Below are 72089 nucleotides of genomic sequence, written 5' to 3' on the forward strand. Positions count from 1 at the left end.
GATAAATTCCGCTCTTATCTTCTTGGCTCCAAGGTCATAGTCTTCTCGGACCATGCCGCTCTCAAGCACTTGCTCGTGAAAAAAGAGACCAAACCCCACCTAATTCGATGGATACTCTTACTTTAAGAGTTTGACATTACAATCCGGGACAAAAAGGGGACCGACAATGTTGTCGCAGACCATCTTTCTCGCTTACTCATTGAAAAATCTTCTGAATTTGCGGCAGTCCGTGATTCCTTTCCGGATGAGCAACTTTTTTAGATTTCTCACTTAAGTCTCCCATGGTTTGCGGACATTGTGAACTACCTAGCGGTAGGAAAAATTCCGTCCAATTGGTCTAAACAAGAGAAAGACCGATTCTTCTCCCAAGTCAAAAATTTCTTTTGGGAAGATCCGGAGTTGTTCTAATATTGCCCGGACCAAATCATCCAGTTGTGTATCCCTAAAACCGAGACCACAAGTGTTCTAAATTTCTGCCACACTCTTGCTTGTGGAGGACATTTCAGTGCCAAGAAGATCGCTGACAAAGTTCTTCAAAGCAAATTTTATTGGCCCTCCTTGTTTTGGGATGCTTATAACTTCTGTAAATCATGTGAGCGATGTCAAAGGCTCAGATCCATGTCCCGGAGAGACATGATGCCCCGCACTCCCATCTTAATCATAGAAATTTTTTATGTATGGGGGATCGACTTCATGGGACCATTTCCATCTTCTTATAGCTATGAGTACATCTTTGTAGCGGTGGATTATGTGTCCAAATGGGTTGAAGCCGCTGTAACCAAAACCAATGATCATAAAGTCGTGATCAAATTCATTCAGTCCAACATTTTCAGTCGTTTTTGGTAAGCCCCGAGCAATCATCAGTGATGGTGGATCTCATTTTTGAAATTATTATCTTAAATCCATCCTCTCTAAATACTCTGTCATTCACAAGGTTGCCACACCTTATCACCCTCAAACGATTGGTCAAGTGGAGGTATCTAACCGGGAGATTAAGCATATCTTGGAAAAAACGGTTCGACCGAACCGCAAAGATTGGTCGTTAAGACTAAACGATACACTTTGGGCTTACCGGACAGCTTATAAGACACCCATTGGCATGTCGCCATATCGGCTTGTCTTTGGAAAAGCTTGTCATCTCCCAGTTGAATTAGAGCACCGTGCTTATTGGGCCATAAAAGGGCTCAACTTTGATCTCAAACAACGGCTCTACTCGTGCATTGAAACTAAATGAACTTGAGGAAATCCGCAATGATGCATACGAAAGTGCCAAAATCTATAAGGCAAAGACTAAAGCTTTTCATGACAAACACATTGTCAACAAGTCTTTCGCCCGGGATAAAAAGTTTGGCTTTTCAATTCCCGCTTGAAACTCTTTCCCGGTAAACTTCAGTCAAAATGGGATGGTCCTTATCTCGTCAATACTGTTTTTCCTCATGGTGCAATCGAGCTGATGGATCTTTATTCAAGGTTAATGACCAACAGCTTAAGCGTTACATTGACGGCATAGTCCTAATCCGCAAAGTTGAGAAAGTCCTCTTGACGGACCCAATTTACGAGGACTAATGCATGATCTTGCTTCGTCTAGCTATCGACTTTAAATTTAGCAATCCAGGGAAGAAATTCTTTCTATTTCTATGCTTCCCTAATTTTCAATTGCCTGGGCCTTAAAATTTTCCCAGAAATTGCTAAGGAAAGCCAAAATTTAACCTTATCTGGAATTATCTTAAATTGTGTTCCAAAAATTCAAACTGGTTTTCTTAGGCCTTCTGTAACCCTTGTTTTTATTCCCAAAAGTTTTCAGCTCTATCCAGCAATTTCATCGGACCTTCGGAATGGTACTCTTGTGTATGAGCTTTTATTTCCAGAATGCCCATTTTTTGAGGTCTTCCAGGTTCATAAGAGCACTTAGATTCTGCATTGGCACTCTTTAACCTCATTACTAATGCCGTGCAGCAAAGATTGAAATCTATAGGACTTGGAAAAGTTTTACACTGCAGTTTCGAGCGCTCCTGAGTCTTCTTCGAGCGCTCATAAGTTCCAAAATGTCCACTGCCGAGTCTTCGAGCGCTCGGAGATACGAATTTTTCTTCTGGCCTATTTTTGAGTGCTCGTATAGACAAATGAGCACTCGTGTGTTGGCATCAAGGCCTTCTCGTTATTCCACAGGCCTTATGAGCGCTCGTGAAGTACTCTTCGAGTGCTCATGACTTCTGAAATCACCACTGGCCCATATTCGAGCGCTCGGAGTACATTCTTCGAGCGCTCGTGCCTTGATACCAATTTCCCCCAAGCCTTCTGCCCCATCTTCGAGCACTCGAAGACCCTTCTTCTAGCGCTCGTGCTGATTCCTCCCCCTTTTAAACCGACTTTCCCTCTCCTAATCTTTTCCGTTTCACTTATTCATCCCCTCTCCGCCATGACCTCTCTCATTCATTTCCCCTCCATAACTTCCCTAACCTTCCCTCTCCCCCATTCATGCACCAATCCCCTATAAATACCCAATACTTCCATCCTCTCTCCTCATCCCATCCTTCCTTTTCTCCATTCTCCTGTCAAGGTGCTCGCTGAAATTCCCCATCCACGTCCACTTCTCTAAATGTCTCGTGCCGGACCTTCTCGCTGTCCTAAGCCATCTACGGATGCCCCCGCTGTGAATCGTGAGCAACCCCGAGAACCTTGGCTCACGAAAAAGATCAACTATGAGCTTCTCTTTCCGCTCACGAATGTCTTTGACACTCTTCCCACCACTTCGTGGGCTGCCGCAGAATTAGCTAACCGGCGCATTCAGCATATTTGCAAGCATGTTGCAAAGATCGCCTACCCCCACGTGGTACGACTGTTCTATCAAAACCTCAATTGCCCGGACGACCAGCCTAACACTCTCACCACTTCAATTGATGGCACTCTCTATTCATTCACTTTTGCTGACATTGTGACTGTATCCAGCTGTCCTCTGGAGTGCACCGATGACATTGTGAATTGTGAGAATCTTCCTTTATATGAGGAGCCTGATAATCTAACTGTGGAGCAAGTTGTTGCCGCCATTTGCAACGTGGATGATCCTCATCGACCCCGGAGCTATACACTAAAATCCACCCTCCCTGAGCGCGTGTGGTTCTTTGACTCCGTATTTAAACACAATATCTGCCCCTTGGTGCACAGCGCCGAGCACCGAGGTCTGATGTTACAGGCTTTGTATGCCCTGGACCAAGGCCAATTGATCTCTATTCTGGAGCTCATTTGGAGCCAATTTATACGGTTCTGGGACGACTGCCTTAACTCCCAGCATCAACGAGCCCAAGCTTGGGCTTTACTGTTACCCTTCTTCATTACTAAGCTCCTAAAACACAAAGGTTTCATCATCCCGCCTCGTGAAGAAAAAGGAAAAAAGGTTCAGGAATTTACCATCCACCGTTAGAACAATGTTCTTGGCTATTCTAGGCCCGTTCAGCCCGCTGCTCCTCCTTTCCCTCGGGATCCATCTCCTCATTTTTTCGAGGATGATCCCATGGCTGAGGATGCTGAATGGGAGGAGCCCCCTGTTGAATCTCAGCAGGACCATGCTTTTCTGCGAGCTAGCATTGCAGGTATCCATGCTCGGATGGATCGTTTTGAGCATTCCTTGGCGGACTACAATAGGACAGTCCGAGAGGACTACTTACGTGCGGAGCAGAACCATCGTGTTGCAGCTGAGGACCGTTGTGTGGCACAGGATGAAAGGCGTGAAACTCAATCCCTCCTCAATGCAATCCTTGCCCATTTTCCCCTTGGCCTGTAGCTAGTTGCCCATTCGTGACCTGTCTTTTGTTTCACATATTTATGTTTCTATTTTCTGTTGCTGTTCTAGTTTTTGAACTTGGGAATTTGTTTATGTCATAGTTGATCTGGTTAGTCATGATAGAATTTTAGTTCCTTTTGTAATCATGTCCACCTACTTTTAAATGAAAATTCCCTCTTATCTTTTATTGTCTGTTAATTATTTTCTTTTAATGTTTCATTGTTAATTCTGTCTTTTGTATCTTTTCCCCGCTGTTTCTCTCAATGTTCCCTTGCAAGTTGTACATTTCCAGTTTGGGGGCCTGTTTTTGTTAGACTTTGCATGAGAGCTTTTTGTCACTTCACCACGCAATTTCCTCATATTCTTGGAATTTTTGTTCTTGTTACCCTCTTTAATTTTCCGTACATGTTAGTTGTTGTCCCATATTGAGGACAATGTTTTATTCAAGTTTGGGGGTGCAATATTGCATTTTTGGTATCGTATTTTTGTAAAGCAATGGTAGTGCAATTTTAAACTTGTCGGAGATGAGGCATATGTTTAACATCTTATGTATAGAAGCAATTGTTAAGTTTTGAAAATAAAGAAAAATTTGAATTTGAAATGATCATGTGAATGCAATTTAGTCTGTATAAATGTTTCAATTAGATTCTTGTTGGATTTTATACTCTTTTAAGCTTCACAATGCACAGATGCACACCGAAAACTTAACTGTGAGGCATGCAACTGGATTAACCTTGATTTTGACCTAGTTAATCTGAATTGATGAACCTAATGGATGGATACCTTTGGCATGATTTTTCTAAATTAAAAAAAAAAAAAAAAAAAAAAGAAAAGAAGAAGAAAGAAAGAAAGAAAGAAAAAGATAATAACCAGTTTGAGTTTGTAGCCTTTCCAATTCGACCTATTAAGCCATAGGAGTGTCTCTACACTTAACACCCTAAAGCCATCTAGTTTGGGAGTTGTTGGTTTAACGTTTGCTACATGGGTTGGTTAGAAAGCTTAAAAGACTTAGACATTGCATGGTCATTCAAAAAATATATATATATATAACAACCATGGTCCGTTGGAATTTGTAGCCTTGCCAATTCGAGCTATTAAGTCCTAGGAGTGTCTCTACACTCAACACCCTAAAGCCATCTGGTTTGGGAGTTGTTGGTCTAACGCTTGCTACACGGGTTGGTTAGAAAGCTTAAGGGACTTCAGCATTGCACAACCATGTTATGTAAAAAAACAGACAGTTGTTGTTTAAATAAATTCATGCCTTAGTGACTTCATTTTAAAAGGGAAATTCAATGATTTGAAGACTTGTGTCTTGAAATTGGAAAAAGAAAGTAAAAGCCACATGTTGGGAATCCGGTTCACTTCCACTGAAGTTAGTGTTGATTTCTATTCAAGAGATGACAATTGGATTATTTATATAGACTATGATATTGATGCATGCATGTTTAAACATGTTTAGCTAATTTTTGTATCAAATGCTTCATATATGCAAGATAGTCTACCCATTGACCCCGTCTCCATTTCTTTATCTGTTTCAAGTTGTATTTGAGCTATACATGTATTTCATTTTGCTATGGTTGATATTTTTGGGGAGTAATCCAATGGTTGTCATTCGTTGAGTTTTTCATTTTGGTTTTTGCTATGGAACTAGCAAAATGTAAGTTTGGGGGTGTGATAAGTGCTGAATATTGCATATTCAAGCGCCCTTATTTGCATTAATTGAGTCCATTTATGGTTTATATATATAGATTTTCTCCAAGTTCTGTGTTTCTATGAATTTTCAGGTTGCATTCCAAATTGGAAATAAAATGGAAGTTTTTAGGCTTTCTGTAAAGATCAGGTCATTCCAGGCTGTTGCACCCAATGATTGCCGAGGAGAATATGCTAAAGGAGATCCAAGAAGCCTTCATCAATGCAAAAGAGAAAAAGAAGGGGCCAATTCTAATTCCATATGGGAGAAGTCCAAAGAAGAAGAAGTCAAACATGCAAACTGATGCACCTTTGAGTGCTCGAAGCACCACCTTCGAGCGCTCGTGCGACACATACTAGAAATCCACGTCAGCTGATCCATGTCATACGAGCGCTCGGAGAAGCTTCGAGGGCTCCAAATCAAGACAGAATGGTCCAAGGCACCTTCGAGCGCTCGAAGACCCTTCTTCAAGCGCTCGTCCATGTTCTCGAGCCAGTAAGATTTTGTTCCAAGGCACCTTCGAGCGCTCATGCTGCAACCTTCGAGCACTCGAAGGAACATTGCAGACCCACTTATGCCTTGATTCCCTCAATTTCTGATTTCCCTCTTTTATGAGTTGGTTGTAGTTATTCTTTTAGAGCAGTAGCCTCAATTTTTGAAGGGTTTGGTAGATATCTTGTCTACAAAAAAGAGAGGTGGAGCTTGTATGAAGGGATCTGAGATATTTTTGGCGAGATTAGAAGAGAGAAAAGAGAGGAGAGGAGAGAGTTTTGGGTAGCTACAAGGTTGAGCTCGAAAATGGGAGTTTCCCCCAAGCTTCTTCCTTCTTCTAGGGCATCCATGGGTAACTAAGTCTTCCTCTAGGGAGGTGATGAAGCCCTCCCTTGTAAGCATGCTCTAGCTTAGTTCTAATTTGGGGATTGCAATGTATAATATATGGTCTTTTCATGATCTAGAACACTTCATTTGTTGTAATGGATGTTGATGTATATGAATGATTTTTCTAAGTTGATTATCTTATTTTAGATGATGTCTTATATTAATCAGATTGCTTATGTTTTCATAGTGACAATGAAAAAAAAAAGGTTATGAAATGGTTTAATGGCATGTTGATAGAGAACTTTGATAGTCCATTGCTTAGGTCATCCCTTTGATGGTTTATGCTTAATTCTTAGATTCATGTGCTACATCATTTCGTCAAGGACTTGATAATCTTTCACTTAAGTAAGTGTGTTAAGCTGCACTCCAGTTTAGGTAGTCTAAATATATTCACCTTTGATGGATTATTCTTGTTTTTTATTTAATGAACTTCTTGAGGATATTATAGCAACCAAGTATTGCTATGTATCATGACCATCATTTATGTTATTTCTCCCCAAACTAGTTCTAATCTAATATGTGTATAGGGATGGAGGTAGATTCACTTCCCTAGTCTTCTTTACGTGTATTTCATCTCTTTCATCTCTCGCAAGCTACTATTTTATGCATTCTTAAACTCATAGTTTTAGTGACAAACCAACAAATCCTCTATAAACCCCTTTATCATTCTAAAAATGATTCTAAACACTTAGGTTGCCATAAACTAGCGGTCCCAGTAGTTCGACCTACCCGACTAATAGCCCTATTTTACAATGATTTGTGCTATTACAAATGGGTTGATTTATAATTGATAATCGATCCGTCGATCACCCGGTCGGCCACGACCAAGTGGTCCTATGATGAGATCTTTCTGCGCAACATCTCTCATATTCTAGCCCCAATGGGTAATCCGATTTACCTGAGGCTCGTCTAGTTGTTTTACTAGAACCTTCGGCCGGCCCTAAGTAACCTGGCAGAGCTGTAGACTACCATTGATAGGCATCCCATTCGCATCACCGTGGAGACATTAGCTACAACCTCCCAGTGCCCACACGTCTGCCCTTGTGGCTTTAATTATTCAGTTCTCCAACGGCGACCATATGCAGCCAGGGCCACAGCACTTAATGGCCTTGCTAGTGCTGGCGACACATTTACCACCAGGATATACTTGCTTGACAGCCTATGGTTTTTTGATTCGGTCTTGTACTGAAATATTTTTATGGCGGGGCACAAGATACAGAGGCGGGCTAATTTTTTAGTAGCCCTGTATGCTTTCTACACTGGCCACTGGTTCTCAGTCCCTGCCCTCTACTGGACTGTAATGATGAAGTTCTTTGATTTCTTCATCAGCAAGAAAAAGCCCAAACAGGTTTTGTTCCTCCATTTCGCACATTTGATTACTCAGATCCTCTAGGACCAGCATTATCCTTTTCACCTGGAGGAGCAGCCTGAGACAGGGGCTTGCCACTATGGCAAGAAGGACTGGAATAAGAGCTACAATGCTCTTATTAAGAGAATGGAGGATGAGGCAGTCTTAGAGGTAAAGGCAACTGAGGAGGCTGAGGCTGAGGCTGAGGCAGAGGCAGCGGCAGCAGCATCGCCGACTGAGGGTGAATTTATGGACATTGACTTGGAGTAGGAGCTTCCAGCAGGGTCACCACATTAGTCTCCGACAGGGTCACCACTTCATTCACAAGAGCAGAGTCAGGGTGAGCATCAGTTTCCCTGTCCTACCATTCTTGACGCTCCAGCTCAGACACCTAGCCTAGGGGAGCATATCCAGACACTCGAGGATGCGGTCGTCTCCCTCCAAGCAGATGTGACCTTTCTCAGCACCGATGTGACTATTCTCTGCACAGATGTACTGACTGCGTTGCAGGGCATTTCTATAGATATCCGCAGTTCACGCCCTGCTAAACCGACTTCCTCTTCCTGACATCTGATTTCTCTATCTCTCTTTTTACCATATTTATATATCTGTTTTGTGATTGATACTATGATACTTTTATTATATTTTTTTACAGCCAGTTTGTTGGCCCGTACACTATGATGTATCATATACTGTTATTAATTTACTTTATCTTATGCATGATATTTTGGATGTCAGATTATAATATTGATATATCTATTGTTGATTGACTCCACTATCAGGTGCATCCCAATGACTTCAGTGAGAAAGTGCAGCCCATATTTTTTCAGGACCACCCTTATCTCTCTCTCTATTTTCATTTACTATCCCACTTACACTTGCATGTCTATTGTGCACCATTATTATCCCTTTTGTTATCTGATGAGCTTTTATCCCAGTGCCATCTTTTCAGGACCACAGTTAATCCCAAGTTTGGGAGAGTTATACCACCCACTTCGGATACTTGTGTCCCGACCATTCATCGCCATAGTTGTACTGGTATACTCTTTACTCTTCATTCTGTTCTCTTTGCACATTGAGGACATTGCGCCATTTAAGTTTAGGGGTAATATGTGTTCTTTGTTGCATTTAATTCAAGATTTTGAGTATAACTTGTGTATTTGAGGGATTTTCTATGATTGGTTCAGACTAGCTATGACTTAGATCTTTTGAGGACTATATTGTTTAAAATTTAAAAATTGCTTGACTTGAGAGTCCAATACTCCTTGTATGCATTGTGGATGCCATTTAGGAGTAAATTCTTTGAAAGATTGATAGCTTGCTTGCATTTGTGATCCATATCATCCTGATTTTCTGATTGTTTTGAGATTCACTCTAGGATTCTACACTAGCACAGGCACACACTAGCATTCATTTTTGGGGTACATGCTTTGTTGATTATTGATTTGATTATATCCCAATTGAGCTAGTAGTGTATTAAAAGCTTTCATTCTTGATAAAGGTGGATAACAAATCCTTTTCACTAAGTAGCCGGGATTCTAGCCTCATTAAGCACTGAATTTCTCGCGCCGAAAGGTGGAGGCCCAAACTCTAGGTTAATAACTTGTTTCTAAAAAAAAAAAGGCTGTTGCAAAAGCAAATAAAAAAGTGAGGACTTCTCCCAAAAGGTGAGAAATGTAAATGATTAGATAAAGGTTGTTTTAATTTGTAGCCTAATTGATTTGAGCTTGTAAGTCATTAGGGATGTTTAAACACCTAATGCCCTAAAGGCGTCCGGTTTGGGAGTCATTGACCTAATGCTCGACCTCATGGATCGCTAGAAATCTTAATAGATCAACACATTGCACTATACTTCCATCTTTGATCCTTAGGGATAAAAAATAAAAAAATATAAAATATAAAATTAAGTGAAAAGAATAAGCGCACCTAGATCAATGAAGCTTTAATAAAAGGTCCATTCTTTATCTTGATGATCGGTACTAGATTTGTGTGCTAGTTTGATGGTAAGGATGTGATCATTTCTTTAATTGGCTTAGATAGCAACATATGGTGTTGTCGATATCGAGCATGCAAAAACAAGCAAAATGAGTGTAGCCAAGTTTAAATTTGTAAAGTGCCACTATACCTCTACCTACTAATATAGCTAGGGTGAGTAGGGATCGTCCCAAGGGAAATGAGTCGTGCTTTGGAACCAATTATAGAGTAGTAGGTCAAATGATCAAAGATTGGGTGATTTGATTAAACTAGAGTTCAATTAAACCATGCAATTAACAATCTAGAAATTAGAGGGAAATGAATGAGAGAGAGGACTTAGGGCTTAGAGTTCACCACTAAGCTTCCCTTTACTAAACACTAGCAATTGTAAATTAATGGGGACACTTAAGTTGTAAAATGTGTGTGTGTGTCACTAATTGAAAACTAAGCAAGGACGGCAAATAAGTATAAATTGTCTAGTCAATCTAGTGAATAGCACAACCTATCAAATGAGACCAATAACCATTCAATTCAACAACAATTAGAGCACACACAATATTCTAGAAGCATGCACTCATTGCATTCATAAGTATGGAATATCAAGAAACAAGAATAGATTGTCCACCTATTTAGGAATTTAAAGCAACTACACTACATTTAGGCTAGAGACATGAAAATTAATCTAATTAAACTAAAGGTGTGGCATAATCCATCAAGAAACAAGTGTGAACCATTAAATAAATTACAAAAGTACTCAATTAAGTACTATGTTTTGACCATCACTAGATTAACAACATCAATACACATAAACATGCATTAATTCCATTAAATCTAGAGAAAAGCACATGAATCATCCATTTCAGCATATGTAGACATATGGATAGAAATAAATGATCAATTGAAAGCATTAATTATACACATCAAGTACCATAAGATATATATTTATTCAATATCAAAACATCTATTACAACTTAAATCCCCAAAAATGTACAAAAGACTAGGTCTAGAAAGCAAACTTAGGGGCTATCTCTAGCCCCAAGTGAAGGATTTAGCCACTCATTGTAGTGGTCATAGAACCCTCAAGGGCTAGCTTGGAGATTGGCATCATCATCTTCATCCTTGCTTCCTTCTCAAAACCCTAGTTATAGAGAGAAAACTATGTACAAATATCTACTCTATGAATTTTCTAAGATAAAATGACTGTCTCCTCAATTAATTCATTACATTCCTCTTTTGAGTAGCCTCTAAGTTAGAATAATAGCCTATGATTGGAGGAAATTCACAGCTATACAAATTAGGTAGAAAACGGTGCGCTCGGGAATTAGACAGCACACTGCCAGCAGGTATTTCGATCGATCGAAGATCTTCGATCGATCAAACACTTAGCTTCGATCGATCGAAGTACATGGCTCGAAAATGTCTTCTAGGAATTATCCAATTGGTTGAGTTGGCACCACCTTGCTTCAATCGATTGTAGACCTCTTCAATCGATCGGGACTTCCCTTTGATCGATCGACGTTCCCCTGGTGCATTTTTCTTGGCTTCTTTCCAACTTACTCCTTAGCTACAAAATGAGGCTAAATGGCTCTTGTTAGCCTATTTGAACTTTTTTTACCTGAAATAGGCAATAACACAAATAAGTATCTAAAACATGAAAGTAAGATTGATGAATAGACTAAAATACCCTAGCTTAGGTGCTAAAATGCGTCACATTTGAGCACTTATCACACCCCTAAACTTAGATGTTGCTAGTCCCTAGCAATGAACTACAAGGAAAAAAAAAGAATAAACAACTAAGTAACTATGAACTAGAAAACAATAAAATGATAACGCCACATAAAGTGATGGACTCTAAAATTAGGAAGTCGAATGCATGTCGGGGCATTATATTCATTTGGCACATAATGGTCTTTGAGAACCATTAGAGGATTGGGAACTTGTCGCTCTAATAAGGGGTGGCCTCACATTATTAGGTTGCAAAATATTCGGGTGGTACATGCCTTGTTGGTCTACATGACCAAGGTCTTCAACGTGATCTTCCATTGATGTAATGGAATGATCAAAAGTGAAAAGAATTGCACTAGAACTACCTTTACCCCTTGGATTACGAACGGTGGATTCAAGATTTAGATTCAAAGGACCGAGAGGAAGATTAAGTGACCTTTGACCATGCATGCACAAAACAAGTCAACACACCAACAATTAAAAACAACTTCTCCTCCACAACAACAATTAACAACAACCTCCACATACGATGTTCCCATACTCCCATGATTTCAACAATAATAATAGGGCCTCAACAAGGACCAAAGCACAATTAAAGTAAATGAGTTCAAGATATGCTCAAAAAGTTTCCAAGCAATAATAGTAACTTCAAGATTTAATGCTTGCTTCAAGGTCCAATGTTTGCCTTCCTTGCCTTCAAGTACCTAATTGATAAGTAACAAGTGAGAAAACAAAAATAAAAGTAAAGACAAAAGATCAAAAGAGTACTAATTCCTATTTTAATTCCAAATACGACCGTTGACAAATCCCCGGTAACGGCGCCAAAAACGTGGTGTGTGTCCGATCAAGCACACAAAAATGTGTCAATTTAGAATTGTATCAAGTGGCCACCACATTTAAAAATTTATAAAATCACTAGACACTTATACTATGTAGTATGAAGTGAGAAGGGATCGTCTCAAGAGATCGCAAGGGTATTTGGAATAAAAGTCGAATTAGTAGGTCAAGTAATCAAGAAAGTGGTTTGGTTTGGTTTAATTAAACTATGATTAACTAGATTAAGCAATGCAAGAGAAAACAACCTAAATGAAATAGGGTTTAGAGAATAGGAAAGAGGTCTTAGGGCATAGGAATCACCACTAAGCTCTTCCGCTAAACCACTAGACTTTAACAATTTAGAGGAAGATCAATGTTGTAAACAAAGTGTGTGCTACCAATTGAAACAATGAGCATGAATGATAAAAACAAGAATGAATTGTCTACTTAAGCTAGGGTGTAGTACAACTCATCAAGTTAAGGCATGAACTATTCATAACCCCACAATTATAACACACATCAATCTAGAGAAATGTACATCTTGTCACAATAAGGATGGTTTATCAAATTCAAGCATGGATTGTCTACTTATCTAGGAATTGAAATGTAATTACAATACAATTACACTAAAACAATGAAATTAAAGCAATTAAATTAAGATTGTAGAACAATCCATCAAGTATAAGCATAACCCATCAAATCAATTACAAGTGTATCTAATAATAACTATCCATAACCATCACTAGATTCACAATTTAATCACACATAGACATGTATTATATCTAGAGAAAGTAGTGTAAAGATATAACCCTCAATTTAATCACACATAGACATGTAAATAAACTAGAGAATTAATTGGAAGAATTGAACCATACAAATCATAAAGAAGCTCAAGATCTATATATTCACAAGGTTAAAACATTCATTACAACATAGAATCCCCCAAAAAGTCATAGATCTAGGGTTTAGGGTACAAGCCTAAGGCTTTTCCAAGCCCTAAGAGGATGATTTAACCACTCATGGATGTAATCTTGCAACCCTTAAGGGCGATCTTCAAGCTTGGATCCATTTTCTTCCTTGGTCTTCTTGGTAGAAACCCTAGGGATGATGAAGATCTTACCTTTTTTTCTTGCTCAAGAACCCTAATTTCTAGAGAGGGAAACTATGTATCTAAAGTTCAATCTATCTAAAACTAGCTACAATTGGTGAACCCCTAATAAATGGTTCAATTTCCTTCTAAATAAAAGCCATTTTTAGAGCAATTGGTCAGAAAATAAGCCTTGAAAATATCTAATCCCACAGCCAAAAGTAGGGTAAAGATTAGGCGAGTTCGAGAATTAAACAGCTCACTGCTAGCAGGATGGCGATCGATCGTGGATTTTGGTGATCGATCGTGGATTTTGACGATCGATCGTGGATGATGTGGCAGTCTTATCTTGACAACTGACAACCTTATCTTCTTTGCTGGCGTTGACGTGGCACTGTGATGGATTGCCAATTTTGGCGATCGATCGTGACTTTGAACAAATAATGAGGTAGCAGCCTTATCTAATGCTGACGTGGCTACGATTGATAATGGACTTCGGTAATTGATCGTAATGAATCTGCGATCGATCGCAGATGCTCCAGTGTATTTTTTTGAACTTTTTTCGGATTTTCTGCTTAACTCTAAAAAGGGCTTAATAGGCTGTTTTTAGCCCGTTTGAACCTTATTGACTTGAAATAGACGAAAACAAGAATTAGTACTAAAACGGGAAAGTAAGATATATGAATGGACTAAAATACCCTAGCTTAGGTGCTAAAATGTGCAACATTTGAGCACTTATCAATAATCAACCAAACAAACTTCGTTTCAATCTCAAGCTCATTAATGTCAAGTTAGATTCCAATTCAATAATCCCTGTGGACGATCCTTTCTCACTATACTAACGTATAAGTGCTAAGTGAATTTTATAAATGTAAAAGTTGATGCCCATTTAAGGCATTCTAAATCTAAATATTAAAACACATTTTTATTGGAAACACAAAAGAGAGCATCAAGTTTTTGCTCCACAAATTAAGGGAACTTGTGTGTTTTCTTTTGAAAAAGATATAGCACGAAAATTGGAGTATTTTTTACTTGTTTTTGAAGCCTTAGGGATAGAGGATAAAGGGGGGGGGGAAAGGGCCTTGATGTTGGGAGATCTATTTTTTTGGGGGGTTTAAAACTAAGAGAGAGAAATATTGCAGAGGTGAAAAAGAGGGCAAAGATGGAGCTCGAATTTGGGTCTTCTTTAGCAACATTTGAGGCTGCAAGCTTGACCATGATAGGCTAAATCCCTTCCTAGGGGAATGATGTAACCTAATCCGAGTAATTATGGCTTAAGTTGTAGTTTTTTTTTTTTTTTTTTTTTTTTTTTTTTTTTTTTTTTGGGGGGGGGGGGGGGGGGGTGGTGCGAATTTCTAATTTTTAGCATTGCAAGTTGTATGATTTTGTGGTTTACAATTGTAAGACTTTTATAATACTTTTGTAAATGGGCTTCATGTATACATTCATTCTTAATGAAATGTTTATCTAGAAAATGATTCATTTTGATTTGAACTTTTAAACATGCTTATAGTGACAATAAACATGTAAATTATGCAATGGTTTTCATGATCTGTAATGTTAGGGTTTTGATAGGCCATGCCTAGAGAAGACGAACCGTGCTACACATTAAATTAGCATAGTTAGGTAGACGGTCTGTGCCTATTGAAGATGGGTTATGCTTAGTCCTAGATTGTGTATGCATTTTATCTTCTTGAATGATTCATTATGTGTCTTTACCACATGGGTTATAGTTGTGCATAAATATGATTTTCCCCATATATAATTACAATGTGCCATGTGATAAGTGCTCAAATGTTGCACATTTTGGCCCTAAACTAGGGTATTTTAGTCCTTGCATCTATCTTTATTTTTACGTTTTAGTTTTAATTTGTGTTTTTGTCAATTTCAGGTCAATAAGGTTTAAACGGGCTAATTTTGGTTCATTAAAGCTTTTTTGGAGTAAAGCAAAGACAGTCGGAAAAAGTTTAAAAAATGGCAAAAAGAGGCCGCAGCCCATCATTCGTATAGTGTGTTTATCCTTCAAAAGCGGTCAATTCTAGGCTAAAATAGGGTGGGCTTAAATAAAATTTTAGCACTCGGGGGAATCGATCGATCCCCCAGCCCTTGGCAGCATTGTGGGATTTATCATTTTTTCTCTTTTCTTTTCGTACTTGGGCCGGACTTCTTCCAAATGGGCCAACCATTATGTTGTTACATTTCATTTTGTAAAGAGTGGATAGAAAGTTAAAGATAGAGATTAGGGTTTTGGAAAAAAGAGAAGTGGATGCACAAGTGATATAATTTTTACATTATAACTTTTATATTTTTCATTAGTTTTCTCTCTCTAAGAAAAAGTTAGAGATTAGGGTTAGAAGAAAGGAGGAATAGTGGAGGCACCAATAATACATCTCTAGATCTACACACTCTCTCTCTCTAGAATTCAACAAGGAAGAAGAGGATGAATATGGAGCTATGTTTGGGGATAGCCCTTGAAGGTTCCAAGATCACATCAACCTCTCCCATGATTGTCTAGACTTCTCCTTGGGGCTTGGATGAGCCCCAAGCTTGTCTCTTTCACTTTTTTGGGGATTTATCTTGTGATTAATGGTTTGGCCTTGTGCATAAAATGAATCTTGGGTTCTCCTTTGATTTCTATAGGTTAATTCTTTCTACTAATTCTTTATGTGATTACATGTTGTCTTATGTGATTATTTGAGAATGAATCTCTACACTAGATTCTCTATGTTGGTTGCATGTCCATGTGTGATTAATTAAGGATTTAGTGATGGCTATGCATGGCTTTTATTAGATGGGTTTGTCAATTAATTTGATAGATTATTCTTATGTTTGATGGGTTGTGCTATACTTAGTTTATTTATTGGTTAGGTAGACAATCTATACTTGAATTTGATACTCTATGGCTTATTATTGCACATTCTATGATTCTCTAGATTGATGTGTACTACAATTGTTACTAATTTGATGGGTCATGCTCAGAATTGATGGGTTGTTCTACACCTTTATTCATGCTTGTAGTTAGGTAGACAATTTATACTTGAATTTGATGGTCCATACTTAATATCACAATTGGTAGTCGCATTTTGTTCATAAGAAGGTTTTCCCCAATTAATTGAAAGTGTATGGTTTGGTGAACAAGCATGGTGGCAATTCCAACGGCCTAAGCCTCTCTTCTCATCTTTTAAATCCCTATCTCAACTTAGTTTTAATTTAATTGCATTTTAATAAATTGCATCTTAGTGTAATCAACCAACCCAACCCTCCTTTGCAATCAATTGATACATTAGGGTTGAAATTAAATTCCAACACGTATAATCTCTTGGGACAATCCCTTCTCACTCATACTACATAGTATAGGTGTTAAGCGGTTTATAATTTTAAAGTATGTTGCCCACTTGATACTAATTTTCAAACTCAAAGTGTTGTGCATTATTTTGTGCATACACTCGGGTCGTATCACCATGGTTACATGGGTTATGGTAAAGTCATTCTCCTAACCTCAACTCATACCATCTCTTTACATTTAATTCAAATTATGTTTTTAAGCATTTATTTCAGTTTATGCAAGTAACAAATAACCATCCAATCAACAATTTTCAATTAAATTCGGAAATAATCTTATAATCTTGATTGTCATAAGCTAGCAATCTTCGTGGATTGATAATCCTTACATAGCCGTTTTCTACAAGAACTTGTGCTATTGCAAGTGGTATTTATAATTGATAACACTTAGTGCACATCACTTCTCCCTTTGATCTTGTGTTTTATATAGCCTTAGTATGACTTTAGGGATTTAGATCAGAAAAAATTAATCTGATAGCATGATTAAATCGGACTAAAACAATAATATATATGGGTATATGTATATATGTATACTTTGGAAGAATTTTCTAATTCATGCTTTAAATATATGTTTTTAATGAACTAAATTGTGTATACTTGCTCTATAATAATACTAGACATTAATTGTGACATAACATGTTTTAGGACCCAAAAAAATGGATTTTTGGACTTAGAACAGACCTCCCTAGTTGTTTCCACGAAACAGTGCTCGAGCATCGTTTTACAGGGCTCGAGCGCCATTTTCTTGGAAACAGCACTTGAGCGCTATTTGGGCAGTACTCGAGCGCTGATGCGTGATTTTGGCTCGAACGTGTTTCGTTTGGCCCCGAACATATTATTAAGACTCGTGAACAATAGTATGTGGATTAAATAGCATGAATCTTAAACATGCATGTTAGCGTGGGATTTAATCATTTATTAACTTGTAATTTGGTTTCTTTAAATTGTTTTAGCATCGGAGTTTAATGTTTATGCATGGTTATGATTTTAATCATTATAATTGCTGGAAATATAAATTATCAGAATGTGTATAGTAGTATTATGTTGTTAGGAATTGATAATTTATAAGTTATTCTTATGATTTAATAATGTTGAATTGCTGTAATAATAACAATATTTGATAATGTTGAATTGCTATAATAATAACAATATTTGGTGTGGCATGTTCCATTCACATGTCAGTTTCCACGTATAATGTCAACAACTTAGTGGTTTCTTGCATTTTGCTTAAAGTAACTAGTAAAGTTACTTATATTAAAATGTCCCTATACCACTTCTCCTTTTCATGTTCCTGAAGTGATAATCTGATGTGGCAAGTTCCATCAGAACTCGCCACATGTCAGCTTTCCATATATCCAAATGGCTAAAGTGGTATCACCTCCTTCGCCAACATGAAACATGGGAGATTAAAGGTTCAAGTTATTGTTTAGGAAAAGAGGATGTGTACCTGAATTAGATGTGTGTGTCTATACTTACCTATAAAAAAAACTGTGGAGACTAGAAAAGGGTTATAGCTCAAAGGATTAAAGTATTTAGCTAGAGCATTGATGGCTTAATTAAACCACTAATGCTAAAAAATATTAGGAGTGTTCAAAAAATTCGGTAAACTGAAAAACCAAACCGGACGGTTTGGTCTAGTTGTATAGTTGTTTGCTCCGGTCATGGGCCTAAAATTATGAAACTGTAATTTTTCATTCAGGTTTTGGTTTAGGGTCTTGCTGGACTGGATCAGCTTAGACCGAACCGTTACTACGTTATATAACTTTTATATATATATATGTGATACCTTAAACCTATATCAGTAAATCCTAAAGTTAAACTTCACTTCTCACTTTCTCAGTTCTCAGCAATGCGACACAACCCCAAATCCCCAAATCTTCTCTCCGCTATTACCATATGATTCATTCTACATAATTTCTTACTCATAGTTACATTGACATCTCATCAACTATAATGGTGTCTGTGTGAGCTGAATCCTATTAAGAAGGAATTGCTACTGTATAGCTAGAACAACCTAATTTTTCTTTTTTTGGAATTCTAGTTTAGCAAAACATAGAAAGTGCACTTAAAATTCAAATTCATGAGCACTTTGTGCTTTTGATGCAAAAATTAAGTTTCTATCCAGTCATCCTCTTCCAGCACCCCTATTCCACTTCGAATGTATTTTGATTCTAATTCCTTCGATAAATGCTAGTTTGTTACAAAATGTGTAAGAAAACTATTCGGTTCCTACACCATAATCACATCTCATTCAGTAAATTTGAAAAATGACATGGAATACCATTTTATAAAGTTCATGTTGCTTATCTCTACTTAGGTATTCTTCGGCATGCTCGACGCTTTATTAGCTTCTGAGAAGCACCTAGAAGAATATAGAGATTGCTGTCAGGTAGATCGTCTATTCTTCGTTTTGCTATCCTTAGGTTCCTTTCCTTCCGTAGCTAAATAAATACTACATAAATATAAATTTGGTGAATCCAGGATATATTGTGCAATGACTGTGAAAACAAGGGAACTTCACCCTTCCATTAGTTGTATCATAATGTGGGCATTGTGGATTATACAATACCAAAGTAATTAAGGTTGAATCATATTCTAATTGCTCAGTTTTGCGATAGCTTACCAAGGATATTTGGGCTCTCCACAGATGATATAGGTATATAAATATCTTGGCTCAACCATGATTATGATGTTGTTATGGAATTACAGTCTTCTTCTTCCTCTGAAGCAGAAATTGGAAACCCTAGATGTTCCTGTAATCCCTCTCATGATGATATGTACTTGTAAATTTTCTCAAAATTTTGGCATCGTTGTATAAAATCCTCGGTTGTTGTCCCCATTGTTCGTTCCTCGAGTTGTTATGTTGATGTTATTTTACAGACTTTGTGATTCTTTACCAAGCTTGATGTTGGATTTTGTGTAGAATTCTGCGCAACAGAAACTGAAGAACAGTCTACCCTGCATTGCATACTGTAATTAAAAGCACCTAAATTGCATGACTAATACCTGTTAGAAAATATTTTTACTGGAAATATCTGTTCTTTGAACTGGTAATGTTAGGGTTCATGACTTCTGAGAGCCAATCAATGCAAAATTTCAGTCATTCAAACGCACATCACTGAATTCTTGCGTGAAGTGGTTCTTTAATAAACATTGGGGTTTGAGAAGTGGCCTTCATCTTAGATATTTAAATTATTTGGCTCTTACTTGTGACTTTCTCTTGGTTGTTAAGATGACACAGAGATTTGAATTCAGGATTTTGCGTGCCTTGTACCAACTTATTTTTGAAACTGAAAAAAAAAAAAAAATTAAAAAAAATCAGGGCAAAAGAAGAAAAAATAGGACAAATCAATACAAATTCTCACTTTGTATTATTTATCCTACCTTCTTAGATATGATGGTGTGTAATTACCATCTTATCCTGTTACAATTCTATGCAAAATGAAGACGAGACATCTCTTAAAAAACATCACATTTCTTTGTCCAATTTTATTTATTTATTATTATTATTATTATTTATCTCTTTTCTCATAAGTTCCATTCAGAATTCTTCTATCTCCCTCGGATGAAATGATTCAAGTTGGTTTATCAATCTCATCTACTCATTCATATTATGTGCCATTCGGATTATGTGAATAAAAAAAAGTATGATACACAAAACTATTCAATAGCAACAGAGAACATAGATATGTGAGGGTAACACACCAATGTTTCAAAAATATATTGAGAAGAAAAATGAAAGTTCTCTGAATAAAGAGATAATATTAAGAAAATACCAAAATTCTCATTTTAAATACTAATTAAATTATCAACGGTGTGGTCCAATTACAAATGCACGCACTTGTAAATAAATTTTTTTTTGGTCACAAAATTAAAAGTAGAAAGTGGTTAGGATTTAAATTTACCCATTTAATAATTTCTCCTCTTAGTCAATTTTTTATTTTAAATTTGTTAGGGAATTGTTTGCTCCCAACGCTAATTGGCATATTATACTACGACAAGCTTCTCAACTCCTCCATCCAACTCACTTTACTCTCCAAGAACCCAAACGAGAAAGTTGGCATATACTAAGACAAGCTACAAGTCTATGCCTCTTACAAAGGTCAACAGATAACTGCCGATACTTCTCTTCCTCCTTTCTACCAAGGGCATGAAGAGTATGAACCCACAATACCAATCATTTGATGAATCAGAAATTCAGAATATTCTAATGTCTTGGAATTAAATTCAGAAATTCAAAGGAGTTTAAGAGAACTACATCCAGACTAATAAGAGAATAGAACTCAACAAACAATTACAAAAAAAAGAAAGAAAAAGAAATCAATAAATAGAGTTTTAAGACAATATTATGGCAAGTGTTTTCTATTACCCGTGTTCATAAAGTCTCTGATAAATCTCATTTGATATAAAAATAATCAAAAAAAAAAAACATTAGAATTTACCAATCGTTTAAGTGTCGGTCACCGTCAATTATTGTCGATAGTTGTAGATGAGAGGGAGAGAGACGATAGGGCAACTGAAAAGGACCGATAGAATGCAACGAAAGGTATAGAGAAAAGGCTGATAGGATTGAGGGAGAGAGAGATTAAACTACGTCGTATAGAGAAATAAGAGACTTGCCAAAAAAAATTGACAGCTGTTACATTTGAGAGGAAAATTGAGAATGTTAAAATTTGAGGGCCCAAATGAGAGTCCATTGGAGAGCCCTTTTTTCACCCCCTCTCATATTTTGAGTTTAGCAGCCCAATATAGAAGAGCATTGGAGTTGCTCTAAGGCTATGTGTTGGTAGGGTGGGTTTGAAGGGGAATGATAACTTTAGTTATGAAGGAAAGGAAAGGGAAGGGAAGGGAAAGATAATTTTAATTTGATAGGGAAGGACAATAATCACGTTTGGAAAAACAAGGGGAAAGAAAAGAAAGGGCATTATTTTAATAAATTGACCATTATACCCTTATATATATATAATGTCTCTAAGCCCACAAGAAGAAAAGAAAAAAAAAAAAAAAAAAAAATTCAGCCCCTACAAATCAATTCAGCCTCGGCCTCCATCTGTGAATCTCATTCTCAACTCTACACTTGCCCTCTCTCTCTCTGCAAATGGAAACTACAAAATTTACAAAATCAAAACCCATATCAGCATATCATTTCAGATTGTTCAAAAAATCAAAACCCATATCTTTTGGTTTCCATCGCCAGCTGTTCCAGTTTAGGTTCGCCGTTCGCAAGCTTCAGCCGCTGTCTCTCCTCTAAGCTTGTCCCCCTCTCTCTCTGCAACTTCTAACTTGTATATATGTATGGGTTTGGTTTTAATTTTGTTTCTGAATCAACTAATCAAGGTCTGTAATTCTTGTTTTGCAAACCAAATCTTGATTTTGTTTAAGGATAACTTTGGCGCCAGAGATCCCATATCAACCCTAGCCTTCCCTTTTCTTTCATTTCCTCCCATTTTTGAGCGGTTAAGAAAAGCACTATTCATGTCTTGAGTTATCCTTCCAAAACCCTCCATCACCTTTCCTTTCCTTCCCACCATTTATGCCAAATACGCTTTTTTAATCACCTTCCCTTCCCTTTCCTCCCTTTGCCATTGCACCAAACTGAAGGAGTTTATGTTTATGGCCTCATATACTACTAGTAATTAAATAGCCTTTTAACACGCAGTCTTTTACCAGCGGTAAAGGGACACACACAGACAAGCAAACACAAACATAACCGAGACAAAACATAACCGAGACATCTTCGGATTTCTGCAACCAATCTCTGTCATATTCTAGAGAGAGAAACCGGAGCCATAGATTTCAAACCGGAGCCATAGATTTCAAATCCTCGACGCTTCTTCTCTCAATCTAGACTTTTTAGGGTTTTAGAGGGTTTGAGAATTCTTGATATCTGAGACATTTTTTCTCCTTTTTCTCAAGAACCAGGAAGAGGGATTTGCGAGGAAAATATTTATGTCTTCCAGATCCGAATTGTTGGTGACTCGGGCGTTGAAGCTCTGGCATTGTGTCTCCTCATTGTTCTTAGCTCTCCACTACACCAATTTCGCAATTTCTACGCGTTTGAGGCCTAAAAGGTAAAAAAAATTCTTAAACCCTATTGGGTATATGGATGTTTACAGATATATACATATATGCGTATATTTTTGATGATTTTGTGCACGATCATGTGCACTGATTTGAAGTGGGCCGTTTTTGTTGGGGTTTTGGTTGCAGATAAGCGATTTTGTTCGGCCTCTTGCCTGACAAATCTCTAATCTTTAGAAGGATTCTTCCCTTCTGGTTCTGTTTTTGTTCCCTATTTTGTGGGTTTTGGAGAGGATACATCTTGGCAAAGATGGTACTTTCTGAGGTACATCCACATCATCTAGATAATGGAAGACTTAATGGAGATAAGCAGGGCAAGAAATCAAGGAAAAGATCGAAACCTTGTGAAAAAATGGGCAAACCCATGAGGAATCTTCGGGTGTTCTGTTACGATGATGACGCCACTGATTCGTCCGATGATGAGCCTTGCAAATCAAATCGTTTCATTAGAGAGATTAATCTCCCAATGGGTAGTCATCAGCAGATTAAACCAATGAAAACAGATAGCAACAATGGCTGCAAAAACCTTAGAAAGAGGGTTTTGACCAAGACTTTGAACCAACAGGGAGAATCTGGCCCGAAACACAGAGGCATTCGACAGAGGAAATGGGGAAGATGGGCTGCCGAAATCCGGGATCCCTTCCAAAGAAAGAAGGTTTGGTTGGGTACCTATAATACGGCAGAAGAAGCTGCAAATGCTTACGATAACAAGAAGCTTGAATTCGAATCTGTAATGGCTATTTCTTCCCCCGAGAAGAGGTGCAATCAATCTTCCTCGATGGCTGTCCCAAAATCTCAAAAGCCCACTATTTCTGATGACAGTATAATGCCGCACACAACGTCTCCGTCATCTGTTCTCGAATTGGAGTCTTCAACTACTGTCTCGGCTTTGTCATCACACATGAATGGCGAATGCAATGATATGGCGAAAGATGTTGCCAGTGTTGGTGAGCAGCAAGTGCCCAATTTGGTTTCTGTGGATGCCCCATTGACGTCTCTTCCAATTGGGGAGGGCCTGGACTATGCACTGGAGCTTGAGTTGATCTTTGCGGAAAATGGTTTTGGACAATATTTAAGGGACAATCTTGACTATATTGGGAACTATGACATGGACAATCTCCAGATATGCGGGTCTGATGGACGACCCATTGAGCGTCCAGACTATGATTTCGAGTTTGACAGTGACCAGCTGGATCAAGAAAAGTGTGCTTGGGTGGATCAATTTTTGGCTATGGAGAAGCCCCTCAATATACCATGCCCATAGGTTTTGCAGCAAGTAGGAGGTAGTCATTGTGGTAGTCTCGGGGACTGTAACCTGAGCTATTGAGAGATTTTGTTGAGGGAGTATGCTTTCTCACTTTATTTAGAAGTGTGTGTAATGTGTATGGATAGTGAGTGAGTCCCTTGGTTTTCCTGTGCTATTAGAGCCGTCCAAGGGTTGTTTGATGGTAAGAGGCAATTGCTGTTGCATCTTCCGAGTTTTGCTCATATTGTCTTTATTTCAAGCTTATTATGAATTGATGAACTGTTCTTTGGTCTATATAAATTGTACTATCGTTGCTCAATTTGGGTACAACCTAATCATTGGGCTGCATTCCATTGGAGAGCAACAACATCAACAAACTGGCCCTATCTGCCACAGTCTACCATTTGTGGATGATGGAGAGAAACCAAAGAATTTTCAAAGGAGTTCACAGAGATTGTTTGGCTCCATGCCAGATGTTAGCAGTTGCTTTGGTGGTAACTGCCAGATTGAACACAAAACCTAATGTGATGACAACAATTTTTTTAGATTTTAATAATATTATTATGAATGGTGTTATTATAGTAAAAACAGAATTTGAATTTTATGAGTTTAAAATGAAGTTAATCTTTTACATTATGTTGCCAATTACTACAGGTATGTTATTTTTTTTCCCATGTACATTAGTGACATATTTAGCTATTTGAAAGATTTATGGACTAAGTAAAATATATTATTGTAAACATTTTTGTGATTTTGGTTTAATTAATTGGGTTCTTCTGAATTAACAATGCTTGATACCCATGTGAGGTATTTGTTTTAGACCTAACATGAAGTACTTTCAAGGGTTTTTGAATATTTTGCCTTTGGAACATTTAATTGTGCAATAGCGGATGTTGTAGGCAATGACTTAAAGTCTTAAAACTTCTCTATCTTGACATTGGTTGCAATAAGGTGGCTTTGTATCACTTAAATCTTTACATTCGCTACTTGTGAAGCTTGCTACTGATGGGATGTGCATATTCTAAATTTTATCATAATGCTCTCAGTTCCAGTTTCACTTCCTTGAAGATAAGGTTTGCTTAATTTATTTGTTTTTTTTTTCAGTCATCTTCTTATGTATGGCATTGTAGCTTAAGTTGTAACAATGTTGTTTCTACGATCTCATTTAACCAAGTTTACATTATGTAACAACGTTGTGTATTTCAGGTAGTCCTGATTAGGATTGATAAGTTTTAAGTACTGGATCTGACTCCATTATGTTGCCGGAGAGGATCTCTAATACTTGGGGTAAGTTGCCTAATGCCAATATCTGGCACATCCTTTGGTATTGTGTGTTGGTTAAGTTGTTTGATGTGTTTAAATAAATGAAGTGATTATATTTTCTCTCAGTAAACAATTTAAATGAATTGATATTATTAGATTCCCTCTCAATTATGACCATATCAAAATTTTGTGAAACCACATTCTGCCATAACGTAAGTTACCGCTTGGGTACTTTAAATCTTATGGTATCGGTTGGTTAATTTAGATCTTAATTTAGAGAGATGAAGATTTGAAATCTTTTAAGTTGCTTTAATTGAGTATTTTAAAGAAGTCTAAACAAAATAGCTATGATTTTAAAGCAGGAAAAACGATAAAAAGTCACAAAAATAAATGTCTTATGGATTTGGATCCCTTGCTAGATCCTTTTAGAAGATATTGTATTTAGAGTTTATAAACCCTAAATGCATCCCACAAGAGAATTTCTCTCTTTAAAATTATTCATTCAAGTCTTCCACAAAATTCTCTGTCCAATCTCTTACAAGTCAAGTTTAAGCTTTAAAAATATCTACAATGGGAAAGAAGTGAGAAAGTAGATCACGGAAAGGAGAGCATAGATGTTGAAAGCTGAAGGAGATACAGTCTTGAAGGTTTTTTTTTTGAAAAGGATTTTCATCTCTGCATCAAAAGTTTTCATGCTTCCCAAAACATCAAATACTCATTTCATTACAAATGACATCTTTGGACATTTGAAGATTGGTGGATCTATACTGTGGTATAAGGAAGAGTAGATCTAGCAAGCAAGGGCTTGGAGTTCCTACGATCTAAGAGCATCACAAGCCTTTTCGGCCAATGGCTTGCACTGTAACGAATTAAATCCCTTGGGTTAGGCTTCTCCATTTGGTGTTGTCCACACCAAATTCCACCCTCCACTTGTGGAGTAGCGCCCTTGATGTATGACCAAGGGCCTAAAGTGGGCCCTTGTGTATATTTTTTGTTTTTTTTATAAAAAAAGTGATTGTGTGTGAGACAAATAATAAAAAGTATAGGACCAAAAAATAATAAAGTGGAGAGTGGAAGAGAAGAGTGCACACCAAGAGGAAGGACTTTCCAAAAAAAAAGTGTAGAGCCACGTTAGCAATTGTGGAGCCAATTTGCGTCCTTCCACACAGATGCTCTAAATGTGATATTGAAGATTGGAAGAAAGTATTGGCCTTTGTGTATGAGACCACATCATTTTATTTGAGATTTCTAAGCCTAAATTCGTGGGAATCTAGAAATATAAAATGTGTAGGACTAGAGTGTATATCTCTATGTAGGTTCTCGAAGAAGATGTTTTAGGGTTTAGAGCATTCTGTTTGCAAAAATTGGCTCTACACTTTATTTGGAGAGTCCATCCTCCTAGTGCTCTCTCCCGCTCACCACTTTATTATTTTATTATTTTTAGGTTCCACACACCATCACTCATCATTTTTAAAAAACAAAATATACTCAAGGGTTCACTTTGGGGCCTTGGTATACTGCACTCTACAAGTGGAGTGTGGAATTTGGTGTGGGCTCCACCAAATGGAGAAGCCCACACCAAGTGCAAGCCATTGTCCATAAAGACTTGCCATTGGCCAAAACACTCTCTAGATGCAATAAACAAATTCCAATCAGGGATTTTAGTAGCAAATTTAAAGTGTAAAGTTGTTTTAATATAAAATAATTCATTATAAGAAAGGCATTACTTAATAATTCTCAAATGGTTACTTATTAGCATGTAAGTATTAAATTTGGGAATTATTCATTTTGTCAGTACTTTATAGTTTAGAATAATTTTGTTTGGGTTTCATTACTTATATCTAATTTTCTATAATTTTTTTTAGAGATTCGCCCTCTTCTAGATTGAGCAGTAGATAGAAGTCGATATCTGCAGGTACTTGCCTCTTGTAATGGGTACCGTTGGTTGGTCGTGATTGAGCCAATTATTCTATTTTTACACGTGTTTCGAGTCCTAGTCAGTTGTGGTCCGGGTATTTTGAATGGAATGGCTATGTTTAAGGTCTTATTTGGAATTGTTTTTTGCTTATCTGAGTGAAAATGAAATGGAAAAAGAAAAAGAAAAAGAAAAAGAAAAAAAAATTATAGTAACTTGTAGACATTTAGCTGAACAACTATCAAGCAGAACTGCTTCATGATCATCTTACTTCGTAGAATAATTTGGATTGCCAATCATTTTTCTAGGTTTTGGGGTATTCGCTTTGCTCGCTGGGCTATTGCTCAGTGTGTGTATCCCAGTTGAGGCCCAAAGAGCGCTATTTAAGCTGGACTTGCCCAACTTGCTTTGCAATTTTAAAAATATATATTAATAAATAGAATATAAAAGATGAAAATGAATATAATAAAAAAGGTGACCTTATCTCACATGCACATTTTCCTACCAACACAGATATCATCTTGCATGATATTTTAGAAATTTGTTTACAATCTTACCTTATGATTCTGGTATAAGAAAATAGACTAGTGCAGAAATGGAATTTTTACCCGTAAAGAAAGTTTGCTAGAAGGAAGATTTTCTGAGATAGTTATTCCAATGTTGGATTTGCTTATATATATATATATATATATATATATATATATATATATTGTTTTTATAAGGGATTTTTTTTTTTTTTTTTTCCTGAATATTTGATAGACATGATGTGCTGTGAAGATCTAATTTTCGTGTTCCAAAGATAGTGTCTCTCATGACACTGTCTGTGATGGCACACTATCCTCTAAGAAGTTCTGAACACAAAACTCACCAACTATTATTTTAATCTAGTTTTAAATCCTCTTCTTTTTTTTGCTAGTGATTTTAGGATTTCTTCTGAATACAAGCCTTTTTGTGATTAGTTTTTTTATCTGAAATTTTGGAGGAAAAAGACGAGGTGACGAAGAAATTCACTGGTCTGTCAATCCACTGACATATTACTGTATGATGTTAATAATGAATCCCGACGGTTCTGATTGTCTCTATCTTCCCAGATCCAAAACACACAATTCATCACGCACAAACGCAAATCTCTGTATAATATAATATATATATATATATATATATATATATATATATATATATATATATATATATATGTATCTGTGTGTATGTAAGTTTATTATTATTTTCTTTTTCATGGGAATATGAGATTCAAACACACAATTCATCACACACAAACTAAAATCTTTGTATAATATATGTATGTATGTATGTGTGAGTGTGAGTATGTTTATGTTTCTTATTTTCTTTTTCATGGGCATATGATGAATCTCATAACAAAGGGGTAATTTGCATTTGATGTTTCGGTGATGCTAAATCACCTTGGAGAACTGATGCCTTTTATTTTTTTCTTTCATGCTCTAATATGAAAAATGTTGCTTTTGCCTCATTAGCTTCTTTTTAGATAGTGTGATGGCAACAACTGATTTTAGGTTTTTAAAAAGGTCAATGCTACATAGATCTAAAACTTTAACCTATAATGGATTGATGAAAATTCCTTGGCCAGGCTTCTTGGTTAGGTTTTAAGGCTTAGAGAATCATTATCCTTTAATAAATTTATCAACATTATTCTTTTGCATTGGGTAGTCAAATATATGAAATGGAGTTGTTTTAAATATAGGCATATGATTAGTTGTTTGAAATTGATGCTTAGTTCTATTTTTAAGCTGATTTTTTTAATAAGGGTTATTAGTGGATAAACTCTAAATGTGTAAGACAACATGTGTGAAAACACTAGGCAGTGTGTTGTGTCGGTGCAGTACTCTCTATTTATAGCGTTTGCCGTTCCATTTACTGCACCAAGGGATAAAAATTCTTAGGCTAAACTTTATCTACTGCGTCAAAGAGATAAAAACTCTATAGGCTAGACAAAGCAGTTTGGAAAATAGGTAGTTACGCAAATCTTTAGCCAAGCATCTGAAATATAGTAGATATTCTTACAAGTATTTTAGTAATTTAGTATTGAGTAATTGTAACCGTATGAATTACTTATTTTGTGCTTAACATCAAACTACTTATAGGTTCATTAAGTAGACTGCAGTCAATCGTCAATGTAATAAAAATGACATTAAATTGTTTGCTTCTTGTCACTATATTGTCACTAAGTGATTTATTTATTACACTAAGTAGGCTCATTAAGTATGTTTGAATTTTTGTGTAGTTTTTTCTAAGATCTAATGCAATGAATGCCGGTTTGTGTAATAAAGTTGGGTCAGTTTGTGTAATAAAGTTGGGTTGTTCAGGTGGTGGTAGGTAGTTGTCAACTTGTCATTAGGATTGGTGGGTGCAAGTACTGCTAATGTCAGAAGCAAGATCAGTACTGCTCTTACTCTTATTCTGTGTGTTTTAGATTTGTGACTTAGCCGTCCATTGAGATTGAAGCTAATGTCTTTTTTCTTTCTATTAAGGTAATTTAAATGAGTTGTTATCTTTAAATTCTCTCAGTTTTGACCATATCAAACTTTGTGAAGCAGTCATATGCTACATTCTGCTATAACATAAGTATACTTTAAAATCTAAATTGACAGAGAAGATTTCAAAACATTTTAAGTTGCTTTAATTGAGAGGTAGCATCGGGTGCTTTACACAAGTTTAAACAAAATTGATGACTATAAAGTAGAAAAAAGAGAAATTGTTACAAAAGTAAATGTTGATAAAGTGATTTCTGAAGGCATTTGGAAGGTTAGCCAAAATTTGCAGCTTTGGACTGTGAAAACAAATGGTTGGTTTGGTGCTCTCTAATTCTTGTTAAGCGTTTTTTTGAATAGCCATTCGCTTACCAAAGCACTTAACAAGTTTCAGTTTCACACTATTTGTTTTCACTGGCTACATGTCTCTCCAACATCAAATGCTCTGGTGCCAAATGAAGGAAATGGGATTTTAATAAAAAAGATCTTCCAGATGATTTAGAAGGTCTAACCCTTGAAGATATCAAAATAGCGTCTAGAGGTGATCACAAGGGAAAAGAAAAAATGATTAGGAGCACAAAAATTCACAAATTCAAACCTTTACATAATATATATATATATATATATATATATATATATATATATATATATATATATCTATGTGTAAACAAGTTTATGTTAAATTCTTTTTCATGGGCATATGAGATTCAAACACACACAAACTCAAATCTTTGTATAATATGTATATATGTTTGTATGTATCTATATGCAAGTATGTTTATGTTCTTAAGTATGTTTCTGTTCTTACTTTCTTTTTCATGGGCATGTGATGAATCTCATAACAAATGGGTAATTTGCATCTGAATGTTTCTGTGATGCTAAATCACCTTGGAGAACTGATGCATTTAATTATTTATATATATATTTTTTTACTACATGTACAAATAAGAAAAATGTTGCTTTTGCCTCTTTAGCTTCTTTTTAGAAAGTGTGATTGCTGGCAACAACTGATTTTAGGTTTCAACAAAGCTCAAACTTCAACCTAGAATGGATTGATAAAAATTCCTTGAAGGGCAGTTTTGCTTAGTTTTTTTCTTTCTTTCTAAGATCTCATGTAGCCAATGTCAGTTTGTGTAATAAAGTTGGGTTTTGTGGACAGAAGTCTAGAGGGTAAGTTGCCTAAAGCTAATGTATTTTTTATTTCAATTAAGATTATTTAAATGAATTGATATCTTTAAATGAAGCTATCATAGGGCTACATTCTACCATAAACACAATTTTGATACTTTAAATCTTAATCGAGAGAGATGATTTCAAACCATTCAAGTTGCCTTAATTGAGAGATAACAAAGTTTAAACAAAATTGAGACTAAATTTGGAAAAGGAGAAATAATTGGAAAATTAAATGTTGATAAAGTGATTCCTGAATGCCTTAGCACTAATCACAATTATATAGACACCTTAGACTATCACAATAGTTTTAATGTTTAAGGTTACAGGTTTTTATTTGGAATTGATTTTGGGTTATCCTGGAATGCCATACCGTTAATCCAATTCATTTTCATTCGATGACTTATAGAAAATAAACTTGGAATCAAATTTTATTTTCTAGGAATAACTACTAATTTGTTGGTGTTATAGGCAAACACAAGCCAGAGCAAGCTTTCCTGATTGTACCCCTCCCCTTCGATTCTTAGATCAAGGACCCTATTTTATTAGATTCTACCTTTAAATCCTTTGTATTTTTTGCTCTATCGTTATTTTATTTGCTAGTGATTTTTGGGTTTCTTCCAATTTAAGTGACTGCATTCGGTTTTGATTTGACATTGGGGAGGAAAAAGACGAGGTGATGATGAAATCCATTGGTCTTCCAATCCACTGACATATGTATGATGTTAATAATGAATCCCGACAGGTTCTGATCGTCTTTTTCTTCCCACACCCAAAAAAACCTACAAATTATCACACACTAACTCACATCTTTATATATATATATATATGTATGTATGTACTTAATATGTATGAGTATGTTTATGTTCTTATTTTCTTGGTAATGGGCATGTGATGAATCTCATAACAAATGGGTAATTTGCGTCTGAATGTTTCAGTGATGCTAAATCACCTTGGAGAACTGATGCATCCTTTTATTGCGTGTATAGCTTCTTTTTAGACAATGTGTGATGGCAACAACATTTGTTTTTTTTTTTTTTTCCTAGTTGGTACTCACACACACTTATCTCTTCTGACACTTGAACCCCTGACCTCCCTTTGAGAGGTAAGAGGCTGATTTTTTATTTATTTTATTTATTATTTATTTTTATTTTTTAATAATATGAATGTGAATGGTGTTATTATAGTAAAAGCAGAATTTGAATTTTATGAGTTTAAAATGAAGTTAATCCTTTACATTATGTTGCCAATTGTCACAAGTATGGTATTTTTTTCCCATGTACATTAGTGACATATTTAGCTATTTGAAAGATGTATGGACTAAGTAAAATATATTATTGTAAACATTTTTGTGATTTTGGTTTAATTAATTGGGTGGTTCTGAGTTAACAATGCTTGATACCCCTGTGAGGTATTTGTTTTGGACCTAACATGAAGTACTTTCAAGGGTTTGTGAATTTTTTGCCTTTGGAACATTTAATTGTGCAACAGTGGAGGTTGTAGGCAATGACTTAAGTCCTAAACTTCTCTATCTTGACATTGGTTGCAATAAGGTGGCATTGTATTATTTAACTCTTTTTATTTGCTATGTATGGGGATGTGCATATTCTAAATTTTATCATTAATGATCTCAGTTCTTGTTTCACTTCCTTGAAGATAAGGTTTGCTTAATATATTTTTTTTCAGTCATCTTCTTATGTATAACATTGTAGCTTAAGTTGTAACAATGTTGTTTCTAAGATCTCATTTAATCTAGTTTACTTTATGTAACAAAGTTGTGTTTTTCAGGTAGTTCTGATTAGGATTGGTAAGTGTTAAGTACTGGATCTGACTCTCTTATGTTGCCGGAGAGGATCTCTAAAATTATTTGTACTTGGGGTAAGTTGCCTAATGCCAATATCTGATGCATCATTTGGTATTGTGTGTTGGTTAAGTTGTTTGATGTGTTTAAATAAATGAAGTGATTATTTTTTTCTCAGTAAACAATTTAAATGAATTGATTTTTTAGATTCCCTCTCAATTATGACCATATCAAAATTTTGTGCAACCACATTCTGCCATAACTTAAGTTACTGCTTGGGTACTTTAAATCTTATGTATCGGTTGGGTAATTTAGATCTTAATTTAAAGAGATGAAGATTTGAAATCTTCTAAGTTGCTTTAATTGAGTATTTTAAAGAAGTCTAAACAAAATAGCCATGATTATAAAGCAGAAAAAAAGATAAAAAGTCACAAAAATAAATGTCTGATGGATTTGGATCCCTTCCTAGATCCTTTTAGAAGACATTGTGTTTAAGTTTTATAAACCCTAAATGCATTGCACAAGAGAATTTCTCTCTTTAAAATTATTCATTCAAGTCTTCCACAAAATTCTCTGTCTAAATCTCTCACAAGTCAAGTTTTAAGCTTTAGAAATCTCTACAATGGGAGAGAAGTTAGCAAGTAGATCAGGGAAAGGAGGAGAACATAGAGCTTGAAAGCTGAAGGAGATACTTTTGAAAGTTTTTTTGAAAAGGATTTTCACCTTTGCATCAAGAGTTATCATGCTCTTCCCAAAACATCAAATACTCATTTCATTAGAAATGACATCTTTGGACATTGAAGAATGGAGGAGCAATAATGTGGTATAAGGAAGAGGAGATCTAGCAAGCAAGGGCTTGCAGTTCCTACGATCTGAGTCCACACCAAATTTCACACTCCACTTGTGGAGTAGCGCCCTTGATGTTTGACCAAGGGCCTAAAGTGGGCCCTTGTGTACATTTTTGTTTTTTTTTGTTTTTTTTTAAAAAGTGTTGTGTGAGACAAATAAAAAAGAAGTGTAGAGCCAAAAAATAATAAAATAATAAAGTGGAGACCGGGAGAGAAGAGTGCACACCAAGAGGATGGACTCTCCAAAAAAAAGTGTAGAGCCATGTTAACAATTGTGGCTCTACACTTATAAAAAAGTGTAGAGCAAATTTGCTTCTTCCACACCGGATGCTCTAAAAGTGAGATTGAAGATTGGAAGAAAGTATTAGTCTTTGTGTATGAGATCACATCATTCTATTTATGAGATTTCTAAGCCTAAATTCGTGGGAATCTAGAAATATAAAATGTGTAGGACAAGAGTGTATATCTCTATGTAGTCTCTTGGAGAAGATGTTTCAGGGTTTAGAGCATCTGGTGTGCAAAAATTGGCTCTACACTTTTTTTGGAGAGTCATTTTTCTCTCGTTCTTCACTTTATTATTTTATTTTATTTTGGCTCCACACACCATCACTTTTTGTTTTAAAAAAAAAAAAAACAAAAATATACACAAGGGTTCACTTTGGGCCGTTGGTGAGGCCCTATACCACACTCCACTCACGGATTGTGGAATTTGGTGTGGGCTCTACCAAATGGAGAAGCCCACTTCAAGTGCAAGCCATTGGCCAAAAAGGCTTGCCGTTGGCCAGAACACTCTCTAGACCCAATAAACAAATTCCAATCAGGTATTTTTGTAACGTTTTAAAGTACAAGTTTGTTTAAATATAAAATAATTCATTATAAGAAAGGCATTACTTAATAATTCCCTAATTTAATACTTAATAAGAAAGGCATTATTTAATATGCTAATAAGTAACCATTTGAGAATTATTCATTTTGTCAGTACTTTATAGTTTATTAATTTTTTTAGGTTTGATTACTTATATCTAATTTTTCTTTGATTCTTTTTAGAGGTTCACCCCCTTCTAGATCGAGCAGTAGATAGAAGTCGATACCTGCAAGTACTTGCCTCTTGTAATGGGTACCGTTAGCTGGTCATGATTGAGCCAATCATTCTATTTTTACATGTGTTTTGAGTTCTAGTCAGTTGTGGTATGGTTATTTTAATGTCTTGTTTGGAATTGTTTTTGGCTTATACTGTGGAGTGAAAATGAAATGGAAAAGAAAAAGAAATTATAGGAACTTGCTCCATTATCATCCCTACTAGAGAAGCTTAACTTAATATTAAAAAAATAAAATATATGTATGAAGATACTTCTTTTCTTAATTCAAAAAAAAAAAAAAAAAAAAAAATTCATAGAAATAAGAGAAAAATAAACTAAGAGAAAGTGGTAAAATTTCAATTTTACAAGTTCAATTTATTGTACATCTTTTTTGTTTTTTATTTCTTTTTCCTCATTTACTAAAAATTACTCGGAACCATTCGTGAACTTCATGCACTTTCATTCTAACGTTCCGCGCAATTTTGCTCACTCTCTCGTCCCTTAAATAAATAATTATGTAAAAATCTAGAAACGAGTTAGGGAAGGGTTTCTTAGTGTACACGTGCGTGCCTATAAGTACTCCTCACTCTGTTATTTTTTCTTAATTTCTCGCCACTTGCCTCCTTTCTAGTCCTCCCTCTCTCACTATACAGTAGTCTCTCTCTCAATACCAGCAATTTGAAGGTTTTCGTAGATCTATGAATAAATAAATAAATATATATATATATATATATACACTTTTTATTAGTTTTATTTTTCTTGAATATTTGATAGACATGATGTATTGATGTGCGGTGAAGATTTTATATTCCTGTTCCAAAGATTGTCTCTCATGACATTGTCTGTGACAACACACAATCCACTAAAGAAGTTCTGAGCGCAAAACTAACCTATTTTACTTGATTCTATTATATTCTAGTTTTAAATCCTCTAGTATTTATTTGCTAGTGATTTTAGGGTTTCTTCCGATTTTATTCGGTTTTGATTTGAAATTAGGGTGGAAAAAGATGAGGTGATGATGAAATTCATTGGTCTTTCAATCCACTGACGTGTGTGATGTTAATAATGAATCCCGACAGGTTCCGATTGTCATTTTCTTCCCACACCCAAAAAAGCCTACAAATTATCACACACCTAACTCACATCTTTATGTAATTATATAGTAGAAATATAATATAGAATGAAAATGCGAGAATTTTGTAAAGGTTTGAATGAGATAATCACTCATTCACAACTCTCGTATTTATAGATAAAAAAGAGCACATGCTCATATTACAAGAAAGGAAATAAAATCAAATCTAAATCAAAGAAATTAAATAAAATAAAATCTAAATCAAATCACATAATATTTTATGGCATATTCTTTAGCATAATCAGATCTATTCTAATACGGTAAGTCATTCCATAATCGTGGCTATCATATTTGCTAACACTCCCCCTCAAGTTGGTGCGTTGATATTTGAGATGCCCAACTTGGACAATGCATCTTCAAACACGGTATTGCTAGCACCCTTATTCAGAATCTACAAGTTGTAGAGTGCAAATCTGATTAGCGATGTTTTTCTCTCAAATGAAGTGCCAATCAACAAATCAAAAAGTCTTGGCCTTTTCATGCCTTCCATGTGCAGGGCTCTTTTGAGAAAAGTTTGAATGCAACTTTTATTGCTCTTATTCCGAAGAAGGGAGAGGCAATGGATGTTAGAGACTTCCGCCCTATTAGTTTGGTGGGATGTTTTTACAAGTTGATTGCGAAAGTCTTGGCCTCTAGGTTGAAGAAGGTGATGGATGGTGTCATTTCTGACTCTCAGAATACATTTGTGGGAGGTTGGCAAATCTTAGATTCAGTTCTTATTGCTATTGAATGTGTTGATTCCCGCTTGAGCAGCGGTGTTCCTGGTGTTCTTTGCAAGCTAGATATTGAAAAGGCATACGATCATGTGAGCTGGAGTTTCCTTCTCTACCTGTTAGAGAGGATGGGTTTTGGTGGGCGGTGGAGGAGATGGATTCTTTTTTGCATCTCTAGCGCTCGTGTCTCTGTCCTTGTGAATGGAGCGCCGACGGGTTTCTTTTCTAGCTCGAGGGGCTTGAGACAAGGGGATCCGCTTTCCCCTTTCCTGTTCCTTTTTGTGATGGAGGCTCTTAGCAGATTGCTGAAGAGGGCTGTGGAGCTGGGTTTTTTGAGAGGCTTTCGGGTGGGCAGGGATGTTGCTTGTCAATTGGAGGTTTCTCATTTGATGTTTGCAGATGACACAATTGTGTTTTGTGATGCGGATGCGTCCCAGCTGAGGTATTTGAGATGTGTTCTGATTTGGTTTCAAGTTGTTTCTGGCCTTAAGATTAATGTTGGCAAGAGTCTTCTTGTGCCTGTTGGGGATGTTCCGGAGATTGAGTTGTTTGCTTAGATCCTTGGATGTTGCACTTGCTCTTTTCCCATTTCTTATTTAGGATTGCCTTTGGGTGCCCCTTCGAGATGTGTGGGGAGCTGGGATCCGGTTGTGGACAGATTCGAGAGGAGGTTGGCGGGTTGGAAAAAGCAGTACCTGTCCAAGGGGGGTCGGGTTACCCTGATTAAAAGCACCCTTTCTAGCCTTCCTACATACTTCTTATCTCTGTTTCAGATTCCTTCTTCAGTGGCTGAGAGAATTGAAAGATTGCAGTGCAACTTTCTTTGGGGGGGAAAAGGAGAAGGGTTCAAGTTTCACTTGGTTCGGTGGGATCAAGTGTGTCGTCCAATTCGGTTTGGAGGCTTAGGGTTTCGGAGGTTGTTGCCTTTTAATAAGGCTCTCCTTGGTAAATGGCTCTGGAGGTTTGGGATCGAGAGGCATTGGTTATGGAGGAAAGTTATTGCTAGCAAATTTGGGGAAAGTCGTGGTGGGTGGTGCTCTCTGGTGATGTGTGGTCCTAGGGGGGTGGGAGTTTGGCATTTCATTCGGAGGGGTTGGGATGACTTCTGCAAGCATGTTCGTTTTCGTATGAAAGATGGAAGGAGGATCAGTTTTTGGAAGGATCTCTGGTGTGGGGAACTCCCTCTTGCTCTTGCGTTCCCACGGCTTTATAGGATTGCTTCTCATCGACAGGCCATGGTTGTTGAATGTTATCATCTTGATAACGGGAGACTGTCTTGGGATGTTCAGTTCAGGAGGCATTTTCAGGATTGGGAAATCGAGGATGTTTCTCGTTTTTTAGAGCTGTTGTATAGCCAGGTGATTTCTTTTGGGGAATCGGATGGGTGGTTCTGGATTCCTAACTCACAAGGCCGTTTTGAGGTTAGGTCCTGTTTCAGATGCCTTTCGGTTGGTTATGGAGATCCCTTCCCTTGGAAGTCTATTTGGTGGTCCAAGGCTCCCCACAAGGTTGCCTTTTTTGCTTGGACCTCTGTCCTGGGTAAGATTTTAACCCAGGATAATCTGAGGAGGAGGAATCAGGTGGTGGTCAATCACTGTTACATGTGTTTGTGTAATGAGGAGTCTGTTAATCACCTCCTTTTACATTTTAGCATGGCCAGAGATTGTTAGGATTTGATGCTTAGATTATTTGGGGTCCATTGGGCCATGCCTTATTCCTCAAGAGGGTTGATTGAGGCTTGGAGAGGCGTCTCTGTTGGGGCTGGCATTAAGGACGCTTGGAGGGCTACGCCGTTTTGTATCTGGTGGTGTATTTGGCTTGAGAGAAATAGGAGATATTTTGACGGAAAAAAGAAGCCTGTTTCTATGCTTAAGTTCTTTGTTATTTCTACTCTTTTTTGTTGGGTTTTAGGGAGAGATTATAGATCTATGGAGGAAATTATTGTTTTCTTGGCCTCTCTGAAGGTCTAAGGCGCCCTTTGGGCCTTTTGTTTTCTTTTGTTTCTTCGGGATTCGCTCCCCTTTTGAGCGTTTTTAATAAAATCTTACTTATCAAAAAAATTAAAAAAAATGTCTCCTCAGACCGTAAACAACCAATCATGTCTCCTCAGACCGTAAATAATCAGCAATGTCTCCTCAGACCATTTTCCTTCATACACATGTTTAAAACATGTAGATGGAAGAATCAACAATGTCTCCTTAGACCATTCCCCTTCATACATATGTTTAAACAATGTAGATGAAAGAATCAACAATGTCTCCCCAGACCATAAAAAGAAATGACCATGTTTCCTTAGACCATTTCTGAAAAGGCGGTGTCAAACTCGCAACACCCTCTTTGAGGTTGGATCACTCTGTCTACCCGACACCTCCCAGATGGGTGATCTCACCTTAGACTATTCCCAAATGGGTGGTGCCGAACTTGCAATGCCCTCATTGCAGTCGGATCACCTTGGCTCTGATTCCAAGTAGAAATACAATATAGAAGGAAAATGAGAGAATTGTGTAAAGGCTTGAATGAGATAATCACTCATTCACAACTCTAGTATTTATAGATAAAAAAGAGCACATGCTCATATTACAAGAAAGGAAATAAAATCAAATCTAAATCAAGAAAGGAAATAAAATCAAATCTAAATCAAATCACAGAATATTCTATGGCATATTCTATAGCATAATCAGATCTATTCTAATATGGTAAGTCATTCCATAAATCGTGGCTATCATATTTGCTAACATATATATATATATATACACGTACTTAATATGTATGAGTATGTTTATGTTCTTATTTTCTTGGTAATGGGCATGTGATGAATCTCATAACAAATGGGTAATTTGTGTCTGAATGTGTCAGTGATGTTAAATCACCTTGGAGAACTGATGTTTCTTTTTATTGCGTGTTTAGCTTCTTTTTAGATAGTGTGTGATGGCAACAACATTTTTTAAATTTTAATAATATTAATGTTAATGGTGTTAATATAGTAAAAGCAGAATTTGAACTCTATGAGTTTAAAATGAACCTAATCTTTTACATTATGTTGCCAATTATCACAGCTATGTACATTAGTGACATATTTAGCTATTCATTTGAAAGATGTATGGACTAAGTAAAATATATTATTGTAAACATTTTTGTGATTTTGGTTTAATTAATTTGGTCCTTCTGAATTAACAATGCTTGATTCCTATGTGAGGCATTTGTTTTGGACCTAACATGAAGTACTTTAAAGGGTTTTTTAATTTTTGCCTTTGGAACATTTAGTTGTGCAATAGTGGCTTTGTATCATTTGACTCTTTACATTTGCTACTTGTGAAGCTTGCTACTGATGGGGATGTGCATATTCTAAAATTTTTCATTAAGGCTCTCAGTTCCTGTTTCACTTCCTTGAAGATAAGGTTTGCATAATTTTTTTCAGTAATCTTATGTATGACATTGTAGCTTAAGTTGTAACAATGTTGTTTCTAACATCTCATTTAACCAACTTTACTTTATGTAACAATGTTGTGTTTTTCAGGTAGTTCTGATTAGGATTGGTAAGTGTTAATTACTGGATCAGACTCTATTATGTTGCCGGAGAGGATCTCTAAAAAAATTTATACTTGGGGTAAGTTGCCTAATGCCAATATCTGACACTTCACTTTGGTATTGTGTGTTGGTTAAGCTGTTTGATGTGCTTAAATAAATTAAGTGATTATTTTTTCTCTCAGTAAACTATTTAAATGAATTGATATTTTTAGATTCCCTCTCAATTAGGACCATATCAAAATTTTGTGAAACCACATTCTGGCATAACGTAAGTTACCGCTTGGGTAATTTAAATCTTATGGTATCGGTTGGTTCATTTAGATCTTAATTTAGAGAGATGAAGATTTGAAATCGTTTAAGTTGCTTTAATCAAGTGTTTTAAAGAAGTCTAAACAAAATAGCTATGATTATAAAGCAGGGAGAAAGATAAAAAGTCACAAAAATAAATTTCTTATGGATTTGGATCCCTTCCTAGATCCTTTTAGAAGATATTGTATTTAGAATTTATAAACCCTAAATGCATTCCACAAGAGAAAGTATCTCTTTAAAATTATTCATTCAAGTCTTCCACAAAATTCTCTGTTTAATCTCTTACAAGTCAAGTTTAAGCTTTAAAAATCTCTGCAATGGGAACGAAGTGAGAAAGTAGATCAGGGAAAGGAGAACATAGAGCTTGAAAGCTGAAGGAGATACACTCTTGAAAGTTTTTTTTGAAAAGGATTTTCATCTCTGCATCAAGAGTTTTCATGCTTCCCAAAACATTAAATACTTATTTCATTACAAATGACATCTTTGGACATTGAAGATTGGTGGATCAATAATGTGGTACAAGGAAGAGTAGATATAGCAAGCAAGGGTTGGAGTTCCTACGATCTAAGAGCATCACAAGCCTTTTTGGCCAATGGCTTGCACTGTAAGGAATTAAATCCCTTGGGTTGGGCTTCTCCATTTGGTGGAGTCCACACTAAATTCCACAGTCCACTTGTGGAGTAGCGCCCTTGATGTATGACCAAGGGCCTAAAGTAGGCCCTTGTGTGTATATATATATATATATATATATATATATTTTTTTTTTTTAATTGATGGTGTGAGACAAATAATAAAAAGTATAGAGCCAAAAAATAATAAAATAATAAAGTGGTGAGTGGGAGAGAGGAGTGCACACCAAGAGGAAGGACTTTCCAAAAAAAAAATTGTAGAGCCACGTTAGCAATTGTGGAGCCAATTTGGTTCCTTCCACATAGGATGCTCTGAAAGTGAGATTGAAGGTTGGAAGAAAGTATTGGTCTTTGTGTATGAGATCACATCATTCTATTTGTGAGATTTCTAAGCCTAAATTCGTGGGAATCTAGAAATATAAAATGTGTAGGACTAGAGTGTAAATCTCTATTTAGTCTCTTGGAGAGGATGTTTTAGGGTTTAGAGCATTCCGTGTGCAAAAATTGGCTCTACACTTTTTTTGGAGAGTCCTTCGCTCCTAGTGTTCTCTCCCACTCTCCACTTTATTATTTTATTATTTTTAGGCTCCACACACCCATCACTTTTCTTTTTTGAAAAACAAAAATATACAGTTCACTTTGGGCCCTAAGTGAGCTGCTATACCACACTCCAAAAGTGGAGTGTGGAATTTGGTGTGGGCTCCACCAAATGGAGAAGCCCACACCAAATGCAAGCCATTGTCCAAAAAGACTTGCCATTGGCCAAAACACTCTCTAGATGCAATAAACAAATTCCAATCAGGGATTTTCGTAGCGTTTAAAGTGTAAATTTGTTTAAATATATAATAATTCATTATAAGAAAGACATTACTTAATAATTCTCAAATGGTTACTTATTAATGTGTAAGTATTAAATTTGGAAATTATTCATTTTGTCAGTACTTTATAGTTTAGAATAATTTTGGGTTTCATTTCTTATATCTAATTTTTCTTTAATATTTTTTTAGAGATTCACCCTCTTCTACATTGAGCAGTAGATAGAAGTCGATATCTGCAAGTAGTTGCCTCTTGTAATGGGTACCATTGGTTGGTCATGATTGAGGCAATCATTTTATTTTTACATGTGTTTCGAGTTCTAGTCAGTTGTGGTACGGGTATTTTGAATAGAATGGTTATGTTTAAGGTCTTGTTTGGAATTGCTTTTGGCTTATCTTAAGTAAAAATGAAATGGAAAAAGAAAAGAAATTATTATTAACTTTTATACATTTAGGACTGAACAACTATCAAACAGAACTGCTTCATGATCATCTTACTTCCTAGAATAATTTGATGATCTAAAGGATTGCGAATCATTTTTCTATGTTTTGGTGTATTGGCTTTGCTCGCTGGGCTATTGCCCAGTGAGTGGATCCCACATGCCCACTCGCTGAACAAATGCCCAGTGCTCATTTGGCTATTTAAGCTGGACTTGCCCAACTTGATTTACAATTTAAAAAATATATATTAATAATTAGAATATAAAAGATGAAAATGAATATAATAAAAATGGTGACCTTATGTCACATACACGTGCTCCTAACAACACAGACGGTAGTTCATCGAAAGACACAAATATCATCTTGCATGCTATTTTAGAAATTTGGTTACAGTCTTACCTTATGATTCTGGTATAATAAAATAGACTTGTGCAGAAATGGAATTTTTACCAGTAAAGAAAGTTTGCTAGAAGGAAGATTTTCTGAGATAGTTATTCCAATGTTGGATTTGCTTATTTGTATATTGTTTTTATAAGTTTCTTTTTTTCCTTGAATATTTGATAGACATGATGTGCTGTGAAGATCTAATTTTCGTGTTCCAAATATAGTGTCTCTCATGACACTGTCTGTGATGGCACACAATCCTCTAAGAAGTTCTGAGCACAAAACTCATCTACTATTATTCTAATTTAGCTTTAAATCCTCTTATTTTTTTGCTAGTGATTTTAGGTTTTCTTCTGAATACAAGCCTTTTGTGCTTAGTTTTTTTTATGTGAAATTTGGGAGGAAAAAGATGAGTTGACGAAGAAATTCATTGGTCTGTCAATCCACTGACATATTACTGTGTGATGTTAATAATGAATCCCGACAGGTTTTGTTCGTCTCTATCTTCCCAGATCCAAAAAACACACAAGTCATCACGCACAAACTCATTTCTAACCGACCTAGATTGACCTGAGTGGATGAATTCGTAACTATATTCCGTATTGGTGTTAATAAAAATACATGACTCAAACACCAAGTTCAACACCACTAATTTTAGACCTGAACCACTTAACTGCCTATGAGTCCTTTAAACTATTATTACGAATTCGATATCTTGTATTGTTCGAGTTTCATTCACATATAAACATATATGGTTAATCTTCAATAGTTACAGAGTGGAAGTACTCCAACCTATTGACAAGCTGCTCAGTTATGCCTACGGTGGTGGTGTTGGAGAGAGGAGCAGACAGTTTGTGAATTTGATTAGTGGAAGTTACTATTTTAATTCTGAAACACTATGTTATGTTCTTTTTTATTTTATTTTATTTTATTTTATTTATTTTATTTTTTATTATGGGGAGATCTTCAGTTAACGGATTCTTTTGTTTGTTTTCTGGGATATGATAGATTGTACTTCATAGTTTAGAATATTTGTGTTTAATTTTTTTTTAGAGATTTGCCCTCTTCTAGACTGAGCAGTAGATAGAAGTCTATATCTGCAAGTACTTGTCTCAGCAGTAGATAGAAGTTGATATCTGCAAGTACTTGCCTTTTGTAATGGGTACCGTTGGCTGGACATGATTGAGCCAATCATTCTATTTCTACATGTGTTTTGAGTCCTAGTCAGATTTAATATTCTTGTTCCAAAGATTGTCACTCTCATGACACTGTCTGTGACGGCACACAATCCTCCTGAGAAGTTCTTAGTGCAAAACCAACCTATTTTACTAGATTCTACTCTATTCAACCTTTAAATCCTTAGTAACTTTTGCTCTATAGTTATTTTATTTGCTAGTGGTTTTTGGGTTTCTTCCGATTTTAGTGATTTTATTCGGTTTTGATTTGACATTAGGGACGAAAAAGATGACCTGATGATGAAATTCATTGGTCTGTCAATCCACTGACATATTCTTTCTTCCCACACCCAAAAAAAGGCTACAAATTATCACACACAAAGTCTCATCTTTATAAAATTATATATATATATATCATGTACTTAATATGTATTAGTATGTTTATGTTCTTATATTTTTGGTAATTGGCATGTGATGAATCTCATAACAAATGGGTAATTTGCGTCTGAATGTTTCAGTGATGCTTAATCACCTTGGAGAACTGATGCCTCTTTTTATTGGGTCTTAATGTTAATAATATTAATCTTGACTTGAGAAATAAAGAAATCAACAACTATACAACTATGAACTAGAAAGCAATAAATGGATAACGCCACTTTCGTATGGAACAAGATTGTATTTAGCACATGCAACAAGCCTTTTAAACCCCTAGGTTACCCCTAGTGGATGAGTGAAGTCTCGTGAGGGTTTCCAAAAATGATACCTACAAACATTAAGCTCGTTCTCACAAAAGAGGTACCAATATTCCAAACAAGCATTGGGAGAAAGCTACCTCAAGTATGCAATTTTTCAACCATTTCCAAGCAATCTCCCAAAATCTCAATATCAAGCATGCAAATATAGTCCTCCACACATCAAGATAATGATTATGCAAATCAAAACAACTCTAGAATCATTTTTAAGTGAACCGGTATCAAATATGTTGCTATCTAAGCCAACTAAAGAAATAATCACATCTGGCCTCAAGTTAGCACACAAATCTAGTACCGATCATCAAGACAAAGAATGAACCTTTTATTAAAGCTTTATTGATCTAGGTGCGCTTATTCTTCTCACTCAATTTATTTTATTTTTTCTTAAGGATCAAAGATGGAAGCATAGTGCAATGTGTTGATCTATTAAACTTTCTAGCAATCCATGAGGCGAGCGTTAGGTCAGTGACTCCCAAACTGGACAGTTTTATGGCATTAGGTGTTTAAACACCCCTAAGGACTTACAAGCTCAAATCAACTAGGTTATAAATCAAAACAACTTCCATCTAATCATTTCCCACTTCTCACTTTTTGAGAGAAGTCCTCACTTTTTTATTTGCTTTTTGCAAACTTTTTATTTTTATTTTTTTAATCAAGTTATTATCCTAGAGTTTGGGCCCTCTACCTTTTGGCATGAGAAATTCAGTGCTTGATGAGGCTAGAATCCAGGCTACTTAGTGAAAAGGGTTTGTTATCCCCCTTTATCAAGAATGAAAGCTTTCAATGCACTACTAGCTTAATTGGGATATAACCAAATCAATAATCAACAAAGCATGTACCCCAAAAATGAATGCTAGTATAGAATCCTAGAGTGAATCTCAAAACAATCACAAAATCAAGATGATGTGGACCACAAGTGCAAACAAGATATCATTCTTTCGAAAAATTTACTCTTAAATAGCATCCACAAGGCATACAAGGAGTATTCGACTCTCAAGTCAAGCAAATTTTAAATTCTAATCAATATAGTCCTCAAAAAATCAAAATCCAAGCTCAAATGGATCCCAAATCTTAATCATGCAATTAAGTCTCAAATTTAGGTAGAATGCAACAAAGTCATCTTACCCCTAAACTTAAACCGTAGAATATACCATGGTGGTAAAGACATGAGCCTGGTAATAATCCATTAGGAAATTATGCACCCCCAAACTTGGAATCAACAACCTACTTGAATAACCATACTAGCAAACTTTTATCAAATATTAAATGGGATAAAGATAACCAAGTCAAGCATTTTAAGACAATATAACCTAATATAAAAGAGAGATATAAGATGAAGCCCGATATAAGTCATAAAATATGCATGACTACATAAAAAGGGACAATGGTGAAACAAAATTTTATATATATTTTTTTTTTGGGAAAAACAAGCAAAGAAAAATGAAAAATGTAAGAAATATGCAAAATGGGTGCTAAGTTTAACATCTCTAGTAAGACGGAATGCTACTCTAAAACAAATTTATTTATTTGAATAAAACTATGATCGATTGAAGTATGATCGATTGGGACTCGATCAATCCAATGTGTGAAAACCTGTAGACGTATTCAAACGATAGACAGAGAGATGATTTTTTCAGGGATTTAAAATTTTTTTAAGTATAGAACTGAGATCGATCGAAGGGGAAACTGGATTGATCGACGAAACTTGGATCGATCGGATAGAAAGTTCGAACGATACAGAGAGACCTGAAATATGCAGAGAATCTTCCCACGATGGAACAGAGAGATGAGAATATGCAGAGATGATGTTCAATCGATCAAAAGATCCTTGTGATCGATCGAACATGCAAGATGTAATGACCCGGTCATTTTTCTCCCTTTCCTTTTTCTGAAATTTTACGGATACATTTTTTCCGTTTAATTTTCCTTTCTGAGTTTAGTTTCTCGTCACTTAGTGTCATCTCAGGTACTCTGGAATGATTTTTGAGACTTTTTCATTTGGATTGACAACTTCTTTTAAGAACCAAGTCATTTCCACATTTTCATTTTTTCGATACTATTCACTTTTCGTCCTTTTCCCTATTCGTCTTTTCCCCGTTTGTCACTTTTTTGCACAACCTCACTTTTCATGCTTGGAGTTAGTTTTTGACTTCACGTATCTTCATTCTAAGTGGTTTCCATGAAATACGTATCTTTAGTTTTGTAGAAAAGTACTCTGGTTGCTCCTGGTGTCCATAGGGGCACGGATGCATAGTTTTTCAGAATATTTTTCTTTTCTTGGGCTGTTTTTCATAAATATATTTTGAAGATATTTTATTTTAAGGGTTTTTAAGAAAATATTTTTGGAAGATATTTTCATTCTGGGTCATTAGTGCAGTTTTCACTTTTTGGAGGGGCCATTGTGCAATTAACGAAAGTTATTACAAAATACCTCGTTTTAAGCCTGGATCCTCGTACATGATTCATTTTCACTTTTCATTGAGACGTGTACTCTTAGAATTTCCTTCTGTCATTTTTCTCCAGTTTCAGGGTTTCTGGCCCCGGTTGCCGCCGAAATTGTTTGGGGCATATTTCTCTGCTCGGGACTAAGTTTTTGACGCCGTTTCTTCCGTTGTTCATATTTTCTCATTTTGAATCTTTTTTGTTCATAGATTTTCACCGTTTGAGCGCGTATACTCAAATTCCACTTTTCTGGACCAGACGGGGCCCTTTCGGGGCATTTTTTGAGTTTTTCTATAAATAGGGGGTCTTAAGTCAAAAAATCAGACTTCATCATCTTCCTCCCCTCTCTTGGCCGGATTCTATGGTAGCCATAGCTGCCACCTTCTCTCTCCTCCTTTGAACCACTTTCCCTTGGTGAAAAGTCTTCGGCCTTAACGTTTATCGTAGGCCTCGACGTGCTTTACCTTTCCCCCTTATTAGGACCCGTTTTTAGCCAAATTTTGAGTTCGGGTTTGAAGTCAAGTTGTGATTTTCATGGGGCTTCCTTGGGAATCTTTTTTCACCGTGTTGTCCCCGACAAAACCCCGAAGTATCGTCTGATTCGGAGCACTTTTCTTTCTTTGGGGATTTGAGATTTTCATCTCAAATTGAGGTAGGGGGTGTTATAAATTATATTCTTGATATATTGCATGCTATTGATGCTTATACAACTTGTATGCTTGTTTTTGTTCAAGATCTAGAAATTGATTTAAATTCAATTTAAATTTTACTTAATTGTATCTTGCTTGTTTTCCAATTTTAACTTAATATATGGCATGACCATGACTTAATTCTTGACATATATTAATTTTGGATAATTTGAATAACCTTTGCAATCTAGAGATTTAGTTAATTTTAAATTAATTAAATTATACATGTTCATATCTTGCTTATTTTGCACTTTTGATTTGATATTTGCAATCACCATGGAATGGATATTCATATATATTATTTTAAGAATTTTTGTAAAATTGATGTGATATTTGCAATCACCATGGAATGGACATTCACATATATTATTTCGAGAATTTTTAGACAACTTTGATTTCTAGAGAAATTAATTAATTAGGTTAATTAACTTCTACTTAGGGTTCTAATGAGTTAGACTTGTATTTCATGGGGCTTTTGCCTTTTTATCATGTATCGTGACTTGTTGCAATTTAGCTTCATTAATGTAGTTAATGAACTCGCACTCTTACATTGGAATGAATTAATTGTTCAAGTGTTGTTAAACAAATAATTAAATCATTAATCTTATACTAGTGGTATAATTACATCAATGGATTCCTTGTATTTTAAATCCTAATTTTGTAGTCTATTTAGATGCAATCTATGATTTTTTTGACATTTCATATGCCATCATAGTTGAGAACTTAGGGCATGACTTGTGTGTTCCAAAATCTTGGTTGTGCATGAAATGTGGTTTAATGCATTACTTGTATCCTGATACATTCTTGGTTGCACAACTTGTTGATTTTGGGACTTGGGATATCAATCAAGAATTGATGTGGCTAGGACTCGGTTCTAGTACGGGAGATAGAGAGCTCCCTACACTGTAGTGCGCACTAGGGGAAGGTACCCATGGGTTAGTAGCCCTAAAGTGATCCCAAGAGTACGGTTTTAATTCGGGCGATATCCGAGTATCCACATTGGTTGATTTCACTCTTTGAATCTCAAGTTGCTATTCCTTGAAGATTTAAACATTGTCATGTTATGTGAAATGCTCCAATCATGTTAGTTGTATAGATATTATGTCTTATTCTTGATTTTATGTATAACTCTTATCATGTCAATCGGAATGTCCCATTCTTGTTTACTTGCATAAATATTATGCATTTTCCTTGATTTCATGCCTTGTCCTTATCGTGTTAATTGAATTGTTTCAATCTTGTTAATTTTCTTAGTTATCTTGTTCCGTGTTACTTTATGCTATTGTGACTCAGGAATGATCCTATACATGTAACTTGACTCAGATTCTAGGTGGCATGGTCCACATGTAATAATTTATGTTAACATGCAAAATCTCTAAACCCTTAGATTTCAAGTGATACCTCTTGAAGATATAAGGACCTTGTCGTGTTATATGGAGTATTTCCTACCTTGTTTAATTGCATAAACATTATGCTTACTTTGTGTATTTAGACCTCATTCAGTATATTTGAAACTGTACACTTGCTTCTTGTATCTAGATTCCATTTAGCATACTCGTGTCTTGTATACTTGTCTTGTGTGTTTCCAATCTCATTAGTATACCTGTGTTTTGTATACTTACCTCGCATGTTTTCATCTTCGTTTAGTACAATTGTAACCGGTGTGCTTATATGTCGTGCATCTCGTTTCAATCGCATGAGTATCTTAGGATGATCCTTAAGTCTCACTCTGACATAGACTTTAGTTGGCATGACCCTTTTGAATTGTTTCAAGTTAATGTAAAAATCTGTAAGAAATCGAGTCATGCGTGCTCATTCTCTATGAGTAAAATTGTTTACTCACCCTGAAGTTACTGGGGGTATTGTTCAAGAATGAAGACTTGGTTCATGATGATTATCGCTCCGTGGATGACTTGTAGTTTTTAGGTTTCCATTTCATGCAAATGTTAGCGTGAAATACCATTTCATAGCCTTATGTATCAAAACTTGTATTCTTTGATTCTGTATATGTAAAGTGTGCATAAGTACACTCTTTTCAATGTATTTGACATGTATAAGATGAGGCCAGAGGCCAATGACATGTATCTTGTATTCTATGCACTTTTGTTTTCAAGGTTTATTATGAAAATATTGAAAAATGCTATGTCATTGCTTCATAACTTTTGCATCGGGTGTGGGAATTGCATTCTTTTTCTTTCATAGGGTTTCTATGATCATGTATAAGGTATGGCCAAGGTCCAAACACCATTTCACTCTAGGTTTTGTATTTTGGTTTCATATATAGCATTTTAAGGCATTTTTGGCCGTTGAGAGGTCATATTTTGCACTGGGATTATTTTGACGCCATGGACTATTATGACGCGTCTTAAATGTCATTTTACGTTTGCGTGCATGTCCACATTTCACAAAACTCTTAAGTTTCAACTTTTGACTTATTTTTGAGCAATTTTATGAATTTTTATGAAAATTCATGCATTGGGGTATCATTTTGAGTTCCTCCTCGTTTTGGCATGTTTTGGATGCTTGTACGACGCTAGGGAATGTTTTCAAACTTGTTCGGATTAAGTAGAATACATGTAGAACCCTAGGATTGGCCCAAGTACCTTATATGCACATTACAATAGCTTTTTTTGCTGCAACAGATGTGTCGGTCGGCTGATGAGGGCTCATCAGCTGGCTGACCAAACTCTCGAGATCATTTTAGTAGGCTTTTTAGGAAAAACCTCGTTTTGGCTGGCTGATGATTAGGGTTCGACTAACCGATGGTTGGGGTTCGGCCGGCTGATGGTTGCATTTTGGTCGACCGATCCTCCCTGGGACCATCTCCTTCATCTTTTCCTTGGACAACTTTGTTGTTCCAACTTTGGGGAATCATATATCTTTCATTTCTAATCCAAATCTGGTTATTCTTGAGTCTAAGTTCAAGAGCTTGAAGTTAGCTTTCCAATGGTATCAACCACTCACCAAAATTCCATCTATAGTGTGAGCTACTCCAGTTCTAGTGAGATAGGGTCGTGGTAATCCTTAAACGGAGAAGGCCACTTTGTTTTAAATCCATAACTTTTCCGTCCGGACTCAGAATCAAGCGATTCTTGAGTCCAACTTTGTTCATTTTTCATTGTCCTTCTAATGGTGTGCAGGGTGGCACCCATTCCAGTGTGAAATGACCATTCTGCCATTGGTTCATTTCTTTTCGGGTTGGGTATTCTTACTTCATTTGCTTGGCTCATTTGAGTTTCGGGGCTTCATGGGGAGTCATTTTGGTGCCTTAGGGATGATGTATATCTCATGAGGCCATTTTGTTTCTTTTAATTCCGCATCTTGGATCTACTTCGGGTCATCACTGACGCATCGGGTTGAATAAAAACCCGGGTTATTACACAAGAACCCTTTCATTTTCCACTGCATAACTAATCCAAGCAAATTTATAATGATGGAAACAAAAAGAATGAATGATACTTTAGGAAAAACAAATTGAACATCCCTTGATAACACTGAGATCATCACTAAATCTCTTCATAGATAGGATCCGCTAAAAGGGAGGCTTCCATATGTCTTTGAAAAACCAACCCCCCAATGTATGGCTTCAACCTCTGCCCATTCACTTTGAATGTGTTGCCATCTTTTTAAGCTTTTTATTTCAACTGCCTCATGAGCAACAGAAATGATTTCATATGGGCTTTCCCATTTAGTACGCAACTTCCCCGGAAAGAGTTTAAGCCTAGAGTTGAAGAACCATACTTTTCGACCGGGTTCAAAAGATTTTTTCACAATATGTTTGTCATGAAAAGCTTTAGTTCTTTCTTTATAGATTTTGGCATTATCATAAGCATTGTGTCTCAACTCTTCCAACTAATTCAATTGAAGTAAACGCTCTCTCCGGCTTTGTCAAGGTCAAGATTGAGCTTTTTAACTGCCCACATAGCCTTGTGTTCTAGCTCAACCGGAAGATGGCAAGGCTTTCCATATACATGTCTATAAGGAGACATGCCAATGGGAGTCTTATACACCGTTTGGTAAGCCCATAAAGCATCATTCAACTCGCGTGACCAATATTTCCGGGTTGTATTTTCCGTTTTCTCAAGAATATGTTTAATTTCCCGGTTTGAAACTTCTACTTGCCCACTTGTTTGAGGATGGTAAGGGGTGGTGACTTTATGAGTAATGGAGTACTTAAGAAATAATTGCTTCAAGAATTGATTGCAAAAATGCTTTCCTCCATCACTAATCATGGCTCTTGGCATACCAAATGAGTGAAAATGTTGGATTTAATGAATTGAACAACCACGAAGTAGTCATTCATTTTGATAGCACAACCTGCACCCACTTAGAAACATAATCAACGGCAAGTAAAATATATTGAAATCCATAAGACATAGGAAAATGACCCGTAAAATCAATGCCCCAAATATCAAAGATCTTAACAATAAGAATATTTGTCAAGGGCATCATGTCTCTTCTTGACATTGACCCCATCTTTTAACATCTCTTGCACTCCTAGCAAAAATTATAGGTATCTCTATGGATTGTGGGCCAAAATAGGTCACTTTGAAGAACGTTTAAGGCGGTCTTCTTTGCACTAAAATGCCCACCACATGCAAGGGTATTGAAAAACACAAGGACACTTGGAATTTCACTCTCTGGAATGCATCTTCTCACTATTTGATCCAGACAATATCAAAACAAAATAGGATCTTCCCAATAGTAATTCCAGATGTTAGCAAAGAAACGTTTCTTTGCTTGTCTTGATTAATTAGTTAGAAGTTTGCCAATTGTAAGAAAGTTCACAATGTCGGCCAACAAAGGCATTTGTCCATTAGAAATTTGGAAGAGTTGTTCATCTGGAAATGAATCACAAATTGGTGGGCTAGGGGAAGATTCTATCATTAATCTCAAAAGGTGATCGGCAACCACATTTTCGGTGCCTTTCTTATCCTTGATCTCGAAATCAAATTTTTGAAGAAGCAAAATCCATCTTATCAAACGAGGTTTTGTTTCTTTCTTGGTCAAAAGATGCCTCAAAGCAGCATGATCAGAATAGATACTGACTTAGACCCTAAGAGATAGGATCGGAATTTATCAAGAGCATACACTACGGCAAGTAATTCTTTCTCGGTAGTGGAGTAATTCAATTGAGCTCCCGAGAAAGTCTTACTTGCATAGTATATGGTGCATGGAAGTTTTCCTATCCTTTGTCCCAAAACTGCTCCCATGGCATAATCAGAAGCATCACACATGATTTTAAATGGTAATGACTAATTAGGAGGTTGCATAATAGGGGCAGATGATAATAAACCATGAAGTGTATGGAAAGCATTAAGGCATGCTTAATCAAAGACGAATGGAGTCTCCTTAGCAAGAAGATTGCACAAGGGTCTAGCAATTTTGTTAAAGTCTTTGATTAAATGGTGATAGAAGTCAGCATGACCTAAAAAGGAGCGAACCTCTCTCACCGTAGAAGGTGGAGGCAATTCAGAAATGAGCTCAACTTTTGCTTTATCAACCTCGATTCCCCTTTTTGAGATGACATGACCCCAAATAATACCTTCTTGAACCATGAAATGGCTCTTTTCCAACTAAGAATGAGGTTTGTTTCACGACATCTTTTAAGCACCAAAGATAGATTTTTAAGGCATGTTTCAAATAAAGACCCAAAAACTCTAAAATCATCCATAAAAACCTTTAGATACTCTTCCACCATGTCCGAGAAAATTGACATCATACACCTTTGGAATGTGGCTGGAGCATTGCACAAACCAAATGGCATCCGTCTATAGGCAAATGTGCCAAAAGGACAAGTAAATGTGGTTTTCTCTTGGTCTAAAGGGTCAAGGGCTACTTGATTGTAACCCGAATAGCCATTAAGAAAGCAATAATATTGTTGCCCGGCCAATCTCTCTAGAATTTGGTCAATAAATGGCCAAGGAAAGTGATCTTTCCTAGTGGCGGCATTTAACTTTCGGTAATCAATGTATACATGCCATGAATTAGCGGTACGCTTAGAAATTGCCTCACCTTTTGAATTTTCAATCACCGTAATTCCCGATTTCTTAGGAACTACTTGGGTTGGACTCACCTATTTGCTATCAGAGATTGGATAAATGATACCTGCATCTAAAAGCTTTACGATTTCCTTCTTAACTACTTCTTTCATGTTTGGATTCAATCTCCTTTGGGCATCTCTAAAAGGTTTCTCATCCTCTTTTATAAGAATGCGATGCATACAAATGGAAGGGTCAATTCCCTTTAGATCAGCCACACTCCATCCAATAGCTTCTTTATTTACTTTAAGCATATTTAAGAGATCATTCTCTTGTTTTTTTTCAGGACTTGAAGAAATAATGAACGGAAGAGTCTCTTTCGAGCCTAAGAAGGCATACTTAAGGTTGGAAGGAAGAGTTTTAAGCTCAAGAGTGGGTGGGGAGATTAAATATGGAACATGTGGAGTGCTAGAAAGTGGAAGAAGATGTTCTTTTAGAGCTTTCCAAGTTGGAAAAGCTAGGCTTACAATGGATTCCATTAAATCGCTTACCTCATTCATTGATTCCTCATTGTCAAACCCACAATTCCCATACATTTCAAGGAGATAAGATGTAAGAGGATCCTCGAAGAGAAGAGATGAAAAATTATCATCGGTTGGCTTTTTCATAATCAAGGAAGGAATGGACTCTTCAACAACCTCATCCAAGACATTTATAAGACAACACTCGTCTTTATCGATAGGATGTTGACTTGCATTGAAAACATTAAGCTTAACCATCATGTTACCAAAAGAAAGGTCCATAACCCCGGATCTACAATTGATGGTTGCATTCGCGGTGGCAAGAAATGGCCTTCCTAAGATGATTAGAATGTGATTGGTAGGGTTAGCAACTAGTTCGGTCTTAAGAACCACAAAATCAACTGGGAAATAGAACTTGTCAACCTTGATGAGTATGTCCTCAACCATGCCCCTAGGTATTTTGAAGGATTTATTGACTAATTGAAGCACCATTGAGTTTGGCTTCAAATCATTTAATCCTAGTTGGACATACATGGAGTAAGGAATCAAATTAACACTCACTCCTAAGTCAAGAAAAGCTCTACAAACCTCATGGTTTCCAATCACACATGAGATGGTCGGAGCACCAGGAACTTTGAACTTAGGTGGAGTGTTATGTTGAATGATGGAACTCACTTGCTCTGTGCGGAACACTTTTTTAGGGCTTTGTCCCTTGTTCTTTCTCTTTTGTGTGTAAAGGTCTTTCAATTTTTTTTGCATAAGGTAGAATTCGCCTAATTGCATCTAAGAGAGGAAGATTTATGTTAACTTGTTTAAACACCTCCATCATGTCATGGATTTTTCCTTCTTGCCTCCCAAAGGGTTAAGTCTCTCTCAAAGCATATAGAAATGGAGCTTTAGGCTCATAAGATTTTTCAACTTGAGGAGATGATGAAAAAGATTGAGGATTCTTAATGGGAACATTTTCTTCCAAGGAAGTAGGAATATGATTGGAAACGAGATAGGTTCTAACTTTGGGTTGCACCGGTTCACTATCTTCACTTCGTTTTTCAACCCTATTGTCAATTTGCCTACCACTTCTCAAAGTGGTAATGGCTTGCACTTGCTTTTGGGAAGGGCACCCCTATGTAGGGTTTGCTTCCACAAAGTATTGGGCCTTTGGTTTCCTTTCGGGTTGGCTAGGTAGTTTACCAATTTCTCTCGCATTTAATGCATTAACTATCATCCCGATTTGGGATTCAAGCTTTGATATTGATTGAGAATGAGAATGCAATAATTTAGTGTTCATTTCCAAACTACCCAAAGCCACCAAAACCTTATCCTCAAATGTGGAATTACTAGAAAGTGCATGAGGATTATGAAAACAATTTTGAGAATCGTAAACTTAAGGATGAGAATAATGATTCATTCTTTGATGATAAGAAAAAGATGAAAGAAATCCTTGAGAACCTTCATTTCTTTTATGAGGAGGAACATATCGACTTTGAAAATTTTTAACTTGAAAAGGACTTGAATTTTCATTCCACACCGGAACATAAACATTTGAATGAATATGAGCAAATGTAGCATTGAATTGTTCATAGTGTTCATTAAACACATGTCCATGGGGACAACTGGAAGTAGAATGTAAAATACTAGAACATGTCATGCAATGCTCACAAGAATGATGGGTATGATGTGAAGGAGATGATTTGATAACCAATTTTTGACTCAATAAAAATTGATCAAGTCTTTGAGAAAGAGTTTTGACCTAGGCTACAATCTCTATTAGACTTTCAATTTGACACACTTTAAAATTTTTCTTTTTATTAGAATCATGACTCACCCGAGAAGTATGACATTTATGCAATGAATTCTCACTCATTTTCTCAAAAAGGTGCCAAGCATCATCTTCATGCTTTCCAAAATATGAACCTCCACATGATGTATCAACTATATCCTTGTGAGTGGTGGATAGGCTTTCATAGAAATATTGCACCACTTGCCATTTTGGAATGCCATGATGTGAACATTTCTTTAGCAAGTCATTCAATCTTTTCTAAGCTTCATGCAAAAGTTCTCCTTCCCCATGAGAAAATTTTCTAATGGCAGTTCTCATTGAATTGGTTAAACTTATAAGGTAAATTTTTTTCAAAAATTCATTTTGCATTTGTATCCAAGAAGTTATTAAATTTGCCCCCAAATTGTTAAACCAATGTTTGACCTTATTTTTAAGAGTAAAGGGGAAGAGGAGTAACCTAAGGACTTCCTCCGGGACATTCATGTATTTCATGGTGGAGTATATCTCAAGAAATTCATCAAGATGTTTATATGGTTCCTTATCATATAAGCCAAAGAAAAGTGGACACATTTGAATAGTCTCGGGCTTAATTTCATATTGATCGGCTCTAAAGTTAGGGAGCATGATACAAGTTGGTGCATGGTACTCATGGAAATTATAATGATTACGAAGGATCATTGGAGGAATTTGAGCTTGAGGAGGATGTTCCATGAAATTCGGATCTAGATAACGAAGATAACCCTCTAGATTTTCTATTGATGTGGCTATGATGAAGGGTGAACTAGGACCGCACAAAATTCAAGCAACACACCAACAAAAACAAGCACTTCTCCTTCACAATAAGTCAATCAACAACAATCCTCCACATACATTGATCCCATACTCCCACGCTTTGAACAATATGCAAGAAAAGTAAATTGCCTCCACGCGGGCTCACGATTTATCTAAGAAATTAAGACTTGCCACCACACGGGTTGACGATATAACTAGGGAGAGAGTTAGAAAAGCTCATAAAGGGTCCTTAAGCAACTTCAATTTAGTTTCAATTTTTCTTTGCCTTGCCTTACTTATTTTTTAGATTTTTAGCTTTTTATGCTTTTGCTTAGCTTACTCCTTTTGCTTTAGAATCCTTTTGCTTCACTCTCTTACTCAATGCACCTAGTAAATCAAGAACAAACACAATAAGTAACCAAAATGAAATAAAATAAAAACAAGACCAAAAGAGTACTAATTCCTAATTGATTTCCAAATTATGAAGTTGCCAAATGCCCGACAATGGCGCTAAAAACTTGTTGTGGTCTCGTACCTAGTTGCAAATGTGGTGAAATGTGGCCAAGTTTGAATTTATAGAATGCCACTACCACTACTAACTATTAATGTAGCTAGAGTAGTAGGGATTGTCCCAAGGGAAATGGAGTGTATTTTTGCTTAGAAATCAATGTTGGATTAGTAGGTCGAATGATCAAAGATGGTTTGGTGGTCGAATTAGACTACAATTTAAACTAAATAAATGTAATGTAAAACAACTAAAGTAAGTATGAGGTGTAGAGAATATGAGAGATTGGGACATAGAGTTCACCACTAAGCATTACCTTCCTAGACATTCAATATTTGATGGATTAGGGGGATTATATGTTGTAAATGAAAGTGTGTGCCATTAATTGAATTATCAAGCATGAATGACCAAGTAAGCATACATTGTCAAGCCAAGCCAGTGAATAGCACAGCATATCAAATTAAGCCATTATTTCTTCCATAAGTCCACAATTAATGCACACTCATCAAATTAAAGAAATATACTACTTACATTCATAAGCATGGAACATCAAACAACAAGCATGGATTGTCCACCTATCTAAGAAAATAAGGCAATTACAATACAACTAAGCTAGTGATATGAAAATTAAACTAATTAAACTAAGAAGGTGGCACAATCCATTAAGAAATAAGTATGAACCATCAAACAAACCACAAGAGTTATCTATTTAAGCACTATGCCTTGACCATCACTAAATTTATAATATCAACACATATAGACATGTATCAATGCCACAAAATCTAGAAATAAGCACATGAACATTCATTATAGCATACATAGACATATGGATATAATTAAATGATCAATTGGAAGTATTAAACTACACAAATTATTGTAGAAACTACATTCATATATATAAAAGATGTCAAGACAATAATTACAACACAAATCCCTATTAATTACAAAGCATCAAAGTTTAGGAGGCATGCTTAGGGCTACCTCTAGCCCCAAGAGAATGGTTTAGCTACTTATTGATGTTGTCATCCAACCCTCAAGGGCTATCTCCATGGCAGAAATCATCCTCCTCTTCTTGGTAGAAACCTAAATGAGTGGATGAACTTTCCCAAAATGTGTATTTATCTCACTAATCTCTAGCCTCTTGCCAAAACTAATCAACCTCAATACATTGTCTCTTTACTCAAAATAGCTAAAATCCTTATATAGGTAGCTCAAATGTCACACCTAATGGTCAGACCTCGTGCACTAGGACCTCCCAAATGATTTCACTACGAGCACACCTTTAAGTTGGCTGGAATTATGTTTTTAACGCACTTGAGGCAGGTCGATCGATCATATGGTTGCTTGGATCGATCGAACTATGGCGGTGCCTTTTTGGATAATGACAAGGCTGAGATATTTTTGGGAAAAGGACAAAAGGGGTAGTGAGGATAAGATCAAAAATGTTCGATCGATCAAAGGAAATGTTGGATCGATTGAAAGGGAAATTTCCTGAAGATAGGGACAAAAGGCTCGATCTATCATGGCATGGTTGGAATGATCACAGTGTGATTGATCGGAGCTTGGTTCGATTGATTGAAGAGGGCTTCTTTTCACCACTTTGCTTCCACTTTGCTCCTTTCTTCCACTAAGCTTGAGATTATTTCTTTAAATGCTCTAATTCAGCTGAATTGACTTATTTTGCGGATAAGTGCTTGGAAAGGGAAATAACATGAAATTAAACTAAAACGGGAAAATAAGATAGAATAAGGTCCTAGAACATTCAAGCTTAAGGGGTTTAAATGCGCACTTTTTAACTTTTATCAGTTGTTATGTTTACCCCGGTATGGCATGATCCTGCTTCTCTAATTTTCTATTCATTATTTGGATTCACGGGTCACAAGAGGTGTGTCTTAGGCACCACCTACTGATCAATTTTGCTCACCCTTTTATTATCAACATTTTACAGGTCACGGGAGGAGGTGGTGGATGACATTCCTCCACAAGCATGAGGGTGCTTGAAGTGTGTTTTGCAACTTTTTGTAGTCATGAGTCATTCTTTTGTAAAACACCATCTTGAAATGTAATAAATTTGCTTAGCATGGCCTTATAATATAACTATGGACCTTGATGCCATTTTGATGTAAACTGAGCTAAGTGTAATGACCACATATTATTTCTTAATTGTATGGGAAGAATGATGATGAATGTATGATGTGATCAAAGTTTCTTTGTGTTTGTTGTAGAACTCTTTGAATTAGCTTATCAACTTGCTTATTTTCTTGCGATTCATGTATGTTGGGTTGAGAGGATTGGTTTTATAGCTTAGAAATGCATTTGGGGTTGCAGATTTCAGGCCTCCTAGGTGAAGAGCCGGTTCTCCCCCTTTGAGAGTTGGCTCTTTTTGGTGCAGTAGCTAATTTCGTCAAAATCTTGGAGTGGAGCCTGTTCCATTGGAGTGAAGCTAGCTCTTTTCATAGAAAAGAGGTAGCTCTATCCAAAGTGGGAGCCGGCTCCCTTGTTGCTTGTTTTTTCTTTTCAATTCGGACTTTGAATAGCTATAACTTTTTCGTTTCAAATCCCAATAGGTTCATTCTTAAGTCAAATTTCAAGTATTTTTAGCCAGCTTTCTAATGAAATTAATTTCATTCAAAAATTTAAATTGTAGAGAGTGTTATAACCTTTTTAGTGTGAACTACTCTGGAATTTTTTGAAAACGAAGGGCACAATTGTGTAAAATCCTCATTCTTATGTCCGGAACTTTGTGTCATGGGTTCAAATTGACCCTTATGACTTATGTTGACCTATTTAGACTCATTTAGAGATATATAATTTAATTTACACACCCTAGTTGACCATTTTGCCCTTGGTTGTTTCCGGGTACGAGTAAGGACCCAGTTAACGATTCGTACCCACGGGTTCGGGTCGTTACAAACTCGGTATTAGCATTTTAGGTTCGAAAACCTAAGGATGATGGGTAGGGTTGACCTAAGTGGGACTTGAGTTGATTTAGAAGTATTGACTGTTAAAGTGTTTAATGTTTTGAGAAGTATGCTTACTTGCTACTTGTTTATACGTTTACAGTTTTGAAAGCATGCCTATTTGCTAAGTGCTTACGTGATTAAATGCTAAAATTGTGTTACATGGCCATGCATGTGAAGTTGTTATATAATCTAACTATGAAAATGAAATGTGAATGTAATTGAAAGAATGTTATACTTGATAAGATGGCAAACTGTGAACACGGATTGTGCTAGTGTGTATTATATGAAATGATGATTGGTGTGCGTTAAGTACTTAGTTGCAAAAGTGGTGAAATGTGGCCACGTTTGAATTTATAGAATGCCACTACTATTACTAACTATTAATGTTGCTAGAGTAAGTAGGGATCGTCCCAAAGGGAATGGAGTGTATTTTTGTTTGGAAATCAATGTTGGATTAGTAGGTCGAATGATCAAAGATGGTTTGGTGGTTGAATTATACTACAATTTAAACTAAATAAATGCAATGTAAAATAACTAAAGCAAGTATGAGATGTAGAGAATATGAGAGAGGAGCCTTGGGACATAGAGTTCACCATTAAGCATTACCTCCCTAGACATTCAATATTTAATGGATTAGGGGGATTATATGTTGTAAATGAAAGTGTGTGCCATTAATTGAATATCAAATATGGATGGCCAAGTAAGCATACATTGTTTAGCCAATCTAGTGAATAGCACAACATATCAAATTAAGCCATTAATCTTTCTATAAGTCCACAATTAATACACACTCATCTAATTGGAGAAATATACTACTTGCATTCATAAGCATGGATTGTCCACCTATCTAAGAAAGTAAGGCAATTACACTATAACTAAGCTAGTAACATGAAAATTAAACTAAGGAGGTGATACAATCCATCAAGAAATAAGTATGAACCATCAAACAAACCATAAAAGTAATCTATTTAAGCACCATGCCTTGACCATCACTACATTCATAATATCAACACATATGGACATGCATTAATGTGACAAAATCTAGAAATAAACACATGCACATTCATTCTAGCATACATAGACATATAGATATAATTAAATGATTAATTGGAAGTATTAAATTACACAAAGCATTGTAGAAACAAGACTCATATATATATATATAAGATGTCAAGACTATAATTATAACACAAATTCTCATTAATTACAAAACATTAAAGTCTAAGAGGCATGCTAAGGGCTATCTTGAGCCCTAAGAGAATGGTTTAGCCACTCATTGATGTTCTCATCCAACCCTTAAGGGTTATCTCCATGGTATAAATCATCTTCTTCTTCTTGGTAGAAACCCTAGTTGAGTGGAAGAACTTTCCCAAAATGTGTATGTCTCTCTTTAATATCTAGCCTCTTGCCAAAACTAATCAACCTCTATATTGTATATTTACTCAAAATAGCCAAATCCTTATATAGGTAGCTCAAATGTCACACCCAATGGTCAGACCTCGTATACTAGGACATCCAAATGATTGCACCATGAGCACACCTTTAAGTTGGCTGGAATTATTTTTCACATACTTGAGGCAGTTCGATCGATCTCAAGGTTTCTTAGATCGATCGGACCATGGCGGCGCACTTTTTGGATAAGACAAAGCTGAGATATTTTTAGGATATTTTTGGAAAAAAGACAAAAGTGGTAGGTGAGGAAAAGATCAAAAATATTTGATCGATCGAAAGAAAGGTTGGATCGATCAAAAAGGAGAATTTCCTGAACATAAGGACAAAAGGCTCGATCCATCATGGCATGGTTAGAACGATCACTATGTGATCGATCGGAGCTTGGTTTGATCGATCGAATTCTTGAAGGCTATGTCTTGATCTATAACTTGTATTAGTATAAAGTCATTTGAAGTTATTTTAGAATCTAGAGATTTAATTATTTAGAATTAATTAATTTTTATTTAATTGTTCCACTTACTTAATTAAGTTTTTGAGTTGATATATGTGATTACCATGATAGTACCATTGGCATATAATTATTTGGAGTCATTTGAAATTGATTTAAATTCTAGAGAAATTAATTAGTTAGTTTAATTAATTTCTATTCAAGTGTTACATTCATTTAAATTGACATTTGACTTGATATGTAATGAGTATGGCATGTTCTTTAACATATATTAAATTGAGAATATTTGAATGAGTTTAGGAAACTTTATTTAATTATTTTCTTGTATGAAATTTAATTCACCTAGTTGTATCTAGTGTATAATTAACTTGTAACTTGATTTTAAACAATGTCTTGGCATGTTCTTTTATATATATTAAATAGAGAATATTTGAATTAGTTTTGAGAAATTTATTTAATTATTTTCTTGGCATTGATCTTAAATTACCTTGTTTTAACTAAGGTAGAATTGGCTTGTTACTTGAAATTAAATTAGGCTTTGCTATGACCTTTGACATATAATATATTTAAAATTTTGGAGTTGCTTTGTAATCATGAGAATTTAATTATTTAATTTAATTAAGTTCCATTTGTATGCTTTCATTGAGGTAATTAAGTATTGATGTTATATTCTTACTTAACTTATAATTTGCAACTTGGTGTATGATTATAAGATGGTATTCCATGAGTAAAAGTTATGATTTAACTTATTGTATACACATTATACTTATACGACATTTAATATGCTATTGTAGCTTGAAGGCCTAGAGCATATCTTGTGTGTATTCCATGACTTGGTTGTGCATGGTAATTGACAATGTGCATTGTGTATATGTGATATACTTGTTGCACAACTTGATGATTTTTTGGAAAGCTTGTATGGACATTGTAATATGTTTAGGCTAAAGTATGTCTCTAGTACGGGGGATGAGAGTTCCCTATACAACATATAGTGCGCACTAGGTAGTTCCTTGCAGGCTAGTAACCCGAGATCACTTGTTTGGTCATCGAGACCATATGTCCTTTGTCTTTCCGCCATTGGTTGATTTCACATTCAATTCCTAGTTGTAATTGTGGATTACTTAACTTGTGCTTGGACGAATGGTATTTCATTTCTTGCTTAGTATACTTGTACTTGTATACTTGTACGCCTTGTATATCAAAAATGCTTTGTATACTTGGATTTTTATACTTATATGCCATGTATGTCAACATTGCTTAGTATACTTAGAAATGTATACTTGAATATATATGTTGTATTCTATTTCAATATTGCTTAGCGCACTTGGTATGTACACTTGCATATTGATGATTTACTTTATAGATAACCTAGTATACGTGTGTCTTGTATACTTGTCTTAAGTGCATTCCAATATTGATTGTATACTTGTGTACATATACTTGTATATCGAATATCTTGTTGCGTGTACCGCATGCTCTTATATTGTTTAAATTGCATAAATGATATGGTTATGCTAGAAATGATCTAAGGTAGGTTAGGATGCTCCTTGAGTCTCATCTTGACATAGACATTAGGTGGCATGTGCCCCTTTGACTTGTTTCACCTTAAGGTGATAAATTTGTAAAATTCTAGGTCTATGCATGCTCATTTCCTATGAGTAGCTTTATGTTACTCACCCCGAAGTTACAGGGGATTTGTTTCAGGTACAAAGGCTTGGTTCGAGATTCTCATATTACTTGGATGATTTGTAGAGTTGAAGGTTTCAATTCTTGTAAATATCGACTTGAAATGCCATTTGTAGCTCTATATGTCAAAACATGATTTGTTTGTTCTAAATATGTAATGTACACATTAGTGTACCTTTTGATATATATTTGACATGTATGTAAATGAGGCCATGGGCCAAGTGACTTTTACTTGCATTCTAGGTACTTTTACATTTATGTGAAATTAAGGAAAAATGGAAAAATTGTATGCTTTAGCCTTACTACATTTGCATGGGTGGTGGGAAATGAGCTAAAAATTTTTTATAGGTTCCATTTAATCATGTATGAAGTTTGGCCAAGGGCCAAACGGTAATTTGATACCATTTCACATTTTTGGATTTCAAATTTTCCATTCCAAGTCCATTTTTCTCATTTTTGGCCGTTGGGGGGTCAGATTTTGAGTTGGGCCTTCTTGAAGCTGCGGACCATTCCCGCGTGCTTGAAAACACTAATTACACTTACGTGCACATTCGTTTTAACCTAGAAATGCATTTAGGGCCAAATGTATACTTGGTGCAAAGTTGCATTTTTTTAAGTTTTTGACCCTTTACTGATCTAGGGGCATTTTGGGCATTTCACAATGTTTTTTTTTCATTTTCTCTTACGAGACCGGGTAGAAAACTCGATTTCGGGAGGGGTTTGTTTTTCGTGTTTTTTCAGAAAAATTCATTTGATAGCTCCTTTTTGCTCTTAGTTGTGGACAGATTCTGAAAAAAATCTTGTAGCAGCTTTTTGGGCTTTCTTAATCTATGCTGATCTAGGGGGCGTTTTAGGAATTTTACAGCATGTTTTTTTTGTTTCCTTCCATGTAGCCAGGTAGAAAATGTGATTTTAAGGGGGGTTTATTCTTCATGTTTTTCCAAAAAAGTTCGTTTAAGGGTTCGTTTTTAGCCTTAGTTCTGGGAAAAAAATCAAAAGATGTTTTCTGTCAAAACACTATTCCTGCCCAGATTTCTTACCCAGAAAATAAGTTGATTTTTTTTAAACTTTGAGGCTTCATATCTTCATCACCGGACTCCAAATCAAGTGATTTTTGAGTCTAAGTTTATTAATTTTTGCTTGTCTATCCAACGGTATGCACGTTCCATCCAATTCCATCTGAAAAGATCATTTTACCCCGTCTAAAGTACCCTTGCCACACTGATTTTAAACCTAAAAGTTGGTTTTTTTAAAACTTCGACGTTTTATATCTTCTTCATCTGGACTCCGAATCAAGTGATTCTTGACTCTAGATTCATTAATTTTTCCTTGTCTATCTAATGGTATACTCAGTTGCATCTATTTTTGTTGAAAAGACCATCTTAACCCTTGTAAAGTACCCTTGCCGCACTAATTTTTAATCCAAAAAGTTAAATTTTTTTGAAACTTTGGAGTTTCATATCTTTTTCATCGGGACTCTGAATCAAGTGATTCTTGAGTCTAACTTGATTAATTTTTCACTTTCTTTCTAGTGGTGTGCTCAGTAGCACCCGATTTTATATTTTCAGAAATGACCATTTTGCCCTAGGGGCTAAATTTGTTCGGTTTTCTTTTAATTCGCTTCTGTTAATTTCTTTGAGTCCTGTGACTTCATGGGAAGTCATGGATGTGTCTTAGGAATGATGTACATTCCCAAGGACATTGCTTCCATGTGAAAAGACTATTTTGCCCTTAGGGGCCTGTTCGATCTTTTTTGGATCATTCGTTTCCGCATTGTTCTCGTTGAGATCCGTGGCCTCATAGAAGGTCACTCTGGCTTCTTAGAGATGCATTGCATCTCTAGGGTCTTGTTTTCTATTTCTGCTTCCGCATTTGGATCTATTATTGGGTCAATCTTCGGTTCATCACAGGACGCACTGGCTTGAAAAACCAGGGCCGTCACAGGTGGTATCAGAGCTCCTAGGTTCGAATACCTTGGATAACGGGTTTTGGGTGCATATCATGCTTGTGTTGCCATGCTCTATGTGTTTAATTGCTTCTTGAACTGATAACATGTCTGTTTGCTTATGTGGCAACTTGTTTAGAAGCTTACCTTAACCGCTTTAGCATACAATTTATGCTTATTTATCTTAGCATATGGTATATGCTTGTTTATCATAGTATGTTGTATGTACTTGTCTACCTTAGCATACTGTATATGCTTGTTGACCTTAGTACATTTTATGCGCTTGTCTGAGTTACCATGTTATTTATGCTTGTCTGCTTTAACATGTTATATATGCTTGTTCATCTTAGCATGATTATATGCAGCATATCATCATGCTTTACGTCCTTCTCCTGTATACACTAACATGTCCTATGTGATTTTTACTACTTGTGTGAGTAGGTAGCCTGTTGCTATGCTGTATGCTAGCTATTTACTTTTTATATCTTATTTTGACATTGCATGTTGTCCCAGCTTGGTTGGTAGAGATTAACGCCAGGGCATTGTCTCTTGGGGTCTGTCGTATCCCTTGGATATATTCTTGTTTTGAGGAGTTTCTTCCTTGGGTAGGAGAAATTCATTCTGTGAGGAACCCACGACGAGAACCTTCTTATCCCTTTTATCGGTTTGGTTATTTTGAGACCTTGGTCTGATGGTTAATGCGAGTAAGGCTCAGGTGAGCATAGAGTTGTAGTTTTTGTCTGGCGGAGTGAAACGCGGGCCAGGGAGGTTCCGTTTCATTTCTTTTTCCTTTGTGGCTTCACGACAAGGTCGAGGAGTGTCCGCGGTTTTGGTATAGTCTCTTGGGTTTTTGTGGTGACTTTGATGTGATGACATCATTGGGATCTTGTTTCTAGCATCATGGGATGATGAGTAGGGATTGACTCAAATCCTTCCTTGGGAGTTGGGAAGTTGCCTTGTGAGCCTCAGGGCGAGGTTCTCGTGTCTTGCCTTCTTAGGGTGATGGTTTCAGGATTTGGATAGGTGTGTTAACCTAGGATCCTTCTGGTGTTGCCTCAGATAGCCCTTACGAGCTACAGTTGGGATGTGGGCGGTTTCACGTAATTAATTGCACTGGTGCAATAAATTAATCCCCCTTGTCATTTTAGGGTTCTGATAGAATCCTGTCCAGTTCTCATCGAACTCCTTGGCATCTTGAGTTGAGTTTTCTACTGATGTCTCATAATGGCTAGTGTTGGGACTATTCATTGTTTCATTGTTTCATTTTGTGTGGCATTAAGATTCCACCTTGGGTAGGGGCTAGTCGTGGGAAGGAATTGTAGACTCCTTGTTTCAGGAACCTTAGTGGTCATTTAGGGGATGGTTCCTTTCCTCTTAGTGAGAGATTGAACTCATCCAGGTTTGGTTGTACGTTTTCTACGTAGTGTCTTTTGAGAGCATTCCATTCATTTCTTTTTATTTTACGAACTTGCCATTTGTATGATCCCTTTTTACATAATTATGAGCCATTGTTTTAGGGCATGCCTTAGAAACATGTTTAGGATATATACTATGTGGTAGTTGTATATGGACGTAAATAGTGTATTTTCATTTACAGTATCCATTTAGCATGCTAGTACCATTAGTGGTGTATGGTGTGTTGTTGTTTATTTGACCCCTATGTGATAGGGGCATGTTTCATTTACCTCATGTGTACTGTGTGCTTAGTGCTAGGGTATTATTTAATTTATGCAATTTAATCTTGTGAGTATGTGCTATGTGAGTAGCTGGTTGTACTGTTTCATTTTCCTACACTTATGTTGGGGTTTATGACCTTGGTTGTCGGGGATTGTCATGAGTGAGCTACGTGGTAGACTTCTGTTTTGAGGACTTAGTTGTCTGATAGGGATTTTAATCTAACATTTTGTTTTCGTTTTTGACCTTAGGATAGGTTTACTTGGGATGGTGTCTTTTGGTTCCATGGAGTCCGATTCATTGGCTTGAGGGGATAGACTTGCCAGGCTTTGGATTCATGATCGGAGGTTATTGATAAGGGTGTTTTGCAATGTAGGAGTTGCTGACTCTACTTGTACTGAGGGTTTAAGGCCTTAAGCGTAACGGTGCCTATGACATTGTTGTCAGAGTTTTGAGATTAGCTACCCTAGCTCTCACAAGATGCCTGGTTCTCGTAGTGCTTTTAGTAATGATTATTTTCGACATTGATGTCTTCGTATCGATAGGTTATTCAGAGTTGACCTGGTTGGGGCAGGTTATGAACCAGTGCCTTATACTGTCATGCTACCATACAAAGTTGTACGTTGTGGGCAAGTGCTAGTTGCCGTTGAGGCTACCTTACTGACGAGTAAGTGTGGGCGGGCGCTAGTCACTGTCATTGCTACCACACATTTGAGTACGTCGTGGGTGGATTCTGGTCGCTGTTCGTACTGCCATGTCGCTATTTTCTTTTGTCGTGTTTTGACGTTTCGTTGTCTTGGGATTCTCTCGGTGGTTGGCATTGAGTTGACATGCCGATTCATTTGAGGAGTTATTTTCGGTTCGTGGTTTCACATTCCTTCAATTGGATCTTGAGGCTTCTGGAGTTATTCTTTAGTTCTTTAGGATCCTTTCCTCGGTGTGACCTTGTGTTCGGTCCTTATTCGGCTTTCCTCGGGATGTTCCTAATTTCGGGGACGAAATTTCCTTAAGGAGGGTAGGTTGTAATGACTCGGTCATTTTCCTTCTTTTTATTTTTTCTGAAATTTTACGGATAAATTTTTTTCCGTTGAATTTTCTTTTCTGACTTTAGTTACTCATCACTTAGTGTCATCTCGAGTGCTCGAAAATGGTTTCTGAGACTTTTTTCTTTGGATTGACAACTTCTTTTAAGGACCGAGTCATTTCCACATTTTCATTTTTTTTGACACTATTCACTTTTCGTCTTTTTCCCGAGAATGATTTTCTTCGCGTAACCTCACTTTTTGTGCTTGGATTTGGTTCCGATTTTGCATGCATCCATGATATTTAAATTACATGCTTTGTGTATTTTTACTTTTCTAGAAAAGTATGCTAGTTGTTTACTTTTATGTAAAAGGGCTTGGATGCATAGTTTCTTTAGAAACATTATTTGTTTTTGGGGTTTTTTCATAATTATAAAAAATAATTATTTTTCTTTTTAAGGACCTTTTTGCAATTTATTTTGGTAGATATTTTCAAAAAGGATCTTTTTGTAATTATCGAAAAGTGCGACAAGTGTCGCGCTCTTATTGGTCCACTTGTAAGTATTTCATTGGTTAACACTTGGAAGCCTTGGATGATGACATATGGAGGGTGGAGATTCACCCACTTGTTGGCCTAGCATTGGTGCACTTGTTGGCTTAGATTGTTGACAAGTGTAGGCTTTAGATTAAGCCTAGAATGAACCATTGGATTAATAACAAAATATAGCTAGAGTGAGTAAGGATCGTCCCAATGAACCATTGGTGCACTTTTTGTCTTTTTCCTATTTTCTAGATTGTTATTTACTTGCATTGTTTTTAATTGCATCGTAGTTTACTTAATCAACAACCAATCATCTTTGATCACTTGACCTACTAATCCGACATTAATTTCCAAGCACAAATACACCTCCTTTCCCTTGGGACGATCCTTACTCACTCTAGCTATATTTATATTTAAAAGTGGTAGTGACAATCTCTAAATTTAAACTTGGCCACACTACACACTTATCATCACACATCTTGTTGCTTTGGGTCGACGATATGCCAATTTTAATATCGGTTTTGGATTTTCTGAGCTTTACACTGCTATATGCATGATTTTTGCCCATTTCTTAGTTCCACCTCTCATTTATATCATTGATGCATATGCTTTGAAAGTTGCTAGTATGACTATTTTCAGACAGGTTTTTGGAATCTAAGTTTGGGGTTGCGCCTTCCAATGCTAAGCTGTCATTGCCGGGTACTATTTCCTACACCAATTTGGTATACTCTTTCCATTATCTATTGCTTCTTGGTACATTAAGGACAATACATAAATTAAGTTTGGGGGTGTGTTAGCATATTTTACATGTCGCATTTAGTTTCTATGCATGTGGTATGATTTGAGAGTTTGATCCATGATTTTGATCTTTTAAGGACCAAGATACTTAGAATTTAAAATTTTCTTGACTTGTGAGTCTAATACTCCTTTTATGCGTTGTGGATGCCATTTAGGAGTAAATTTTTTGAAAGATTGATACCTTGCTTGCATTTGTGGTCCACATCATCTTGATTTTGTGATTGTTTTGAGATTCACTCTAGGATTCTACATTAGCACATGCGCACACTAGCATTCATTTGTAGGGTACATGCTTTATTGTTTATTCATTTAGTTATATCCCAATTGAGTTAGTAGTATATTAAAAGTTTTCATTCTTGACAAAGGTGAATAACAAACCCTTTTCACTAAGTAGTCGGGATTCTAGCCTCATCAAGCATTGAATTTCTCACGCCGAAAAGTGGAGGGCCCAAACTCTAGGTTAAAAATAAATAAATAAATAAATAATAAAAAAATAAAAATTTGCAAAAAGCAAATAAAAGTGAGGTCTTCTTCCAAAAGGTGAGAAGTGGGAAATGATTAAATGGAGGTTGTTTTGATTTGTAGCCTAGTTGATTTGAGCTTGTAAGTCCTTAAGGGCATTTCTACACCTAATGCCCTAAAACCCTAAAGCTGTCGGGTTTGGGAATCATTGACCTAATGCTCGACTTCAAGAATCCTCTAGAAAGCTTAAGAGATCAACACATTGCACCATGCTTCTATCTTTCATCCTATAAAAAAAAACAAAAAACAACAAAAAAATTGAGTGAAAAGAATAAGTGCACCTTGTTGAATAAAGTTTTAATAAAAGGTTCATTCTTTGTCTTGATGATCGGTATTAGATTTGTGTGCTAGCTTGAGGCCGGATGTGATCATTTCTGTAGTTGGCTTAGATATCAACATATTTGATGCTAGTTCACTTAAAAGGGATTTTAGAGTTGTTTTGTTTTGCATGATCATTGTCTTGATGTGTGGAAGACCATACTTGTTTGCTTGGTGTTGAAATTTTGGAGAATTACTTTGAGATGGTTGAAAAATTGCATACATGAGGTAGTTTTCTCCCGATGCTTGTTTTGTATGTTTGTGCCTCTTTAGTGAGAAAGAGCTTAATATTTGTGGGTATCATTTCTGGAAACCCTCACGAGACTTCACTCGTCCACTAGGGGTAACCAAGGAGTTTAAAAGGCTTGTGGCATACGCTAAATGCAATCGTGTTCCCTGCGAAAGTGGCGTTATCCTTTCATTGCTTTCTAGTTCATAGTTGTATAGTTGTTTATTTCTGTGACGACCCTAGTTTTAAGGCCAGCGTGTCCTGTGATGAACTGAAGATTGACCCGATAATGGATCCGATATGCGGAAGCGAAAACAAAAAACAAGACTCTAAGAAGTCAAAATGACCTTCCACAAGGTCGTGTAACTCAATGAGAACTGACGCGGAAGCAAAAGACCAAAAATATGACAAAATAAGCCCCCAGGGGCAAAATAGTTATTTCTGAAAACTGTGGACTCGGGTGCCATCGAACACACCACTGGAAGGACAACAAAAAACTAATCAAGATGGACTCAAGAATCACTTGATTTGGAGTCCGGATGAAGAAAATATGAAACTCCAAAGTTTCATAAAAATCACATTTTTGGGTTTGAAATCAATGCAGCAAGGGTACTCGCAAGGGGTAAAATGATCTTTTCTGACAAAACTGAATGTAACTGAGTATACCGTTAGATAGACTAGGAAAAATTAAAGAATTTAGACTCAAGAATCACTTGATTCGGAGTCCGGACGAAGAAGATATGAAATGTCAAAGTTTCATAAAAACCAACTTTTGGGTTTAAAATCAGTGCGGCAAGGGTACTTTACAAGGGGTAAAATGGTCTTTTAAGATATAATTTGACGCAATCGTGCATACCGTTGTATAGACTAGAAAAAACAACTAAACTTAGACTCAAAAATCACTTGATTTGGAGTCGGGACGAAGAAGATATGAAGCCTCAAAGTTTCAAAAAAAACAACTTTCTGGGTTCAAATCTGGGCAGGACCTGCACAGATTTTTGGACTTCAAATGTGGTTTTGAGGGCTTAAACAACATTTTTTGGCAAAAAGTTATGAACAAACCCCCCACCAAAATCATATTTTCTACATGACCATGTCAAGAGAAGATTTTATTTTACAAGTGAAATACCCGAAATGCCCCTTAGATCAGCACATTTTCTGGAAAAACCTGGAACGACCAGATTTTTCAGATCTGCAAGTTATTTTCGGCATCAAGAAGATTTTTTTTTGTAAAAACACGAATAAGAAACCCCCCCTAAAATCACGTTTTCTACCCGGAACGCTAACAAAAATGAAAAATAAACACTATGAAGTACCCAGAATGCCCTAGATCAGAAAAGGGCAAGAGGATTAAAAAGTTGCTATATGCATA

General features: G+C 36.1%; 2 protein-coding genes and 10 non-coding genes across 12 annotated transcripts; all 12 read left to right on the top strand.

The window, feature by feature from the left end:
* Nucleotides 1–21502: 21502 nt before the first annotated feature.
* Nucleotides 21503–24600, top strand: LOC132311151 (ethylene-responsive transcription factor ERF118-like). Its single transcript, XM_059808913.1, has 2 exons — nt 21503–22713; nt 22853–24600. The coding sequence occupies exon 2, from the start codon at nt 22974–22976 to the stop codon at nt 23985–23987; it is 1014 nt and encodes a 337-aa protein (XP_059664896.1). The 5' UTR covers nt 21503–22713; nt 22853–22973; the 3' UTR covers nt 23988–24600.
* Nucleotides 24601–28136: 3536 nt separating this feature from the next.
* On the top strand, nt 28137–28224 carry LOC132315525 (small nucleolar RNA snoR14). The gene has a single exon (XR_009483708.1). It is a non-coding gene; the product is annotated as a small nucleolar RNA snoR14 (small nucleolar RNA).
* Nucleotides 28225–28499: 275 nt separating this feature from the next.
* Nucleotides 28500–28589, top strand: LOC132315499 (small nucleolar RNA Z101). The gene has a single exon (XR_009483686.1). It is a non-coding gene; the product is annotated as a small nucleolar RNA Z101 (small nucleolar RNA).
* Nucleotides 28590–30471: 1882 nt separating this feature from the next.
* LOC132315496 (small nucleolar RNA Z101) lies at nt 30472–30562 on the top strand. Its single transcript, XR_009483683.1, has one exon. It is a non-coding gene; the product is annotated as a small nucleolar RNA Z101 (small nucleolar RNA).
* Nucleotides 30563–31495: 933 nt separating this feature from the next.
* LOC132315519 (small nucleolar RNA snoR14) lies at nt 31496–31580 on the top strand. Its single transcript, XR_009483703.1, has one exon. It is a non-coding gene; the product is annotated as a small nucleolar RNA snoR14 (small nucleolar RNA).
* Nucleotides 31581–31707: 127 nt separating this feature from the next.
* LOC132315498 (small nucleolar RNA Z101) lies at nt 31708–31797 on the top strand. The gene has a single exon (XR_009483685.1). It is a non-coding gene; the product is annotated as a small nucleolar RNA Z101 (small nucleolar RNA).
* A 3762-nt stretch (nt 31798–35559) lies between these two features.
* LOC132315521 (small nucleolar RNA snoR14) lies at nt 35560–35642 on the top strand. Its single transcript, XR_009483705.1, has one exon. It is a non-coding gene; the product is annotated as a small nucleolar RNA snoR14 (small nucleolar RNA).
* Nucleotides 35643–36016: 374 nt separating this feature from the next.
* Nucleotides 36017–38067, top strand: LOC132313849 (uncharacterized). Its single transcript, XM_059812790.1, has 4 exons — nt 36017–36049; nt 36181–36944; nt 36998–37088; nt 37171–38067. Exons 1-4 carry the CDS (start codon nt 36017–36019, stop codon nt 38065–38067), a joined length of 1785 nt encoding a protein of 594 aa, XP_059668773.1.
* A 1130-nt stretch (nt 38068–39197) lies between these two features.
* On the top strand, nt 39198–39288 carry LOC132315504 (small nucleolar RNA Z101). Its single transcript, XR_009483691.1, has one exon. It is a non-coding gene; the product is annotated as a small nucleolar RNA Z101 (small nucleolar RNA).
* A 3402-nt stretch (nt 39289–42690) lies between these two features.
* On the top strand, nt 42691–42783 carry LOC132315509 (small nucleolar RNA U61). Its single transcript, XR_009483696.1, has one exon. It is a non-coding gene; the product is annotated as a small nucleolar RNA U61 (small nucleolar RNA).
* Nucleotides 42784–42912: 129 nt separating this feature from the next.
* Nucleotides 42913–43001, top strand: LOC132315523 (small nucleolar RNA snoR14). Its single transcript, XR_009483707.1, has one exon. It is a non-coding gene; the product is annotated as a small nucleolar RNA snoR14 (small nucleolar RNA).
* A 1139-nt stretch (nt 43002–44140) lies between these two features.
* Nucleotides 44141–44231, top strand: LOC132315494 (small nucleolar RNA Z101). Its single transcript, XR_009483681.1, has one exon. It is a non-coding gene; the product is annotated as a small nucleolar RNA Z101 (small nucleolar RNA).
* The last annotated feature ends 27858 nt before the right edge of the window (nt 44232–72089 follow it).

The sequence above is a fragment of the Cornus florida genome, unplaced genomic scaffold, assembly GCF_030987335.1.
Source record: "Cornus florida cultivar Cherokee Brave unplaced genomic scaffold, ASM3098733v1 CherokeeBrave_3.0.0_Hap2_Chr06, whole genome shotgun sequence".
Classification (NCBI taxonomy): domain Eukaryota; kingdom Viridiplantae; phylum Streptophyta; class Magnoliopsida; order Cornales; family Cornaceae; genus Cornus; species Cornus florida.

What these genes read in the sequence shown, in the direction of transcription:
- LOC132311151 (XM_059808913.1), top strand. Translation starts at nt 22,974, where the DNA reads ATGGTACTTTCTGAGGTACATCCACATCATCTAGATAATGGAAGACTT.
- LOC132313849 (XM_059812790.1), top strand. Translation starts at nt 36,017, where the DNA reads ATGCCCAACTTGGACAATGCATCTTCAAACACG. An exon ending in GATGTTCCGGAGATTGAGTT is followed by an intron (nt 36,945 to 36,997) that starts GTTTGCTTAGAT and finishes TTTCTTATTTAG; the next exon opens with GATTGCCTTTGGGTGCCCCT. An exon ending in TTGGCGGGTTGGAAAAAGCA is followed by an intron (nt 37,089 to 37,170) that starts GTACCTGTCCAA and finishes TCTCTGTTTCAG; the next exon opens with ATTCCTTCTTCAGTGGCTGA.